Source organism: Hypomesus nipponensis, chromosome 13, assembly GCF_054491055.1.
Source record: "Hypomesus nipponensis isolate SF chromosome 13, ASM5449105v1, whole genome shotgun sequence".
Taxonomy (NCBI): domain Eukaryota; kingdom Metazoa; phylum Chordata; class Actinopteri; order Osmeriformes; family Osmeridae; genus Hypomesus; species Hypomesus nipponensis.
Window position 1 is genome coordinate 13,165,153 of NC_140373.1, and position 66,768 is coordinate 13,231,920.

General features: G+C 41.7%; 2 protein-coding genes across 2 annotated transcripts in view; one reads left to right on the forward strand and one right to left on the reverse strand.

Annotated features, from left to right (window-relative positions):
• The window catches only part of fmnl1b (formin-like 1b), a 25,880-nt gene extending 1,711 nt beyond the window's left edge, over positions 1-24,169 (forward strand). The window contains exons 2-26 of the mRNA XM_084670683.1: positions 6,948-7,031; positions 8,470-8,553; positions 9,095-9,168; positions 9,627-9,710; positions 9,830-9,973; positions 11,231-11,339; positions 11,624-11,700; positions 12,016-12,109; positions 15,386-15,460; positions 15,765-15,875; positions 16,483-16,632; positions 16,763-16,864; positions 17,064-17,313; positions 17,567-17,818; positions 17,964-18,088; positions 18,321-18,523; positions 18,865-19,099; positions 19,298-19,366; positions 19,470-19,550; positions 20,374-20,503; positions 20,801-20,964; positions 21,184-21,285; positions 21,415-21,522; positions 21,845-21,959; positions 22,885-24,169. Of these exons, the coding sequence (XP_084526809.1) occupies positions 6,948-7,031; positions 8,470-8,553; positions 9,095-9,168; positions 9,627-9,710; positions 9,830-9,973; positions 11,231-11,339; positions 11,624-11,700; positions 12,016-12,109; positions 15,386-15,460; positions 15,765-15,875; positions 16,483-16,632; positions 16,763-16,864; positions 17,064-17,313; positions 17,567-17,818; positions 17,964-18,088; positions 18,321-18,523; positions 18,865-19,099; positions 19,298-19,366; positions 19,470-19,550; positions 20,374-20,503; positions 20,801-20,964; positions 21,184-21,285; positions 21,415-21,522; positions 21,845-21,959; positions 22,885-22,985 (3,123 nt within the window). The 3' untranslated portion in view covers positions 22,986-24,169. The remainder of the gene's footprint in view (positions 1-6,947; positions 7,032-8,469; positions 8,554-9,094; positions 9,169-9,626; positions 9,711-9,829; positions 9,974-11,230; positions 11,340-11,623; positions 11,701-12,015; positions 12,110-15,385; positions 15,461-15,764; positions 15,876-16,482; positions 16,633-16,762; positions 16,865-17,063; positions 17,314-17,566; positions 17,819-17,963; positions 18,089-18,320; positions 18,524-18,864; positions 19,100-19,297; positions 19,367-19,469; positions 19,551-20,373; positions 20,504-20,800; positions 20,965-21,183; positions 21,286-21,414; positions 21,523-21,844; positions 21,960-22,884) is intronic.
• Positions 24,170-28,310: 4,141 nt separating this feature from the next.
• Positions 28,311-58,644, reverse strand: srcin1b (SRC kinase signaling inhibitor 1b). Its single transcript, XM_084670104.1, has 19 exons — positions 58,351-58,644; positions 54,010-54,036; positions 45,212-45,413; positions 44,349-44,478; positions 43,437-43,608; positions 40,728-41,704; positions 40,417-40,506; positions 40,159-40,199; positions 39,906-39,929; positions 38,014-38,174; positions 37,693-37,868; positions 37,012-37,142; positions 35,778-35,925; positions 35,092-35,416; positions 34,259-34,595; positions 33,788-33,934; positions 33,366-33,514; positions 32,723-32,830; positions 28,311-31,379 (listed from the first exon to the last, which is right to left on the reverse strand). The coding sequence occupies exons 1-19, from the start codon at positions 58,627-58,629 to the stop codon at positions 31,221-31,223; spliced, it is 3,783 nt and encodes a 1,260-aa protein (XP_084526230.1). The 5' UTR covers positions 58,630-58,644; the 3' UTR covers positions 28,311-31,220.
• Between the last annotated feature and the right edge of the window lie 8,124 nt (positions 58,645-66,768).

Below are 66,768 nucleotides of genomic sequence, written 5' to 3' on the forward strand. Positions count from 1 at the left end.
AATTGCAATTTCACAATCGGTCAAAGACATATTTGGCATACCCTAACTAATTATAACTGGATATACAAGTATACTCCTTTCCTTCTGCCTGCTCATAACATCCCAGCTGGCATTGGTTGGTGGTAGGCATGTCATTAGAAGTAGCGAAAACTCATGCTTTGTTTTGACAGAGATATCCAATTGAGCAACATATCTTGTTGACCTTGACTTGTTTCACTACCATTGAAGTTACTTTATATATCATTAACTACATTCTGTAATCTCTGAGATATCGCTTGAGTCTCTCATGTGCGCACAGCCAAGATGGTTCCAACATCTGACAAGAACAGTAATGGCATTCAATTTCTGGTTTTACAACCAAAAATAGTTTTAGTTTAAGAAAAAATACAAATTATGTTTGTTTTTTATTTGGAATGGTGTAAATGTACATAAATTGCACATGGAATAGACCAGTCCTTTGGCCTAGGGACTCAAAAATCGGGGGACTGTTCTGCAGATTTTCAATCATCACTTTTTCCTCACCTGTTTAAAGTTATTTGATTTATAATTTGCATGTATTTGCATAGGTTTACCCTCTGGAGCTAAGCGGAGGAGATTTTAAATATCAGAGACATACTTTAAAACACTTTGCATGTAACCTTGTTTTGTCCAGCGTATACTTTGCAAAAGTATGTTTCACATTGTTTTTGTGACAGCAAAGATTAGAGCTTTTATCAATTCAAACTTTTAGTGAAACACAATAACAGTATTTGAGTGCTATATGGGTATTTTGTAGTCAGCAGGCAGTAATGACCTGTGTAGGTTTAGTATAAACCATGTGATACATGGTAACCTCCTTCAAATACAAACCCTGCCTCTTTAAAAGGGATGATTCAGTCGTTGCTCTAAGCACAGGGTGATCAAATCAAGACTTAAAGCATTTGTACAGCCTTACTGTAATACACCTCTTTAGCCCTTAACAAAATACATGTTGAACTTGAAAGAAAATTATGACACACCGGTGCTTGTGTAATCAGTAAATAAATGCCATCCTTTGCAAATGCTGCCTTTATGTACTTTGCATTCAAAATATTAACCAGCTAAGGTGTAAATGATGTTGAGAATCTATAGCATGGGGTGTAGAGGCATTGTTGCATGATTGAGAAGCTCAGTGATATACAGTGAGCATTATGCAGCATAGATGTCTAATGAAATGACATAATTTACAGGCAGGAAAAAACGGCTTGAGGTTGACAAGGGGTGCCAGCTAGGACCTGCAAAGGCACCATGGTACCAGCTAAGGCTCTGGGGTACAAGCTAAGGCATCGATGTAACGCTCACAGAATTACAATAATTTGGTATCTTGCTCCCACAATTAAATCTGAAGTCGGTGAGAACGGATCCACAATGTGGGTGAAAAGTGGCTTGTGCCTATAGCCAATCAGTTGTCCAAGAGTTCAAAATGTGGGGTTGTATGTGGGTAGATTTGAGTAGGCTAACTATGCAGAGATTAAAGACAACCTAAATTCAGAGTTGGAAGTTGCCCGATGTAGAGATGGGGAAGGCATTTTCATGTATCAAATATCATCAAATATTGTTTATACAGTTATTACATGACGTTGACAGCATTGATCGAATGCATATTGCCTCAGACAGAAGGGGACTATGTACAGTATGGCGAGATTCGCCAGGTCTTTCACAATAATTTTACGTTATTTTGGTAGGACCTGATATGTCCCAATTCTCAAGAATGGGTGATCCACAGTGTGACGAAACGATTTGGAATTGATGGCACCAAATCATCTCTCACAAACATGATGTAGGCAGAAGCTACTATGACAGAGTTTTTGCCTTCATTGTAGGTTGAATATCATCTGACAAGCCGATGAATCCACATATCAACCTATGACACGTCTGCATTGTCCCTGTGTTCAAAACAGTAAATTATTTGCTACTTCACATTTGCACTGGAGATAGAGTTCCTTAACACACACCCTCCCTGCCCCAACCCCTGCACCCACTCCTTGTGCCACCCACTCTTTATCTACATCTGCTGAGTAAGCATAGCAAATCTAAAATGTGCCAAAAGGCTGACAGTACGAAAACTGCATACAGAGTAGGCTAGTTGGTATGCAGGCTACCCTGTACAGATGAAGACATAAAATGCAGCTATAAAACTATCATGGTTCCCGTCTGTAACCAACAGAGGCTGAGTCAGCACTAACAAATTGGAATCCGTACGGGATATTGTGTCAGATGTCAACTATCTGTGTACATGTGTAAGGATGAGTGTGTGTGTGTCCAGACCACTAGCATGAAGAAAATGACAAAAAGAAAAAGACAATTGCGGGTATCATCAGAAGAGTCATCAAACCTAAAATCAGTAATGCAGTTACATTTGTTGATTGACTGAATTAGTTTGTATGTTTTAAATAAAGGCAAATACTGTTCCATAAGGCAGGTCAAGTGTTAAGTTTGTATAAAAAGTTATTATAATGGTAAAATCTCCCAACCCTTTTTGTTACTAGTGGGTTACTAGTAATCCTCAAACCCTCCCTATAACCACACAAGTGTGAACTGATCCTAAAACAATAGGGATTACCTGACCTTTATACGAGCACTAGCATACGAGCGCTAGCATGTCTACAGATATCATCAACCTTGGTGGCTCAAATCAAACTACCCTCCAGGAAAAAATATCCATACACAATAGTCCTAACCCACTGCCCTTTTCTCAAGTTTTTTTTACACATTTGCTGGTGTGTGGTGTATTGTGACAAGAGTCACATCAAATCATTAACTTCTCAGTTCATTTCTCAATAACTTTCTTAATTATTGCGAACATATGGTTTCAAAAGGTAACAAAACCAAATATGCAAAACTATATCACACTGTGTGAGATTCCCATACAAAAACAATAAAAGGGGAAGTTTCTGCTTTACTCAACAGATTCTCCCTATTCAAATTTACAATTAGCATCTCACCCAACTACTTTGCATATGCCTGTTCATCATTTGCATATTTCCAAGGCATCGTGAATTTGTGTACAGTATATAAAGACAATTTGACCTATGTGCTAATGTCTAAGTCTATTACATTGTTACCTGGTTATTTGAGAGCTTTTTTACCTATGACTGGTTGTGAAATTGGAGACAAATGATGCATGGACTACGAAAAAGCTTGAGGTGGCTCAACAGTATAGTGGAAAAGTGTTAGACAACCTTTGTATGTCACAAAAGTTTTCAATTGTTTGGTTGTTAGGCAACTGGAGACAAGAACAACAACAATGACATTGCTAACCAAAATGACTAAATAAACTCAATCCCTCCCATGCAAATGTTGTTACTGCAGGTCATGAGTTTCAAGTTTCAAGACAAAATGAATGACATTCTGCAAATATTTGACATTAATTTTAGTAAATTAGCATGTAGGCTAGCTAACTAGTCTTTGTGTGTTTTTTCCTTACCTCTGTCTTCATTAATTCCCTGTTTTTTCATTCCTTTCATGACCCATTGTGGTTAGGGATGGTGGAGGGGATGAAGGTTTGTGTCTTGTAACCCTTGTGGGTCTTATTTCAAAACTAGCCTAGCACCATTATTTCAACCACAAACTATTTATTCTTCTGCTGTATGTACAAATAATGTATTTAAGCCGAGACTTTCAGTTGAATATAATATGATGGCAATTACCATCTCCAGCGTCAAAGTTGTGAAAGCTTGAAGAAGTTTGTTATTAACTTTAATATGTTTTTCATAATGTCCCTCTACTTGTCTTTTTCTTGACCCCCTTGTATCTTCCCTTATCCTCATTCGGGGAAATTTAGACTTCACATGGTTCCCCTTGTCAGTAACTTCCAAACTGCCACTGCTTGACAAATGTAGAAAAGACCCTGATAAGCCCAAACAACCCTCTTCTAAACATTGCCTCAATGAACACAGATAAAATAATCATTGAGACAACAATGTATGGGATAACTCTGTTTGGCCTGAGAAGCAGAAAGTGATTATGAATATCCCAAAGACAGGGTCACACAAACAAATTGTTTTGTTTGCACGCTTGTGTATATGTGTGTGTTTGTGTTTTTGCTTGCAAGCATGCATATGCATGTATTCTGGTGTGCATGTTGGCATGTGTGTTTTTAATCAAAAGGATCTAATTAGGATTGGTGCTCTATTCCTGTTAGGAATGCCTGGGAGTAAAGCTTATAGAACTCTTAAAAAGACAGGTGTCTGGTCATGCGAGAAGCCCAATCACTGTAATGCAAAAAGATTGCCTCACTCTGGTTTCCTTCTCTCTCAAGAGCAACACATGGATATTTGCCTGTTGTCTATGTGACATCATCCTTGTCATTGTCATCATTGCCTGGATGTTCCTCCAGGCTGCTGTACAATATGATGTACATGGATTCCATTCTATTATTCTATTACGTAACCTATCCTGGCAAAACTAGGCTTAGCCTCTGTATGGCCTCCTCAGTCAACCCAGCCTACTGTAATTCCAGTTTATTGATCCCCCATCATTCATTATGCCTGATTTAACAGAATGTTGGAAGTTCAGATTGATTTAGGTTTTGGTACAGTATCAGTAGAGCCCCCGTTTTTATGTGACACAAACAACAACACAAAGAAAATTAGGAATATGGTGATAAAAGTTACAGTTGAATTGGTCATATTCTAAAGTAGAAAGTGTAAAAGTAGTAGAACAAAAAAACAAATTGGTTTTCCCTGCAGAATGACAGTTGGCAGTCATCATGGGACATTAACGTTCTATGACATAACTGCAGATAGGTTGTTAGTTTTATGGTGTCATAACTACCACAGACATGGTTTTCATTTTTGAAATGCAATAAAAACATGTGTTTATACCTGCAGTGACACAACAAAGGCAATAAACTAACTCAGAAATTTTAGGATGTGAATTGTCAGTTCACAGCAGTGTACCAACTAAGTTATGGCAAAACAATTGTCTATGTTCAAAATGAACTTAAACACATGATAAGTCACATCAGCCTTCTTCAAGGATTGTTCCACCATAACATTAAATAAAACATTAAACAAATCTTCAGTTAACTCTGTGAAAGTCATGGACATGAAATAAACATCTTCAAACCTCCAAGAATCCTTCCTGGAACTGTTGCAACTATTTCCACCTTGAAGGTTGCATGTATCTGAAGAAAAACAAGAAGCAGACCTAAGCATTGGAGAATGCTTTTTAAGGCAAATGAAGATTTGACTCAGCAACTCTCAGTGACCTTGTGAAGTAACACTATGTGTCTTTGAGGAACTTTGTACAAATTGACAATAACTCAACAGCAGGAGGGGTGCTGGGCTGAGGTGGAGGAACAAAAGGTAAAAGGGGTAAGTTTTAGCGAGGAGGGGAGAGAGTGTGTAAGGCACTTTGGAGATATTGCACAGTGTTGTCCTTGAGTGGTAGTCTCCTGTTGCCTAGCCCAGTTTCACAGGGTGACAGGACCATATACTCCAGGTCTATAATTAGTGCAGCTGGTGTGTGTGTATGAGTGTGTGGGAATGTGTGTTGAGGGAGGCATTTAAGTTTGGACAGAATGGGTATCTGATGCCGGAGGCTTGATTGTTATAATATAGGGCACTGTGGGTGTATTAATGAGCATGGAGCCTTGGGAATTATGTCTGTGTGTGGGTGTGTGAGGGTGTTTGTGTGAGCTTAGTTGGCTGTGTCACCACTTCTACATTCAGGATGTGTTTATTTTGTGTTTCTGTCTGTTTGTCTGTCTGACTTACATCATGGTCCATTTTGGTGGCATCGTCACTGCAGGGCATTTGAAATGGACCATACTGTAACTCAGACTACATGCTAGGCTCAGCTAACTAGCATACAGTTTGTGCTGGTTAGCTGAGCCTAGCATGTGGTGGCCTCAGGTGTGTCAATTCTGCAATTGTACAATTGAGAACAAGTTTGCTGTTTACATATAGTTTGGGCTTAAAATTCTGAAGGACAAACCTACATTACAGTACTTAACAGCTAAAAACAATAGCTTATTTGTGAAAATGAAAGGATTTTCACCTGGCATGACCACTTGCAGGATTAAACATAAGGTCCTATATTGTTGTTGTTGTTGTTATGTTGAGGCTGTGAAACAGCATTCCACACCATATCACTTTACACTGTGTCAAAAGCCATTTGCTGCAAACATAGTGTTTATGTTCATTTATAATAAATAAATAAAAAAGCAATTACAGGAAGGCTAAATTTGGAATACAAAATTGGAACCAGGCACAGTATAACTGGTTTTCTGAATCCCTTTAAAAGTTTTGGAAAGTTTTGGAAACTTGTAAAAAACAAAACAATAAACAATAAATACAATTGATTGCATACTCTCATTGGTCTCACATGTTGCTTTGGCAACAAACAGTGTCCCATGTTGTAGCAACAGACCTATAGTAACATTACCAGGCCTTTGTCAACAGGAATTGCTTGTGGTAGTTGACAAGCTGAGTCATATGCTGATTGGAGTCAGCAGTGGCCTCCATGAGTGACATGCATTGAAATCATTGGCAGTCTACTGCATTATTGAGAGGCTAGTCACTGCGTCCTGCAATGAGGGGGCCATTGAGGGAAACTATATGCTTGTTTGTAACTCGAAAATGTTTCTGGTCAAGTGATTTGCAGACTTGAAGTTCATGGTAACGAAAGTCTAAAAAATATTTGTGAACATTATTATTATCTTTTTCACTAAATGTTATGTCTGATCCTGTTGTGTCTATTCAGTCACTGATGTGATTCCCTTTTAAGTCATTCAATTATTAAAATGTTTCTCGTATCCTGTGCAAAGATTATATTTTCAAACAACCTAATTCAGATTCCTTATCACCAAATGCATGGTTAACATGTTATTGTCCTGAGATACCAAACATCTCCCCCTCATTCTCTGTGTCTTTCCTCCCTTCCCCTGTCTCTTTATTCCTCCCTTTTCTTCCTTTTCTCTGTAGAACACGATGAATCTGCCTCCCGACAAAGTGAAGCTGCTTTGTCAATATGACAATGACAAGAAATGGGAGCTGGTTTGTGATCAGGTGGGTCTGAAAGTCGTTCAAAAATACCTGAACACCCACATCTGAAGTACTAGATGCAGAGGGAATACCAGATAATAAGTGAGTGACAGAGAAGTGACAGAGAGTGACAGAGAAGTGACAAAAAGTGACAGAGAAGTGACAGTGGGGAACACAAACTGGCCAGCTCTGAAATGTGCTAGCTGGTAACACCCCAAGGTCAACGTGACCAACACAGGTGATGTAATACAAAATGTTGGAGGGATTTGAGATTTACCAATCAATAAATGATTCTTCACATTTCATTTGAATCATGGATTACTAAATTATTTGTATATAATGGGTAATTGCACTTGTACAAGGTGCAACAGCAATTCTGCATAGATTCTGGTAGAATTGCACCATTGAACAGTACAACGTATTAGAATAGATTTGGCGGCCAAAATGGAGGGCATGTATGTGTGCACGTCCCACTTCCCAAAGCATTATCAACATTATTAGCGGTGTCAAAGCATTTCCTTAACCCCATAAATTAATGTTCATTGACATCCCCACTTTTTTAGGCTATAGTTGAAATAACTTGTTACTTTAGTTACACTTAAAGCAATTTCTACCAACATTAGACCCCTCTGTGTTCAGTTTCCATGTTTGGATTATTGTCAATTGTCAATACAGTCAAAGATTCTGTGAAACAAGAGATTTTCCATATGTATATCAGTACTTAAGACCACTACTGTGTGGGTCAAGTTCATGTTTCACAGTGAATTCTTATTTTGTTGGTAGGTAGAACACTGTCCTACTGATACAGTACACTAACACAATGACTGACAAGTTACACCCTGCTGAGAACCTCATCAATATTAAATGTTGCTGTGGCAACAGTGACAAGGGCCAACACAACTTCCTGTGGCTTGGTGAGGACAGACTCAGAGGACACCTGTCACAGACTTTCCCAGAATCCCCACTGTGTCCGAGAGCTGGAGGTTGTCCTTTGGCATGCCGTAATGTGGCACACACGACACTGTGTAAAATCTGTGATCCGTTTGTGCGGATTATTTAGAGGTTGCCACTGAAATGTTACCAAATCTTACACACCAGGATCAATATGTTAAGACTTATTTGGGATTCATAGAGTAGGATTATCAATGGAAAACAGGATGAGAAGGTATGCAGGTTGAAAAGGTTTAAAGGGCAAAAGCACATATTGATTGAATGACATACATTTGAGCCAAATACTGCAAGGTCCAATGCATGCAGACGTCATTACCCTATACATAACAAGCTCGTTAGGATAAGTCATATTTGCATATTTGCATTAAAGATGCTGTGTAATCAGTCCCCCCCTCCCCCACTCATCTACAGTACATTCATGCCATCAAGCATACAGTAATTAGTGTAGGTATGTGCATGTGTTTAAATGTGTGGTTCTGTGTGGGTCGGCGTGTGGGTTTCTTTCCTACAGGAACGGTTCCAAGTGAAGAATCCTCCGTCTGCCTACCTGCTGAAACTCAAAAGTTATCTTGACCAGGGAGGTGTCAGTCGAAAGGTACAATACACCAACACATATTATCGAACATTATCGAGTGCTAGACATTTGAGCAACTAACTTGTATTTTATAACACAGATTACAATCCATGCTCTGTGATTGCATCCACCACTTCCCCAAGCTCCCTACTTACTGGCATTCTTTGTCAGTTTTTTGTCTGTTTCACACAATGTATCTCCTACACCTACTGTTGAAACATAGTAAATACAAAAAAAACGGTCACAACTGCATTCCTACAGTAACACTTCCCTGCATTGCACAGGGCTCTCCCAATGCTCACTGACAATAGGCGTGGCCAGATAAATTCATAGTTAAGAGCAAAATGTACGTGTTTCTACAGTAAATAAGGTTTGTGAGGCAAAATAGGGTTTCTTGGGGGCAAATATAATAATCAGTCACTGACATGTAATAATCTTCATTATCTGTCAATATAAGTTATAATATAAATTGCTCATTTCAATGTATAAAAAGAAAATCTACCTTTCACATATTCCACCTAATTAAAGCTTTTACTGACAATGATCTTGCATGTTCACTTAGTTCAAACGGCGTGTCCAGGAGTCCACCCAGGTTCTGAGAGAGCTGGAGATATCCCTGAGGACCAACCATATCGGGTTAGACCAACTCACCATTATTACCTTGGTTGTGCTGCATGAAAGAAATTATCAGTTTTCTGCATGAATCAGCAGTCCTGTAGATATGATAAAAAACTGACGGCACTTTAATGCACACATGGAAACACCTACATCTAACAAAAAAATTGCGGAAACACTTGCAGGTTGTGGTTTTAGTGTTACATGTCATGCATCTTTAGTCGAGCAAAACTGTAATCTCCTTTCAGTTTTTGGAAAAGTTGTGAGTTGTAATGTGTTCTTAGTCTTGTTGTTTTTGTATTATGTTAATGTGGTTTATCGATACACATTTTTAAACAAACAGGTCAGATCAATTACGGGAATGAAAGCCTTTGCGTAATTTGTGCATGCTATTAAAATGCAGTTTTAGACTTTACCCAGTTAGCTGCCGATGTACATTGTAACGTTTTTTTGGGCTCATCTTTCTCTTCTTCTGCCAGCTGGGCTCAGGAGTTCCTCAATGAGGAGAACTGTGGTTTGGATGTTCTTGTAGACTATCTGTCTTTCGCCCAGTGTGCTGTCATGTGAGTGCCAGGTCTTCACAGTATGCACAGTTCAACACTATTCATCTTCTCTTCCCTTCTATAAACAAGGTGCCTTACACATCATGTGACAGTAAATTAAACTGCACTGTACCGCTTAGGTACGACATGGAGAGCCTGGACAATGGCACGTTGCCTACAGACAAAGGCAAACCGCTGGATAAGTCTGTGGAGGATCTGAGCAGAAGTGCCAGTAACTCACCCACCCACGGTGCCTCCAAGACTGGTCGACCTTTTACCACCAGGTGAGTGTCACTGGAGGATGGAACACTGGTGAAAGGTATGGTAGTGGTGAGCGGCTCCTCCGTTGTCTGTGTTCTATAGTCTTTCTCTCTCAAGTCAAAGTAACACAGGGCTTCACAACTGTCCACTGAAAACCCCAATAACCATCCTCTATCTTACTATGTTGCTGCTGTACTGGTATACACACACATTCACACACGTACACACACACAAACACACACACACACACACACACAGCTGTGTCCCCTGTTGATTCCCAATGGGAGTTGATGTGGATGTAGATTTATCCCCTGTATGTGGGTGTGCGTGTGGTTGACGTCACCATTTTATCGGATCAATGCACAGGAGACAGACTGATAAACACACCGGCTGATAAAAACACCATGTGGCAAAAAGATGTGGGTCTGATTTTTGGAACCATTCATGAGCGGTCAAGCTAATTGGATCTTTGGTAGATTATCTACTCATACAATACTATGAGTTGAAGACAGCTCCACGCTGTGGTCCTTTTATACAAACAACATAGAGACAAAAAAACAAGTAAAACTGGAAAGTAAGACTATACTATGTGGTATCTTTGAAGAGGGAAGCTGAGATTTATTTCCTACAAACTGTGAACACATAAGCAGGTCCACACACCTGAAGACACCTCTAATCTACTCAATCCGGATGAGCCACATTCTTGTGTTGAGGGTTCTTAGAAGCATGTCTATTTATCAGCAATGTGATCTACATGTGTATGTGTTTGAAAGGAAGGTGTAAACTTGAATGGGAAAAATGTCGGACTGGAACTCAAACCAGCTGACATTCCAACTAGTCATCAGACACCTGAGTGAAGTCCTTTTTGGGAGTGGTGTCATTGATGCTTTTCAGCAGGGGGTGTACAACCATAGCTCAACTTCAGGCTTGGAAGTGGATTTGTATATTTTCTGTCACTTTTCTTTAGCCCATCTTTGTTTCTCAGATATCAATTTATTGTGTCCATTTATCGTTTAAAATGTGTATGATCTAATGTTGTAATTTTCTATCATCAGAATAATGTATATCTATTGGTTTCTCACAGATCTACTGAACATAACATTGCAAGATATGTTGTAAAATACCATATATTTTAATTCCCCAGTAATTGAACAGTTCATATCATTGCAATGTTTAAGGGGCTTTCACAAACAAGCGTTATAACTACAATATGAAGTTACACTATGGTGCTATGCACTGATGTTGACAAGGTAATAACAGCAACATCTTTCGCCTGGCAGATTCAACTCTCTCCACAACAGGAAAGCATTGAGGAATTCACGTATCGTCAGTCAGAAGGATGATGTTCACCTCTGCATCATGTGTTTACGTGCCATCATGAACTACCAGGTATGGGTCTTCTTTTATAGATAAACTTCATCAGCCAGCAGTTTAAATTTCACAACTATGAATTCTGGCACATATGTTACACAATGATCATAAGACTAGATACACCAGGAAATAGAGGGATCATATTGGATCATGGTTTCTGAAAAACTGCAACGCTTTATTTTAGCATTACTGAATTAAGCATCTTAGAGAACTGTGTTATTGTCAGTCATTGGGGATAGGCTGTTGTAGTTGATGCACATTTAAAAGCTAATTTAATCATGATCTGTGGCTGTGTTTTTTAGTCTGGCTTTAACCTGGTGATGACCCATCCGTGCTGTGTGAACGAGATCACGCTCAGTCTCAACAACAGGAATCCCAGGTGAGGATGAGGAGGATGAGGATGAAACAGTTAAGGGGATGGAAGTTTAATGGGTGAGGCCTGTGTCTGCACAGTCAGGGGGGAGTCAAGTGTACATCTTACTGTAATGAAGACATGTCCTTGGATGAGATGAACTAGTGATATGAAATGAGAGGTATGAATAATGTATGTTTGGATTTGAGAGTGAAAACAACAGAAACAGAAAATACCGTAATACTGGTGAAAATGATGTGTCTCGTGAATGGTTGTGATGGATACTGATGTACACTATTCAAAGTGTTATTGGACTGAAAAGGATCTATTTTGTCTCTACAGAACCAAGGCCTTAGTATTAGAGCTGCTGGCTGCTGTTTGTCTGGTGAGGGGTGGCCATGACATCATCCTTTCTGCCTTCGACAACTTCAAAGAGGTCAGAGAGGTCCCAGCAAGGACTTTTAACTGATCAAACCCCCTTAATCCTTCTGTCAGATATCATTCCTATCTCCCATGTCACATGATGCATGAATACTGAATAGTGAACTGCTTTATTACTTTCCTCCTCAAACTAAGTCACAATAGCGATTCACAATTAACATGAACTTTCAAAATGCAAAAAAATACATTAAAGTGTTGGTATTATAGAACCTAAATCTATGAACACTTTAGAATTCAAACAGAAATAGCGGTATTAACAATATTTTTTCATAAATATCTTAATTTGAGTATAATCTCCCTTCCCGAATTGAGTTCCAATTGAATTGCCTGACAGACAGAATATCTCTCCATGCACATCCTGTCCGAATTTGGTTGAGATGCATGGGGGTTCTTTAGACTGCCATAACTTATCTTATCACATCTTGGGGGAAGGTATCGGGGGTACCCCCTGAGTCACTAACCCACTGGCAGCTGGCGAGGTCAGTTGTTCCGGGGGCAGACAGAATATCATGGGGGGGCACACATTTTCAGAATACTTTTAGGGGCTGTGTGACAGATTAATCTTTCTGTGGTCCTCTAACCACACAACAGTATCTGTGAGGCAGCAACTGCTGCCAGCAGATATAGAAACTGGAGCTTTCAAATAGCTAGACAAAATGGTATTGACTTAGGTATTATTAGTGATAGTTCAAGGTCAGAAAAACCAAGCTATGGCCTAGCAGGGCTGGTTGAACAGCTCTACACCTGGTAGACCAGTTTGACTGCCAGCCCTGATCTTAGGGCAGTTCTTGGATCTAGGGGTGAACTGGAACCAAGATCTATCCCAAGAATGTTGGGTAAAACTGCTTGTATTTGTTGAATCTAGTGGAATATAGCGATGCATTTTTTCCATTCATGTTTCCATACAAATAGTTTGGGGAAAGGGTAATTACACAAGCAGAATATCTTGACACAATTGCTTTCAGGCTGTCACTTTTGCTAACGATTGGCACACATTTGATTTGCATAGCCAATTTAAAACTCAAAGCACACTGGAAAGTACAGTATCTGGCCCCCAGCAACATGACTCTGTTTAGTAATTGTTAACACTGATAAGCTACAACAGGAAGGTTTTGTATGTTTATTTTATTCAAAAATATTTTTTACATTCCAAATTAGTGGCCCCTTTATATTAACTAGAGGTTTTGGAAATTAGACTGAATCAGAGTACTGAACACATAATTATGTATTTAAATAAGTGATGGTACCCAATCAAATATGTATGTACTTTATGGTTAAACATACTTTTAACTTTTAAGTTTTAACTACACATTGGAATCTCACCACATTTTGGACTTGCAAAAAAACATGAAGCACCATATTTTATAGAAAATACCAAAGCTCATAGAACTGTATCAATGTCCATTGTTGTTAGTCTTCAATGGTCTGTCATTTGACACCAACTAATAGGGATCCACTAAACAATGCACAGAATGTTTTGAAATATTTAGAGTTATTGGGCATTACAGATTTCACCTCTTTCTTTCAAAATACTATCAACTGGATAAAAGTAATGAATAATAAGCAACTCACATTCAAGGCACGAATGGTACACTCTTTCTAAAAACTTGCCTTTCCTGTGTTCTAAAGCCTTTAAATGGTGACAAACATAAAATACAAATAATTATGTTGATAACATTTCTCTGACTTCTTGACAAAGTATAGTCAGTATAGTACAGAGCACATATCCAACTTCATTGAACTTTAATTCAAAATTAAACAGTTTGTTCAGATGACCTTTTAGGCTTGATGGTGATCACGTGCACAAAAACCCCTAATGTTGCAGAACTATTTTTTGCAATGTCTTCAATGTAGTATTTATAGCAATTATGAAAGCTGGATGCATGATACATTTTGTCCAGAACTGGCCAGACGGTAGAACCCACAGGCCAGGCAATGCCAATCCTACACCAATCACAAGGTATCTTTTACTGAGCTGCCATCATGAGTGCCAAAGTGAGAGGCATTTGTTTTGGGTAAAGCCCAGGGAAGGTGCGTTTGTGTGGGCAGAACACAGTGGGAAGAGATAGAAGGATAAGAGCTCATGGTGGAGGAGTGGAGGAGAAGAGTAGTGTAGAGGCGCGTGGGCACTGTGCCAGGACTGCCTCAGATGTCCCACAGTGGCAGAACGTGTGCATTGTTTGGGTACGGAAGGCCGGCAGGATAAGGCCCTACATAATTTAGGGGACATGAGTGGGCAGGAGGAGGGGAGGGGTGTTTACTCCTTAGAATGCATCACATATATTTGCAGATGGCAGCAAATGCATACTGCATGAACTACGTCAAGAAAAGATGTCAAGGAAAGCAGACACAATTAATTTATTTACGATAAATAGTCCTGAACACATATTGCCAAGACACGGGATGTATTACCTTCTATCTCGTACAAAATACCTTTGATCTCTTTATACAACATGGTGAAGTCGTAAAAATGTCTGTTTCAGTACATTGAAGAACTGAGAAGGTTGAATTAAGTCATGAATCTTTTCATTTGAGCATGCACCGTTCACCAATAGTTCGTCCATGAACTATAATCTGATACTCTGGATCCAATCCAGCAATATAACATCCTTAGTCACAGTCCGGCCAATTCATCTTGCTACCTGCCAATAGGCCAGGCTGTAATGAGATTACATATACTGTATGCTGAGGTTCAACATACATACACTTGCACGCACATTGCAGCACACCAGCAGTGGGTGATTTTGACTAATAATCCTTCTATAGACTTAATCAAATAATAATAATAATATGAATAATACATGTGTACTTTGGGCCAGAGAGCATAATCTACATTTTGAAAGTCACACAGGATGATACAATGTGTGTACGTCTGTGTCTCTGTGTGTGTGAGAGAGAAAGAGAGAGACAAAGAGAAAGAGAGAGTGGAAAATGATAAGAAAAGAGTGGGGATGGGAATGATTGAAAAATAAAGACTAAGGAATTGGGGGAACATAAGCTTCATACACACTGCCAACATAAGTACACACTGCCACCCTGTGTATACTTCTGGTGCTGCTTGTCAGTAATATTATTGCATAAAGTATTTTTACATTTTCACATCATGCAGTACATGATAGAAAATACTAAAATTGAATATGGAATAGAATACTTTGTTTGCAAGTATATTTTAAGACTGGAAGGGGCCAAACATAACTTACACTTTGTCACAACCTTTAGATCTTTAAACTCAAAAAATCCAAATGACCAGTTTTTGTTTGCATAACTGTAGGTGTGTGGAGAGAAGAGTCGCTTTGAGAAACTCATGGAGTATTTTTGCAATGAGGACAGCAACATTGACTTCATGGTAAGTTCAATTTCTCAGTCATTCCATTTTATTATACAAGGCACTAGGGAGATTTTGTTGAAGTGCGTGTTCTTCCCAGTGGGTGTGCAATAGCTTATGTCGCCAATTACAGTGGCTACATTAACTCAACAAGTCCTTGTGTTAAGTGGAGCCTCAACAACCAAGCGTAGGGAAAATCTGTGAGGGAAACTTAGGATTGTCAAACAGCAGTCTACTACAAATACAAGCAATATATTTAAGCAGCACGGATGTTGAATGAAGATCTGTCACAGTACAGAAGTAACCAGTTATCTTTTACCCCCAGGTGGCATGCATGCAGTTCATCAACATCGTTGTCCACTCAGTGGAGAACATGAACTTCAGAGTGCACCTACAATATGAGTTCACTCACCATGGCTTGGATGACTATCTGGAGGTGAGTGACATGTTATCCACATCTCTACTCACTTGTGCCCAGCGTAGTTTAAAGTTCTGGGGTGACATGTATACAGGCGTGTAGGTATTCAATAGCCACCGAAACATGCAACGGGTGTTTCGACAGATATGTATAAAAAAACAACAAAGTGCAAGAATCGGTGCTTTGCAAGAGTTTGGACACCATACGCAAATGTTGTGAGTCAATGACATATGTGGCCGAAAGGCAAAGAAAGTGCAGGCATGAATAATGATAATTTACTTGTTTCAGTGAGGCCGATATTGCCCAGAGTGGCAGACAAACAGACATCACAAGTAAATGTAAAGACAAACAAAAATGGCAAAAATACAAACAAAGAGTTTTATACATTTGGCCCCAGATTCTTAATTGCCTGACCATACTGTGCTGTATGACAGTACTGGGAATGTACATACATAATATGTAGGCCTACTGTTTTATAATCTATGCGATATGCTATTTACTTCTTATACCCACCAAACAGATACAATTAACAGATATCATTAATATGATCATTATACAGTAAATAGACTTCCATATAACCATGTACACTTCTCATTTCTTTATGTGTTTAATTCTCCCTGTTTAGAGTTTAAAGTTCACAGAGAGTGACAGACTGCTGGTGCAGATACAGGCTTATCTGGACAATGTGTTTGATGTTGGGGCACTGCTGGAGGATGCAGAAACCAAAAATGCCCTTCTGGAACACATGGAGGAGCTGCAAGAGCACAATGTACAGGTAAGTAGTGAATAAAACCCTCTACCCTTTACAGTACTGCACACACACTGTGCACTACACTTTTAGTACATTGCACTGGAACAACTTATTGACCAAAATCAATCTTCTTTGGTGCGCGTGTGTATCACAGATAAGCAATAGACTACAAGAAAGTGAGAGGGAAGCCATGGAGAAAGTGTCTGAGCTGGAAAAACAGCTAATCCAGACCACCAAAGAAGTGGAACTCCTTAAGGTATAATGAACAAACACAGTCTTCATTCTTTGTTTTATAACTAGCGTGTCTATTTATAAACTATTGTCTCAAGTAATCTAGTTACTCATCTGGGTGTCTCTAAGGGCAGAAATATACATTATCGAGACATCTATATAATCTCTATATAATTGAATTCTGTGCAATCTAAAATTTAATGTAAAACTTCCAACCTTAAAAGGAGAGTCTACGAGAATCCTGCTCCCAGGTGACTATGCTACAACAGCGGGAGCGAGAAAGTGAGATTGAGCGAGAGAGGGAGAGAGAGAGGGAGAGAGAGAGGGATCGGGATCGTTCAGCCCAGGCGTTGTCGGAGCTAGAGGCTAAAGTTCAGGGACTGGTGGATCAAGGAATTATCCGAATGGAGCGCAGCTCTTCAGGGGACCTGGAGCTAATCGTGGTCCCTGTCCTAGCACTCGCCTCACAGACAGGTTAGATACAATCCACATCCATTATTTGTATTAACTTTGTGATATTATATCAAATTATTCATAGTAATATCGATCATAATCAATGAGGATTGAAACACAAAATGCATAAATATAATGGCATACAACTGTGAAAATCTTCTCCAGAGATGGACTCACACCAACTCTACACCATGGTTTCTGCTCTTAAATTATGAAAAGTTGACGACTAGAAGAGAGTATGGCAAATGACATGCCAGTTTTGCTTCCTCAACAGGTATCAAAGAAAGCACAGTGGATGGTGCCTTGGCCCCTCCCCCCTCCACAGTCCCACCTCCTCCACCTGCGCCGCCCTTACCAGCCATCACGGGACAGACTCCAGCTCCTCCTCCAGCACCTCCGCTTCCAAGTTTGACGGCTCCACCTACCCCTCCACCACTGATCCCAGGAACTGCTCCTCCGCCCCCCCCTCCTCCCCCAGGGGGTGGGACACCCTTGCAGCTTGGAGACGCGTCGGACGTACACTTAGGTGAGTTCACTTACCGAAAGTAGCGACAGCATAGTGTAGCATCGTGTGCAGTACACAAACCTTTAAAGATGCCAATCGTCCATTTAGGTCAGAACTCATAGAATGAATGGATGAATGTTGTTGCATTTCTCCCTTGATCCTGTAGGTGTCAGGCACAAGAAGCCCATTCAGACCAAGTACCGTATGCCTCTGCTCAACTGGCAGGCCCTCAAACCCAACCAGGTGGTGGGAACCATCTTCAACGAGCTGGATGATGAGAAAGTGTTAGTGGTGAGACCAGCAGCTGGACATTGCTGTAACTTCTACTTCATCTCATGTCTCTCCGACATTTTGCATTTGCATCTTTGCATTTGGGAAAAAAAAGTCTGCTTAATGTACGTCAATGTCAGTTGAACCCATATTTCTCATTCATTCGGATTGCGGTGTACTATACGTTTATCTCAAAGCTGTAACAATTTGCTTTGAACCAAAATATGACAGCAGGTGTGTCCATTTCTTCTAGGAGATAAACATGGATGCTTTTGAGGAGCAGTTTAAGACCAAGGCCCAGACTGCCCCCGCAGACGTGGGGACCCTGAAAATGAAGGCGGCCCAAAAGACCCCCAGCAAAGTGTCCCTACTGGAGGCCAACCGGGCCAAAAACCTGGCCATCACTTTACGCAAGGGAGGCCTGGCTTCCCCTGACATTTGTATCGCCATAGAGAGGTACACAATCGTTCTTCTCTATGCTATGCATTTCAGTAACCTTCATGCTGTATGACTAAATTGTGTACTTTGTATTTTACAGTAGGTGCACTGCAAATGTTGCTATGTTTTGTAGTGTTACCCCATACAGTACGTTAGAACCTTTGAATTGGACTTAAACACAGCAGTAATGGTGCAAGGAAGATGGTCTGTTTTTCAGAATTTGCATGTTACAACACCTAGCTGTAACTCTGCAAAATGGAAAAGTCTATAGTAATTCAGCAACTCTTCACTATCATATCTACAGTATATATATAGTCTAGTATCTACCTATAGTATCTATTCACGTCATACATCAACAGCTATAACCAGGAAGCTCTCAGCCTGGACTTCCTTGAGCTGCTGGAGCGTTTCATCCCCTCGGAGTACGACCTCAAGCTCATCCAGAACTACGAGCGTGAAGGCAGGTCCCTGGACGAGCTGTCTGAGGAGGACCGGTTCATGGTGCGCTTTGGAAAGATTCCACGTCTGGGCCAACGCATCAGCACTCTCACCTTCATGGGAAACTTCCCTGAGAGCATCCAGCTTCTACAGCCGGTGAGTGTCCGTTGAGAATGTTAATGGCGTGGGACGCATTAAACGGTACTACCAGGGTGAATTGACTTGTATTCAAACATGCATCAAGTTTATTTTCTTGTTGACTCCTGCCCAGAATGCTTAGAATGATTTGAGTTTCCCTTTCAAGTGCTTTTGTTCAGCTTTCTCATAAACTTAGTTATTCCCATGTCTCTGCAGCAACTAAATTCTATTATTGCTGCTTCAATGTCATTGAAGTCATCAAACAAGTTGAAGAAGATTCTCGAGGTAGGAGACTCCTTGCTTTCCAGAATGTATTGACTGTAGTCCAGATCTTTAAACAATAAAACTTCAGTGTGATTATAATTTTAAGGTCTTGTCTTCCTCCTAGATCATATTAGCGTTCGGAAACTACATGAACAGCAGTAAAAGAGGGGCAGCCTATGGTTTTCGGCTACAGAGTTTGGACTTGGTAAAGGGGCATCTAAAACATTTGAATCTTTTCATACATACCATATTAGTGCTTTTAAACTGTGGTAATGATTAGAATTGATCAGGACAAATATGAAATACAAAATGCATCAGAAATTTAACTTATTGTAATATCAGGGACACAGCACCTGAATTTACTGGAGCAAAATCTGTCAAGAAGGAAGAGTAATAAAGCCTGTAGAGGTGTTACTGATAATGCTGTATAAACACTGCAAAAACACTGAATGTTATGGAACTTTAAATGCTTTAGTGTATTTTAAAGTAACAGTATTTGCTCTAAATTGACCAATTTCAAACGTAAAATTCCACTCCCCAAATTTCCTATCTTCCATGCCAACTCCTAAACTACCGCCCAACCCAGGTCCTGGGGAGTTAACTGTGTCACCAGCACTCAGCAATTTGTTATCTCTACTTCAGTAATTACTTGAATTTCACATCACCTTAGCGGGAGAATGAGACACAATGAATTGTGACATATTCATTTTCTGTCAGTCACTGACCAGACTGGACTGTATGACCCAGGAGGGATGCCTCTCTACACCAATCAATTCCAGCAGTACACTAATTGTTAATTTAATAAAACTATTAATTTGTAAAACTATACCTTGTGTGAGAGCCCACAAGGCTTTTCGTCATAAGAGATAGAATAACTCAGCTTGACATTATATAGAAAATGATAGTCTACAAGATATATTGTAAAAAACAGTTGGAGAAAGTGCCATAGCCTGTCTGTACACTATCAGTATGTATGGAATAAACCATGTCATTTATTTTGTTTCCCTTTACCTTATTCTTCCCAATAGCTTTTGGACACTAAGTCTACAGACCGCAAACAGACACTACTGCACTTTATTGTCAGTGTCATTCACAAGAAATACCCGGAGCTCAGGTCCTTCCACACTGAGCTGCCCTTCATGGAGAAGGCTGCTCTAGGTATGTACTGTACTGATGGTGAACACGTATCTGTAGAGCAGACAAGGAGTGGGAATTGTGTCTGGGGTTTGCACTTATTTACTTCACATTAGTAACCCACTCTTTATGCGATGTTGACAAAATTGTGTGCCATTTTTATAACTTTTCTGTAATTACTTATGATTGTCACTTTACATGTACATGTAGTGATTTAGCAGATGCTCTTATCCAGACTTTAAGGACATACTTAAGTATTATGTTCATTATATTGTTTTATTGTCAGAAGAAATAAACTGATTTCTGTTATCTCGCCAACAGTGTCTTTAGACAGCATTCTGCAAGATGTCCGAGCCTTGAAAAAGGGCATGGAAGTGACCCGAGCAGAGTTTACCATAGAAGGAGACAACCCTGTGCTTCAAGAGTTCCTCAACCGCAACAATGACTTGCTGGACTCTATAGTAACAGATGGCAAGACCGCCCAGGTCAATCCTCCTTCTGCTTATTTTCAAAACACAAAACATATTTTCACAGAAACATTTAGTTGAAGAGGATGAACAAGTTTGCGAAAATAGCATCAACAAAAAGATTGATAGATTGGTTGACAAAAACGTACAATTTAACAAATGTTCATTTTGCAAGAATGTATTTGTATTTTTTAGGTAGTTAGATATTTAGTGAACATGTGACCATTTTCCATCCAGGATGTGTATGACTCAGCAGTGGAGTACTTTGGAGAGAATCCCCAAACCACTCCACCCTCCATGTTCTTCCCTGCATTTGTGCGGTTCATTAAAGCTTACAAGGTTAGACACCCCAAACACTGTCATTGTTTAATTGACTAGTGTATAGATTTGGTCATTAATAATAATCATCATTTGGTGGGTCAGTTGATTGATTGTCAGTTCATGTGATAACAATTAATCAATTTACAGCAAGCTGAGCAGGACAATGAGCAGAGGAACAAGAAGGATGTTCTGAACAATGATGGAAATGGCAGAGTGTCATCCGCTCCTCCTGGCCCTGATCCAATGGCCCCCAAGGTGTGTAGAACCAAATGCTTCACCTTCAGAGAGCGGAAGGATTGCTGTTCAAACATTTGTTCTGTGGTAAAGTCATTTTCTACAAAACAATGTCTAGATGCATTTCTTAAATATATTTTCTTTTTGCAAAACTATTAGAATTTGAAAGATTGAATGTTGATTGAAATGCACCCCAAAAATGTCTGACCTGATACAAAACGCAATTTGGAATCAATCCACGTGTTTTCTGCGCTCAATTGATTCCGTCTGACACAATGAAACCAGTGGGAAAAACCTAAAGAACATGTTCTGATGATCATGCCTTGTGGCTTTTGACATGTAGGTTCCTATGAGGCCCAAGATGCCTCAAATGGACCTGATAGCAGAGTTGAAGAAGAGGCAGGTGACCCCACTTGTCCGCGAGGGCAAGGATGGTGCCATTGAGGACATTATCACAGGTGGGCATGGTGACAAAAGGGGTCAAAGGTTAGACTAGGAGAAAGGTAATCATTATTGGGACAAATACAGTGCTGTTAAAGATGAACAATTCAATTTTTACTGAATGTCTTTCCTCATATACTGTAGTTTTCTTGTAATGTAACTTTATGGCAGTATGAGTGATGATACAATATTATAATTATATACCATATGCAGTGGAAGGGCAGATAACTAATGCACGTTATTCTGAATGTGTTTATGTCGATAATAACCCCTCACTTTATGCAAAGTCTGTGATTCATCTCTTCTTATTCCTGAAATCTTTCAAATGATAATCCTTCCTTCCTCTCTATTTCATGTTGTCATCCTCAAACATTTCATTCGCATTTTCTTTTTACATCCTTTTTTCACACTTTGCCTTGTCATTCCCTCCCCTCTGAAATGATGCCCTCTCTTCTGTATGTCACTTGTGACTACTGCATGTCCTTCTCTTCTCATTTCTTCATGTTTTTTCTCCCACGGCTCTCATTCCCTCTTTCTTTTTCTCCCTCTGTCTTTCTTCTTCTCTCTGGGGTTCTCAGCTTTAAAGGCTGTGCCCTTCACGGCCCGCTCTGGCAAGCGCTCCTCGCGCCTCTTCTGCGACTCTGGCTTCAGTGACGACAGTCCTTCATAGTTCCTTTGACAATGTGTAGGTCCCTCTGTCCGTTTCTCTGGTCTTCTGTGGCAAGTCTTCTGTTTCTGTCAGTCCGTGCGTATTATAAATGAGGATGGATAGCTAGGTGGGTACAGTACTAGGACGCATAACACTTTTGCATACCGATAAAACTAAAATCTGCACAAATAATAAGGTATAGCCTCTTATTTAATGGGAGTGTTGATATGAGCCTAGAAAATGTTCGGTTTCAGATCATTTGTTGTGTTGTTGTGCCTCCTTCCTCCCCACAGACCTGAGAAACCAGCCCTACAGACGGACGGACGGGGGTCGACGCAGTGCTAAGTGGAAGCCAGGACAACAGCTCCACGTGTCCTCTGACATCTCCCTTTGAAACGCCCTGCAACAGCTCTTTGGCACTTAAACTCACTCATACAGTCTGCACTCATAAACACACACATGTGGAAATGTGCACACACTCGCACACAGACAGACACAGCACACACCGCACACACGCACGAAGCATCCCCTCCCAATAATTCTTAAGCCATAGTGGAAATAGAGCTGCATGTATTAAAAGTGCAAAGCTAAACAAACTTAACCCCAATTTTAACATAGTGGGATAGTTGATCCTTCATACCTGGGCCCATCACTGCTGACTGCAGATACTGGAGAGGAAAACTACACAGTTTACATACACTGCAAGGAGTTTCTAAGCCAGATGTTTACAACTAGAACCACATGAAGCACTAAGCCTCTATCAGTCTATAAGCTTTTGCCATTTCAAACTTGGCACAGTACACTTAAGTACTTGGGCTTGGACAAATTGACTATTTACAAAATCACCATGTGATTGAAATGGAGAGATGAAACGATGTGCTATGAGCTTTTAGGCACTCACATACAGTACATTAGGTGATACTCACATACAGCACATTGAGTGATTGTGCATTTGGAACTGTGCACAATCTGGCAAACTACCGTAGCAGACACTACATTTCTAGTTCACAATTAATATCTTACTTTATTTCACACTCAGATAGTTGAAATATTTAAACAAACAACATTTTCTAATAAGTTGAAATCCTTTTAAATTATGTACAATCATATTTAATTATACATCCAGAAAATACTTAAATTAAATAATAATTAATTCTATTTAATGTAAAATGGGTGCTAGAACCGATTTTGTGCTTCACAATGTAGACCAATTGTCAGACAACACATCAGTGATATATAATTTTTTAAGGCACCATAAAGCCCACAATAACAATCTGTATGTTGCTTATTTTTCATCTACTGGACCTGTGTCAAATACAATTAGCAAAAAATGTTAAATACTTGAGTGCTACTTACCTAGTTCATTACCTGAATGGAGTGAATGCAACTCTTACGGAAAGCATACATGACTCTGTGATATGATTTACAGTGTATATTTGCATCTCTGTCTTACGTACAATAGGATACTGATTGCATATAGAACAAGATTTGTAATATATTTAAATTATTTTTAATATGCAGGTGAATAAAAATGTTTTCTCTATTTAACATTTTGGGGTTGAAACTAATAAACATTTTATACAGTTTTTCACTCTTATTGTCTCCTGTCTCCTCCCAGGTATATTCAACCTGTCATTCTGCAAGTGTTATTTATGCAATACAACATTTTTGTCTGGATAAAGTTTACTCTTGTCAAACAGATCGAATGTGCTCTAATATATCGTACTCAACATGACACAACTGTTTCATATCGAGATGGCAATATAATACTGTGTAATCATGTTGCTTATCAAAAATGGATTGACTCTGCTGTCTTTTATAAGACACTTTTATTCCCACAAAAACACAACAGAAATGTACAAAAGCAGCAGTCTTTGTACCATAGATTTTCTCACAAAAGCAGCAACAATCTTTCAATACTTAAATTTGCATGGCATTAGCACTGATTCAGTAGATGGTCTAGTATACGTGTTCTGTATTCTCGTACTATGATATCATTCTTCTTGAATATTCACAAACAACACTTATCTCACACAGCAAGCATCACTCTCACGCCTCACAACAGTATATTAACAATGTTTCATATCTTTTGCAATTGTTTCATTAATCTTTATTTTTCTTTGCATGAAGATGACAGTAAAATGGGCCTTAACTGACTTTTTCACATTATACAAAATCGAATGCTCTGTACAATGTTTAATCTATAATACTGTACACTCACAAGTATACACAGAATCTTTAACAAAAAGAACAAAAGTTTGACTTATAGACCCAGCGTGCAAATTCCGGGAATGTAAGTACATGCCGTTTAGATTTTTTTACCTACAAAAATCACATAAAAATCTATTTAGGTAATTATTTACATAAGATACAACATCCACAGACAACTTTGAACAACCACACATTCATCAACAAACCACCAATTGAGTGTATACTTTATATTGTACATATTACAAGGTGCACTTTTGATTACAATAGAGGAAGACAGCTACAGTATGGTTAGTCTTAACAGTGAGTACATACTTGTCAAGAGGAATGAGGATATGAGCTCTGAGTCTCGTTCCTTCTCATCTGTGCTTTTTGTCCATTTAATGTGCTGCTACTATAAGTAGTCCATAAGTAATTTACCTTTAGGCGCCGTTAGGGGTTAGTTTTCATAGCATGCTTCACTATGTTGTTCTTTTTACCCAAATAATTGTAGTTTTCTGCAGCACAATATTTTGTTTTTACATTATTTAACACATTGTGAAGAAATAAAAAATGTACATTATGAATAAACAAAAAAATATCTTAATTTTACAGTATAATGTATGATATGTAAGTGTGAATCCTCTTTTCCAAGTATAAAAATACAAAAGGGCTTGATTATACAAAACATAGATGAAGATTTATATTTTTTTACACAAAAAACAATAATTATAGTTACAGAGATGTGTTAGTATATGTCATACAACACACCTCTGAAAGGATCTCTATTCTACAGCTTTTCCTGTTTTGTGATGCTTGTTTCTATTTTCAAGTCTAAATGATAATACATTTACTAAATATACATTATTTAATGTAATATACTGTAGCTTACTATTTCATATAGGTTATTTTGTGCCCACGGTACAAAGTCATGCTTGTAGCATGAGTTTCCTTGGCAGTATCTTGATACTTCCCTCCAAAGAGCATGTCACCTTCAGTTGGATAATCTATATTGATGTTATTATTTGGCTATGACAAATATTGTAGGCTTGATGTAATAATGGCTGGGGCCAGTGAGCAAATATTGTCCTATTTAGTCCACAATAATATACAAAACAAAGACTTTTACTGATAATTATGACAATGTATAAAGCCGCCTGGGTTTCATAAGTGATTCTGTGGTTTCAATCTTGTTCCCTAAATCAACTACTAATACAGTATTAATTTGTTGTATTATGTGTATAAACAAGGCTGTATTTTAGGACAAATAGCCAACATGAGTATTGGACATCTGTAGTCCTTACAGTCCCTTGTTTTTCCCAAGGATGACAGTGAAAATGCAGCATTCAGCTTTTCCCAGTGTGTTTTGATCATTTTAAAGGGTTGTCACTGAATAAAATAATCCTTAAAATCTGGTCCTTTTCAGTAATTTGGGTAACCTCTGGTAGTCACCACACCATGATTGTCTACAGATCCTTGGTAGGATTATTGGAACTATTCCATCCTTAGAATAATTGTATCTTACGTCTTAAAATGCAGAAACATTGTTGTTGTAATTTGGGGTATTTTTTTGTGGAAATCTGAGACCTGCAGTAAATATAGCCAAAACAGGGAGAGAACGCTAACGCTTCGAAGATTAAATCATAGCCCAAGAGAGCAGAGGAAATGGTTGTGAAGAACGCTCCAATTGGCAAGTGTCAGTTAGATTGTGAATTAGCCAGGAGAAAGGTTAATTGCTGAGGACGTGATGTATTCGCCGCTTAGATCTGCTAGAGAGCTTAGACAATAGCAAAAAAAAAGTGATGCGTGATGGAAAGGCAAAAGGTTGCTTTTCTTAATAATTTTTGAAGAAAAGGGTAGATTTTCTAAAGATATTGCTGAAGCACATCCAGTTGTGGGGTTAAAGTCTAAACTCAGATCAAATTCTTGTTTAACATTTTTGTTTGTTCTTTGAGCTCCTGTTGCATGAAAAGTACAAATCGTTTCAATGTGGAAGTTTAGATCATGATTTATCTTATTATGTTGTGGATCATCTTATCATGTTGTGCATATCATGATCCAAGCTTACATTTTGAAAACACAAGTATGCCATGCTACTCAAAATGATAATAATAGGAGAATAGTTGGAACAGAGTTAATAGTCAGCAGAAGTGTGCAGAGGGAATGTATGCAAAACACACAGTTTTTAGGATTTTAGCAAGCACACTGGTTACTCATCGAATACCTTCACTAAACTTTCAACAATCCTCTCTAATCTGATTTTTCCTGAAGCTGGAAGCAATTAACACGTCTTTAAAATGATTCTCAGGAGCCACAGGGGGCATTGCGTATCTGTTGGGCCTTGACTGCATTTACCTATATTGGCCACCAGGGATGCTGTGTTTGGTGCATCGGCGTGACAGTCGTCAGGCTCACTGGGAGATCAGAGAGAGCGTGTGGCTGTCGCTAAGCTGAGCGTAGGCAGAGCTGGGGAAATATTGCTGTGATCAGTAACGAGATGCTGTCAGGGCTCTGGGACAAGCAATCTGTCCTGATACAGCTTCTCATTCTCCCTCCCTCACTCTTTCTTTCTATATCTCTCTCGTTCTCTCTCTCTCTTTCTCTCTGTCTCTGAGGAAGAGGGGATGGAGAGGAAAGGGTGTGGTGGTGAAGTAAGCTTTGGAGAGTAAGATGATCTTTTATTTCATACAAATGAATTCCTGGAGGGAATAACGAACCCGAATTTGTTGTGTAGATTTCAAATGTATTATTCAGTAACCGTTTTTGATCCTAATATACCCTCTTGTCCAAACTCTAAACTAAACTCCCTCTTATAATGAGAAATTTATGATTAAGCTTTGCATGAACCAGTTCAAGCTATTTGTTTCCCAAGACAATTTACATCCAAGAGTTAATGTACTTGTTTGAACCTCAAACTCAAGGGGGACTCCCACCAAGAGAAGGAAACAAAAAAAGTAAGGAGAAAAGCCTGTCTCACTGACTTATTTGAACATTCTTCAAGCTTGATCCGACGCCAATGCTAATGAAGTGCTTGCCCTTTAGCGAACAAGAGATTTGGCCTCAGATTAGATGAGTATGGGCCCCACGCACACTGCTGCCATGGTGGTCTACCAATCCAACAGTTCAATGAGGCAAAAGGTTTGCAGGGCCAAACAAACAAGGTTCCCATAAGACGAACAATGTGAAACTCCTATTTGAGCTGGGAGACGAGTACGAACAATGAGATTCAGGGAAGAGCAGAGGCATTCTTTTAAGGGTGCTAGTGAGTTGTTGCACTGATGTCAATTTAGATCAATTTCGGCTCTGCTGTGTTTGGTTATAGTCATGACAAATGGGGCTGGAATGTGTCCTTGGGAGGCCTGCTTGTTCAGAATGAGATAGACTGGTGTATGGAGACTTGTGGAGAATCACACAAGCTTTGGAAGCAATGGGGTATGAAGGTACAGTAACTCACAGTAACTCACAGAAATTTTACCTATAACAGGTCAAAATAGAAGTCATGTTACTGAAGGTATTGTAGCACCACAGGCAGAGTACAGGAGGCAAGGCTACATGATGAGTACAGGGTTACCGGCCAAATGTTAAACTACTGAACTCAATAACTATGCTCAAGTTACATGGGCAGGTAGCAAAAGATTCCAATTGAAGGAAACTTAATACAACAATGTAGGTACAGTAACCTTACAAAGGTACATTCAAATCCTCTATGCAATGAGCTAATTTTACGCAAAATGTATTCATCTGAAAAGGATTAATGGGATTAGGTTCCGGTTTCTGTGATCTCAGTTTTAAAGTAAAATACTATATCAACCGTCCATTCTGTACCTCTCTTGACCTTGACACTAAAGTGCACAGCAAGTGGAAGCTACAATGTATTCTTTGTATGCATGGAAATGATGTACTGGAAATTATTTACTGTAATCCGATGGAAAAAGGGTCTTGTGTCACTATCCTCCTTCATGGCTCTGGGGCCATTGCTACATCTGCAGCTCTCAGAGTCCTATTGCAAATTTGGTTGTCAAGTAACGAAAGAGACAGGTGCACCAATGCTCGCAAGCAATAGTATGCAGTTCCAGCTTAATTATCCGTAGTCTTGAAAAATGCTGTAATGCTTGTCAAATAAACTGTTATATCACAACATTTCGAAACAAAATTATATTTTAGCCTGTGTTAAAAAATAAAGATAAAGAGAATGTCACCTGGTCATAGTATTTACAACAGTAGGCAGTTTTTTACTTTTGGAGGTCCATTGTCCATGTAGCGTACTAGTGGGCTAAGCTATTTTATGGCACACTTGTAACTCTTTTTCTTCCAACTGTATTTGGGTAATATTTCTACATGTATATGCCTGAGGCAGTCATGTATTATGCACATCTTTTGATCATGACATGGACAACATTTCTGTTGAGGAGGTTTCCCCTTCACACTCCTCAAAAAGAACACAAACACAAAGAAATAAAAATAAATTACAGTAAGATAAGTAGTGGTGGCCTTGGGCTCTTTATGAAAGGTTATTGGTTTAAAATCACCTTATTTTTTCTGTAGTCAAATCATGCTCCCATAATGACAATTTAAGAATGTCTGATCCTTGTTGGATTTAATATAACATACATAAAACCCATGTGGAACTTTATTGTACCCACAATATAATGTATATGTCATGTACAAGCATCTACTGTAGTACATCCAATTAATTCAAATATTATGCCTTTATGAGTTGCATACAGTAAACCTTATAAATGCAACATGTATTTTGTTTGCTTGGTCACATACAGTTTACTATTGTACAGAACAAATTACTTATGTACTTCTCTACACAACAAACACTATACATGGTTGCAGATGAATTAATGAACATTCGATAGAAGAGTACCATCTAAAGCACCATGTTTATACTCTTAGTAAATAGGAGTACTTTTTTGCAGAAAACCAATGCAATGTATAACTTCCTCAATCAGGAAAAGTGTGGAAAATAATAGAGGAGGAAGCATTTCACACAGTTGAATTCACTGCAAAGCAAATAGTCATGAATACCATACTATTGCATGGGTTGTATTTCTTGTGACTGTAAGCTGCCCAGATGGTGCAACAATGTCAAGGTCAGTATGACAGGAATATGCTAGCGTTTGTGATTGCTAATGGAAATTTTTTTGGGGTCTGTCCTTTTGGGGAGATTGTCTCCACTTAGAAATCCTTAATACAAATGTGCTACTTTGAAACAGATGAGTGAAACTCATATCTCACCAACGATCAATCAGAATTTCATCATCACAACCCTACAGAACCCCACACAAGGTAGGTGACCCTTATAACTACATACAAGAAAGATAACAAAATCTATTAGTTAACTCATAGGCTATGGATTAGTGCCATGAGACCAAGTATGGGATTGTGGCAGACTCAGGTGCTAGCCAGGAGGTAGATGGCTAGCTGTTTCATCTTGAGCTTGCTATATTAAAAGCTCTTTTTTCAGTTTAGGGCTACTATAGGGTACATTAAGGTGGCTCAAAATATTGGGGTTGAGTTGGAGTGTCTGCAGGGCCAGATAAGACTACGGTTTCTGTAGGTTTTCATCTCAGGGGAAGACTGGCTGGTTGTGAACTGGAGGTGTGCTGCACTATGAAATTGATCCTTTATGTCATTTTTGATACTATTACATTGTCCGTAATTTATTAATTAATGCTTAGTCTTTTTTAACATTCCTTCCATTTTCTTTGCCTCTCATTCTTCTCTTTAATGTGTCTGCAGTTCGAGCACCGTGAATATACGGCTGAAAAACATTGTGCTGAGAATTCAAGTGGGCACTTTACTACACTTTGAACACTGCACTAGACCATTTGAGGGCTTCCGACCCTTTAGCTTTTGAACTGTGCTTTATTCTCAGTTGTTAAGTAATAGAGTATTATATACTGTAGTATCTATACTACTGGACCAGGATTATAACTTTTTTTTACAATAGGCCAAGACTCCAAAGAATTGGGACACAACAATATCCTAAAACAACAGGACAATGCTGCAAAATGAAAACATTTGTTTGAGGCACTGGGAACAGCCAATGATTTGGAGAAAGTGGATGTAGGATTTGATCGATGGAAGATCAAGGTATTGACATTGAGGTGTAAAAATGGTTCCGTGGCATTATCGATAAGAATGGTTTGAAGAAAGATTATGTAGCTGCATTAGCCTCTCTAAGGCATCGTTCACATTAGGAACCATGGAATAATCACAAAATTACTTTTCACAGACAAACTGAGTAATGCCAACTATTTAGGCATGCCAAGCACATCTACATCTGCCATTTGGGTTGTTACTACCAGTCAAAACAAAAAACTGCATCACATCTTTCATCCAAGCCGTCTTGAAGGAGCCCAGTTGGTATATCCTGGCTGGGGCAGTCGTGGATGGCACATAATGAAGGACTGTAACTCTAAGAAGGGCTTTCTCAGAAATGGAATACCTGTTGCTGGCCCTGTATCTTAGGAAAGTCCTCTTTCTGCTTCCTCGTCTTGGGCCTCTCCAGACTGCCCTGTTGGAGGTGCTTGAGTCGGGCTGCTACAGTAGGCTGAGGTCCCTTGGTTGGTCCTGGAGAGTTGCTGACAGTCTAGGCAGAGCATAGAGGAGGAGAGTTGGGTTTAATGCTGTGTTATCTTTCACTTACTGTACTGGCAACGAGGTGGCATCCTTAGAAGATTGTATTTATGGACGCTGAAATCGCCAGACCTAACTGATGTCATTAGTCAATCAATCTGTTGATAATGCTGGAACATTTGCATGAGAAGACCCTGTAATTAAATTATTTATATAATCCTTCTGTTGTTGAGGTGTGTAAGTAGAAGAATTGTGAATGACAACATGACATTGCACAGTTCAATTTGGCGGACTTTGAGTTTAGCCAATTCAAACTGAGCAGGTGAGATATTTAAAAAGTTATTTCTCAATCACCCTTTCTATCTGGAACTGTGACCCTTAACATATTCCATCACTGCTTCATGTTTTGACAGCTTACTTAGTAAAGCATACTAGTTAATTGTAGCAAAATTACTTTTAACTGAACAAAATATGTTGCTACTCCTGCCAGAAAGTCTAATCATCTGTCGGTCTGCAACCCAACGTGAATGCATTCTCGGTTTGAATAAAATGCAGCTTTGACTGAATTCAAATAGCAGCTTTCCCTCCTTTGAGAAATCATTCATCAACTGGTTTGTTTACTGTGCGATAGAAGGGCATTTGTTTTCCCTAAACAAATCACATTAGATCATAATAGAACAATAACCGCATGGAAAGGAGGATGGAAAGATGCATATTCTTTTGAATGTTTAACAGGTGACAAACTATCACAGTATAGAATCTAAAATTTGAAAATTAGTGCTCAATTAGTAAGATTGGATGCAGTCCATATGTGAACTTATAGAGATACATTGGAACTGTAGTTATGAAAGGAAGAGAATAATTAGGCAAGGCAGTTGGATTTAATAGAATCTGTAATTGTTTCCTTCACTGTAACAAGCTAAGCGCCATGTTCTGGAAGGTATGACATTAATTTTAAATGAAGGAAGAGCCGCACCAAGGAGAATCAATGAACCATTTCTTGCACCTGTTTGTTTTTCTTAAGGGAACACAATTTTTTGACTGGTGGCTACAGGATATGGACAGGCTCCATCCAAGCGATGAACAAACTATTCTTAGGATGTTTGGCAGTTTTTGAGGATTAAACACATACGTTTCAAGCTGTCTTGTATATTCCTTTTTTTCATAGCAATTTTATGGGTGCATTTGATTCATCCTGCAGCACGTCCTGGGTGGGGATAACTTAACCCTCGGGCATGTTAGAAGCATGTTGGATAAAGAAAAGGCAACGATGCAGAAGAGACGGAGAACTTGAGAGTAGAGAAAGCACGGCAGGCAAAGGTTTTTTTCGGGGGCAGGGTCGGGTGGGTCTGTTACCTGTCGTCCCAGAGACCCTGTGGAGCAGTGAGGGAGGTGAGTGGGCCTCGGTAGAGTGTTGGGCAGAGAGTGGGGAGGGGATACTTTGACGGGGGCTCTCTGAAATATCTGGTGGGTGGGTGGGGGTTGTCAGTGTGTGGGAGAGTGGTGTAAGGTTAAGGTTATCACATTGCCATTGAGCATAATGACAGCAACACATTTTAGGACAGCCACTTGCTTCAGAAGAGTCACTTGATTCCATTTCAGTAATATGTATTTACATACATACAGTATCTGCATCAGAGCAAGCTCTATTGCCAGTGTAACCTCACATAAAGATTATTTATATTACTTTTTCTCTATGTAGACATTGTGTGAAATTGGCTCCAAACTAAATATATTTTAGCAAAGGAATCAACATTCCTTCTTGTATATCCTTTACTATATATAAAATCCTAGACTTACACAAGTACATCCATGATCTTCAAATCCCTTGCACATGTCAAACTTAAGAACTGTGACTCCCCAAAATATATGTGTGGTTTTCTGCTCTGGAACTGAATATTCCAACTGTATGTCTCGATAAAAGCAAATTATGCAAACACAATGTAAAATCCACAATGTAAAAAAAAAAAAAAAAAAAAAACAGCCAACCAGCTCTTACCTCTAGTTCAGCTATGATCTTCTCCTCGTCGTCTTCATCTTTGATCGCTGAAGCGGCGATGACAGGGGGTGTGGAGGCAGGGCGAGGGGCGTCACATGGTGTCCGTCTGAGCTTCACCAGGGTCTTGGGGACCTCGCCATCCTCTGACTCTGGCTTCTGTCAAGACGGTAGTGTCACTACACTCACTTTGGCAGTTAAAACGTTTTGATTCTGTTGCTAGTCTGACACGAGGAGTGGGAAAAAACATAGACTTCTAAAATGTCTCCGTGGAGCAGCAATTCTGAATATCAAGAGCCACTTATTATGCGAATGCATGGCAAGCCTTCTATGAGTGTTCCAAAGATGAATTGCCAATTATAGTTAAGAGAAATGTATCTGCATACTAAATGAGTTGAATGTATAGTACTTAATGGCCAATTCACCCACCATTAAACTCTTGTTGGTGACAATAACCTCCCCAGTGCGGTTTGTGGTGATCCCGTGGGCTGATGGGAAACTACGGCGAGGTGGTGGGGGAGGCGGGGACTTTGAAGGCTTCTCTGTACGATACCTGGTCACTGTCAGCTCCGCTACAACCAACAAGCAGGTAGATTTCAGAATGCTGTCATAACAGTCATCCCATACAGTAACAACCACTTAGTCATAATACAGGAGTAGTCAATCGTTTCGAACATAACAACAGATGAATCATCGCCAGGCACACCAGTTACTCAGTGAAAATACAACAATACATCATGATCACTCTGACACAATAAAGGGAATGAACAAGAGAAAAACGTATTTTGACAATTCTTCACTGTCCTCTTGCTGACTACCCTAGTCACAACACTCAACCCAAACCATGACACAAAATCAGTAATTAAGATACTGTCATGTGAAGACATTCCCCCCACCTGAACCACAACGTGAGCCACTTTCCAGCTTTTGGGCAGTCATCTGAACCTTACTCTGCTGCTGGTCTACACCAGTGGTAGTTGAGGACGAGCTGGTAGTCGTAGTAGTAGAGGCAATAGCAGTAGTGGCAGCAGTGGTCATGGATGTAGAGGTAATAGGGGTGGTCATCTGGGGCTTGGGGGGCACTACAGGCTTGTTGATCTGCCTGGCAGCAAAGTCCAGGTCTGGGATAGCCTTCATGAGTTCAGCCTGGGTCTCCTCCAGGAGTCGGTTGATGTCCTGGGCGCTGAATTGGGTCAGACTGGCCCTCTTCTCCTCCCAGTCCCGTTCTGCAGCCTGTGGAACACAAACATAAAAACAGAGCAGTTGCCTATAAAGTAAAACAACTTAGTTTGTGTATGTTGCTTAATGTGGTTCCTCTAACCTTGCATACGATTGTACAGAATGCACATGCATACATACCTACATACACACACACACACGTACACACAAACAAAGTATCAAAATACAAAGGTAAAGTGAATGAGTATAGCTCACTGGTCGAGCATTTGACTGCAGATAAAAAGGTAACAGGTTCCCATCCCCCTTGAGGGTCTGTTTGGATAAAAGCGTTTGCTAAATGGAGGCAGATGGCTGAGCGCTTAAGGAGTCGGGCTATTAATCAGAAGGTTGTTGGTTCAATTCCTAGCCATGCTAAATTACGCTGTGTCCTTGGGCAAGGTACTTCACCCTACTTGCCTCGGGGAGAATATCCCTGTACTTACTGTAAGTCACTCTGGATAGGAGCGTCTGCTAAATGACTAAATGTAAATGAATACGTCATTATCATTACCAGTCTGACCTCCGCGGACACTGATTTGTCAGCAGCACGGCGACTGGGCAGCTCATCCAGAGCTCTGGACCTGTAGGTGGTCGCTGGCTGGGAGTCCTGCTCAGGACCCAGCGCGTCCGGATCACTGCCTGACATGGGCATCCAGTTGGCCAGGCTGGCACTGCCCCCGAGGTCGTTGAGGCTGAGAGGTGGGCTGGACAGCATGTCAAGGTCTGAGCCCCGCCCCATGTCCTCTGCACGCTTGGCTGATTGGCTGGATACATCCTCTGGGCCCTTCCACATGCCCTCGGTAACTTGTCTGTACATACAGGGGGGATATAATACACTAACAAAACACATTGCAGTGTCAGGTGTCTGTGTAGTCCATCTAACCAAAGCACGAATCCAATACAACCCAAACATGATCTGGTTCTGAGTGGCCATGAGTGGTTCATGGTGTGAGACCCATTACATAAGTAGATTTCAACATCTACTGAGCAAAGGGAATATGCTTTCATGTCTAGTTTACAAATCCTCGATTTACTGTTGAGTAGTGCGGTCTCCATGCATTACACATGTGCCCTACCTGATTGAAGTGGTCAACATTTAGAAGATGTATACTTGGTCAATGTGTCAGCATCTGAGACTGCTGCCTGCCTGCCTAGGTTGGTCGTGGTATAACCACACTCAGTTTATCGGAACCATACCTGCGTAAGGTGGTCAACGCGTCAGTCATGGTGTTACAACGCTTCAGTAGGGCATCAAGTCGGTGTGGTTCCTCCTTCAGGAATTTGACTGCTTCAACCTCCACCCTAAGCACCACCCGCATCTTGCTTTGCAGACTGGGGAACTGGTCTACAGAGGGGAGGGGGAAGCAGACAGAGAGACAAACAATGAAACAAGTAAAGAGACATAGAGAGAGAGCAAAAGAGAGGGAGAGAAAGCAAGAGATAGAGAGGGATAGGACCAATATGGAAGAAAATTAAATTAAGGATCATTTTGCTCTGTGAAAATGTGAGTATTATATTGCGCGAATAAAATGTTGGAGTTGAATGGAATCGAATTAGAGGCAAAGGGGTAGAGAGAAAGAGGGAAAATACAAAAGATGATTCAGAGAATAATAATAAATATGTTATGCGTCTGTGGGTGTGCACACAAGTCCGTCTTCATGTGAAAGAACATGTTAGTATAACATCTTCTTTTGGTCTCGTCACATTCCCCGCTGAGTGTCAGTGTAGTCTTGGCCCCCCTGCAGTTATTACACTAAGCAGAACAAACTGGGGCATTCTCTTTCGATATCGACTATTTGAGGGGAATTTAGAGCTCGAGAATAGTCACACAGATGTCACCTTCCTTGTTAAACTTGCATCTGCTGTATTGTGGTAAAAAGTGTTACACATGTTCCACAATCTGCTAGTTATTTAGAGGCAGTCACATTTATGGTAGGGGCGTGAATGCTCTTGTCTATTACAAATTCCATTCACCTACGCAATGAGGGAAACAGCTGAGACATATTTCTAATGTGAGCACTGTAGCTGGTGAAGCATATACATATATATATATATATATATTTTTTTATACCACATTTAATAAGAAGCCATGAGGAGTCTGAAAGAGCTCCACTCAATTTTAAATAAATTCAATTTCAATTCAATACTTTATTTGCATGAAACAGTGAGGATTCGTGCCAAAGTAATAACACTGAATTTTTTTAAATATATGAATAATAATTGATATAACACAATGTAATGAGTTATAAAATAAAATAACTCAAGATTATGCTAATGATCAAAAAAGTTAAGGTGGTGACATTTTTATATTAAGAATTTGTAGAAACAGTACAGACATAAAAATATTTTGGGGGAATATACTCTAATGAAATACTGTCCAGATCTTCCAAATCTGCATCGTCCTTTGACAATTCCAGAACAACCCACTCACTCTTGAGATCTGTGAGGGTTTCCCCCAGAGTCCTCAGCTCTTTGCTCTTCTGTTCCACCTCTTGTTCAGTCACCAGTCCATGGTTCACCGATGAGTTCCTCTGGAGCTCCTCCACAGACTTCTCCAGATCACTGAAAAACCAACTAGATGTCACGACTCCAAAACCTCAAATCCTATGTCTACTTTCTGTAGTCTGTAATGCCAGCACCAGATGTGGAGGCTACAACACATTGCACAAACACTGAAACAAGTTCCCTCTTTTCTAGAATATGCAACCTGTAAATGAACATTGTAGTGCTGTTGAATACACATTTAAGAACTAACTAACAAGAGTACCTGAAATGCTCGGCATCAACCATGCAATGGATTATGTACCTATCTATAATTGCAAGAGTTGTTCAGTACAGCCTAAACTCAATGCATCTGAGTGGACATCAGATCCTTACAAACATGCAGATTAATTTTTCCATGGTTGGCGATGAATCCTGGGGTAAAGAGGGTGTCTTAGCTATGAACATGATTCGAGTTTTAGATTCTGCTACTGTTACTTTGATGATGATTAGGGCTTGGTTGGTCGGGTTTGATGTTTGTTTTTCATTCTCAAGGTTGGATTCATTGTAGTCTAGTTTCTTCCTGCCACGGTTAGGCTTATTTCCATTTTCATCTCAGAGCTGAACTCACTGTAGCTGCTGGATGAGCAACTCTTCCTGGTTGAGGTACTTGAGCCTCTCCTCCTCCACCAGGAGGCGCTGTCTCTGGAGCGGATCCTCCTGGGTGCGCATGGCGTCCAGCATCATCAGGCTCAGCTCTGACTCGGTCTGCCTCAGCAGGGACTGAACCGAGTCCTGGTTCTCCAGCTGAGAGGTCACATGGGCAGATGTTCATCTCATCAACACTGTACTGCACACACGCGCACACACTAACACACACCCATATGCGAAGACACACAGGGACACACACACTGATGTATGTAAAATACATATTCAGAAGACACACACTCACCTGTATGTTGCGCAGCTGAGACAGTTGTTTACGCAGTGCGTTGGTGTTGTGCTGCAGGCCTTGCAGGTGGACCTGCATCTGAAGCCGTGACACTGTGATTGGCTGTGAGGCTCCCGTGGGCGGGGGCGGCATCAGGGCCAGGGGAGCCAATGGGGTGAGAGCTACCAATCAGATAGCAGGGTTTTGGTCATGTGGCTAAGGTTTATTCATAATGTCATTGGTTACTGCTAGGTTTAGAGTGATTGTACACCTATTGTTCAGAGCAACATCAAACATATGGTAAACTGGTATACAAACAGCAAAACGTTTAGAACTTTAAGTTGTTGAAATCTACTACACATTCTTAAAGGGCATCAAATACGTTTCCGTAATAAAATTCAAGTATTGAGTATTTGCTGACATCAATCAATTCATGTTTTGCTTCATTCACTGCAAAAAAACGTTTTGTAACACATATTTTCATATTCATATTTCCATGCATAATAAGACAAAGGGAGGGACTACAGAAGGCAATCAATTGCAAATAAAGGCAAAACACACTGCTGGTTCACTTGGAATGAATTCTTATCAAATATAGATGAACCCTTATTGTGGTTATCCTTTATCTGCACGAGGTTGAATCAGGGAATCACTCACAACCCTGATTAAAGATATGGTTCACCTAAATGATCAAATCTTTCACTTGAAGAACATTTTATGGACTGGAGTACTCACACCCACAGCTTGTAAATATTCCTGCAGTTGTTAGTGGTCAGTATCAGCAGGAAAGTTAAAAGATGAGAGTGAACTGACCTTGGGAAACATGCGTCAATTCAAAAATAAGGAAGCAAATGCCATTTTTAGGTGAACTATCCCTTTAAAAGGGTTGATTAGAATACAAGGTCAAACAGAGTTCCAAAACACAAAAGGAAGACCAATCACACTGTACTAATACAGTGCACCTGATACCATGGAGAAACTAAACTTGTGATAAAATATATCCAGGGTGTTCAGACAGCTTTCAAGCGAGGGCATGTGGCTGTCACACTGTCCGGTTTTTAAAAATACTGCTTCATTCTTTTCAAAGTGACTTTCAAAGGTCCCACCAGACTTAGCACACAAGGAATACAAACTAATTTTATTTAGCTGGAAAACACAGGGATTATTGAGAAATAATGCCATCTTTTAGACCAGAACTCAAAGTCTCGGATTGAAATGTTTGGAAGCTGGAAATCAGGAAGACGACTAACGGAAAGGACAGAAAGATCTCAATGCTAACAAAATACTAGAATAATTAGTTGCCTGGCCATGTTTTCATCATGATGGGATGACATAACCATTTCAGCTTCATTGGTCAAGTTCATGACAACCATTGGACAGTACATACCAAAGAGCAAGTCGCACATCACAACATGGGCAACAAGGCTATCCCACCCAGCTCTGAAATCAAGGCCTAGCTACACCAGGCAGAATATGACAGACTGCAACATCTACTGTAGCTTGACAAAAAACTTAAAAAGAAAGTCACTTCAGACAAATCACGGACTGCTCAGTGCCATGTTGCTTACTGAGAGACTGAAAACAACGCAAGGACACATCCAGCACAGTACAGTGTGCAGCGAGTAGGTACACATTACTGAGAGCAGACAAAACATAATAAAACTTCCACCACTTCACACTGAACAGAGGGTCAACAGAGGGTCAACAGAGGGTCAACAGAGGGTCAACAGAGGGTCAACTTGTACTGGACCGATTCCCAATCAAGACACTGAACACAGATGTGGATGATTGGAAATTCAGATGCATACACAGATTTTCTGCAGAACATAACGGGGATAATGACCTCCACAGTGGAGTCAGAGAGACTAAAGAGAGACAAACAGAGGAGGGAGGACAACTTTAGGACATAATACCTTTCTTTTTTTTTAACCGTCCAGCTAAAACAAGAAGCAGGCACGAGTTAATAGCAAAAGCGAACGCAGATACAGTGCAAGCTCGCAACAGCATGTAAGGCACATTCATCACATAAGCAACTCAGCACAATTCTCCTGGGCAAAGAAATATAAATATAAATCTCATGCAGCGTAATGGGCTCTTTGTGACAAGTTGTTTGCAAATGTTTAAACAACAAAAACAGAAGGTAGTAACTATTGTATAAATACTCACGGTCTGTCCCAGAACAGTCACTGGCAGTTTCAATCTTCTCACTGTTATTGAGAGATGAAGTTTTCAATAATTTAGCAATCTGCACTGTATGCATACTTGCAGCTGGCAGTCGGTACTGATAAAGTAAAGATGCCAATTAAGATGTCAATTAAGATGTCAATTAAGGTGGGGACTTTTGTTAGAGCACTTAAGGTTGAGCAGCATACAAGAGGAGTGTATACATGTTTGTTTGTGTGAGTGTGTGTGTGTGTGTCTTACGGGCTGTCTGCATCTGGTCCCCTGCTCAGTACGCTCTGCAGTAGACCAGTCAGACTGGCTATCTGCTTCTCCATCGCTTCCATACGCTCCCTTCACACACAAATGATGCCAACAGTCATTCAAACATCCAACATTGAAACTATAATCATTCTCATTAAATTCAGTCTCATATGGCATCCAATAAGGAAAGGGCATAACAGGAAGTTCCCAGGAGCTCCTCAAGCGTTCCCGTATGTATTACCAGCAACACTGACACATTCCAGACACCCAATACACACCAGCGATGAACAGTGACAGACTGCTTTTCTTACCTGGTCTCTGTCTCGTTGCCTGGTAGAGGTGAGCTGAAGCCGGGAGCTCCGCCCCCTCCCTCCCCTCCCAGCCCAGCCATCAGACACAGCTGATCAGGCCCCAAACCCAGGCCGGGCCCCTGGCCCCTGGACTTGGGACTCTCCCCAAACACGGAGGACGTCACCGAGTCCCTCCGCAGGGTCTGCCTTCCAGGGGATCCTCGGCCAGGCATGGTGCCCGAATACGAGTCCCTCATGTCGGGAATCTTCTGCGGGCTCGAAGAGGGTGGCACCCGGAACCCCATGGCGAGCATAGAGGCTGCGTAGGTGTCGTTGTACAGAGGTCCTCCGGGCCTGTAGAGGGCGCCGCTTTCCATCAGCTCGCCTTGTAGGGCTGCTGCAGAGTAGGACGTGAGGGAACGCACGGATCCGGGACCCGGGCCTCCACCCCCGCCTCCTCCCCCGCGGCGGTACAGAGACCCGTAGGGGTCCACCCTGGAGGGGAGGGGGGAGTGGGGGCCGGCGAGGCTCAGGCGCCCCCCGTCCTGGCTCAGGGTGTAGGGGTCGGCGTAGATCCCTCCCCCGATCCCGCCGTCACCCCTCAGGAGCACCACGCTGCGGGATCCGCCCACCTCCTCGTCCGGTTTCACATCCCGACGTTCCAGGATTGCGCTGGGGGAGGGGCAAAAACCGCCCTGGTTGTGGTGTTGTTGGTGGTGCTGGGGGTGGTGTGGGTGCTGGGGGTGCTGGGGATGCTGGGGGTGCTGGTGTGGCCCTCCGTGGCCCCCGGGGGAGGAGTGGTGGTGCGGGTGAGGGAGGGAGTGGGTGTGGGATTGGCCCTGAGGGTGAGGGGGGCCGGCGTAGGAGGAGGGTCGGCCCCCGCTGTAGAGGAGGCGGACACGGGACGGGGATCCGGAGGGGGGCGAGGCTGAGGAGGAGGGGGGGTTGCTGAGACGACGGTTGGGTGGGGAGTCCTGGGGTGCATACACCATTTCCCTCTGGGATTAAAAAAAGAAAGTCCATATAAAAAGCAATGAAGAAATCAACCTGAATAGAATTCAATATGCTACAAAAGAAATACTGCAAAGGGTAAAGACCACGGCTAAATACGAATCTACACCACAGAGTCTATGGGAGGCGCATAATATCAGAAAGAGGTGACACTAAAGATGAAGATAGTTTGAGAATGGTTTCCAACATCCTTAAAATAGCACCCTGTGGGAACCAGACACTGGACTAACAACTCTAACACCATGATTTCCATCTTGTATCTTAGCAACTGCTTCACATCTACTTGAGCATCCTGTGATTCTACCGCACACGTCTCTCAATCGCGAAGCCCCAGTGTCACAAAATGTCCGTCATAGTTGGACAAAACACACAAATCTCCGGCCATTGCACCAAGTCCTGCCAATCAATCTCCACTACAAGCCCTGTCAATCCATTTGCCCTCCAATCCGGTGTCTCCACAGTGCTTGTTGGTGCCGGTCATGGTTTATGACCTGTAATCAGATCGTAATCCAGGCTCTGCTGGCTCGCATCCAACCCCACCCTTCTCTCACCTCTGTATGGAGGCACACTAACATATCCCTCACACGTAAAACTCAAGGTAAAGCCTGGTCGCTCAATAAAGCTATAAAATGCTAGGGAGCTATACAGGGGGTGGGAGAGATGCCCTTGGGAGATGGGGTGGTTGACCTCAAAAATGTACAGGGAGGCTGCAAATCATTTGTGCGTGTGCAAGCGAGCGTCCAAGCTCGCTCGCACACACAGGGCTGTCTGGCTTTTGTGATTGACAAAAGTACAAGGGTCAGATTTATCTCTACCTTCTGTACCTTTCACACGCTTTTCATTCATCCCAAACTCTCTCTCTCTCTCTCTCTCTCTCTCTCTCTCTCTCTCTCTCTCTCTCTCTCTCTCTCTCTCTCTCTCTCTCTCTCTCTCTCTCTCTCTCTCTCTCTCTCTCTCTCTCTCTCTCTCTCTCTCTCTCTCTCTCTCTCTCTCTCTCTCTCTCTCTCTCTCTCTCTCTCTCTCTCTCTCTCTCTCTCTCTCTCTCTCTCTCTCTCTCTCTCTCTCTCTCTCGACATCATCAAATAGACGTTCCTCTCTGTGCACCTCGAGCACAGTTTTCCACTACAGCAGCATGATGCTATTTGTTAGCAGTCTCTTTAGCTCTATTGGGGCCTATTTTGAAAACGCAACAGCACTGTTACTGTAATATCACATTACTCATTCATGCAGACATATTTAATAGAGACTGACTGGGTTTCATTTGTCTCCAGTAGGTTACATAATGAATGCTCAAATTACCCGGTTTGTAAACATTCACTTAAGCATAATATCACTGTCAGACCCTCTTGAAGGCAACAGAAGTGTAAAGGATAACCCACTTGGCTGTGGATTTCAATTTGACACCATGGACAGCTTGTTAAATGAAACACATACATGCATATGCACATGCACCCAGACATATAGATGCACAGTATAGACAGACATTTTGAATCAGCATTTTTCTATTGCACTGCATCTCAAACGTGTTGCCATGACAGCAGAGTGTGCATTTGAGCAGCCAAACAGAGCCTTTTCAGGATGCACGCACAGAACACACACACACAACCCCAACCCCATACACACACTCACACACATACACACACTCACACCCATTCACAGTCTCACACACATATTCACATACACACTCACACACTCACACACATACGCACACTCACTCACCCGGAGGTCCCCATTAGCCATATGTGGGTTGTGGTGCCCAGGATAAGTGCCATAAGTGGGCTCCTTGCAGTAGATCTTGATGACACAGCGATCCTGGACGTCTCGTGGGTCCTCCAACTCATAGAAGACGTTGCGTGTCTCATCTTTGATGAGCAGTGCTGTGCTGGGGCACCTGAGATAAGGACATGTCAAGAGGCTTCAGTCACGTTTTTACATATTTCCATCAACTGAAAAATGATTAAATTAATTATTAAAATATTTTTTCACAGAGTGAATCAGAGTATTCCATTGTGAGGATACATTTTAGGGGGAAAAGTGTATTTTTCCTGAGCCATCAAGTGTTCATGATCATGCCGACCACAGGCTCAGTGGTGAATATACTGTTTATGGAAAATACAAGTTGTTGAGTAAGAGCAACCATTGCTGCATATTGTCTAAAACTGTTTATGCGAAGTGACTGACTTCAGAAATTGTTCCAGAACCGAGATATCTAAAATGACATTCAAATTGTGTTTACTGAAAGTGCTGCAGATAATAAAGGACAAGAAGTGTACAGTTCTATCAGCGTTGTCTAGGTCGAGGTTGGAGCCAAACAAGGCTGTCTTTTACCAGGTACAATGTAACAACAAGAAAATCACCACAACAAAACACTATCTGATAGAAAACAGCCACATATCTTACCATTGTATAAATATAAGTACAACATTGCATAACTGTGCAAGTGTTGTGTGTATGACATTGACAGTGCACAAACATCTCAAATAGAACAAACACAAACTGTTCTCAGATGCCGCGAAAGGAAAGGAGCCGAGCATTAGCTCTGGTCACAATCCTGGTTCAAAACATGGCCGATCTCTGGGTATCTCTGAGCGTCTGGCTCCGGTTGGTGAATGCACTGTGAGGACAGGATACCTGAGCATAGCCATGGTGAGCCTCTGAGGGAACATGTGAACGATGAGAGCCCTCAGGGTCTCCAGGCTCGTCAGCTCGTGGGTCAGGTGCACTCTCCTGGTCTCCTCTCCCAACTGGAGGAACAAGATGCCTGCGGGTGCCGCAGACAGAGGATCGGGGGGAGGGGGAGAGGAGGGAGGAGGGGAAGGGGAGACGAGGGAGGAGGGGAAGGGGAGAGGAGGGAGGAAGGGAAGGGGAGAGGAGGGAGGAGGGGAAGGGGAGAGGAGGGAGGAAGGGAAGGGGAGAGGAGGGAGGAGGGGAAGGGGAGAGGAGGGAAGAGGGGAAGAGGAAAGGAGGCAGGGAGGAGGGGAAGGGGAGAGGAGGGAGGAGGGGAAGTGAGGAGGGTTGAGAGAGGGTGCGTGAGAAAGATGGGGGTGGGACATGTACACACACGTTATGCACAGTGCGCGGCCTACGCTCTTTGATCGCTCATTATTACTATTAGGATGGAGGGCAGAAAATATACACTTTTGCAGTAATCACATTTGTATCAGTGCTAGTGTCCTTCAGTTAGTCGCATTCAATTAAGCAATATGCCTCAGAGGCAGTGGTTTAGGGAGGAATATTGTCAGGGTTAGGGGAAGCTGTAAAGCACGTAGCTGAGCAGAAGCCAAATACAACTGGAACACTTTTGTCCCTAAACGCTTCCAAATAAATTCAAAAAGCATGCCAATTACAAATCCCGACACAATAGACTCCTGTGGTCATGTGTGATACATCGAAACAACGCTGGTGACAAGCTGACTAATGTCTCCTCCCGTCCGGCCTCGTGGTCGTATAGCGATCCTGCTAGGTGAGGTGGTGACAGGGTGACGCCGTCTCACCTGGCGCCCGGAGCTTGGCCTGGCTGGAGGAACGAGCCAGAGGCAGGCTCTGGCGAAGGCGGTTCATCCTGTTGAACCCGAGGGGGATGTCTGCCTCCGACATGGTCTCCAGACTCTCTGCAGAGGAGAAGGATACCCTGCTGGCCTGGTCGGCTAGAGCCGGCTGTGTGGGGTTGGGTCGGGTCACGCGAGGGGTTCGGGCCTGTGAAGGAGAGAGACAGACAGAAAGAGAGAGAGAGTGAGAGAAAGAGAGAGAGAGAGAGAGAGAGAGAGAGAGAGAGAGAGAGAGAGAGAGAGAGAGAGAGAGAGAGAGAGAGAGAAAGAGTGAGACAGAGAGAGAGAGAGAGAGAGAGAGAGAGAGAGAGAGAGAGAGAGAGAGAGAGAGACAGAGAGAGAGAGAGAGAGAGAGAGAGAGAGAGAGAGAGAGAGAGAGAGTGAGAGTGAGAAAGAGAGAGAGAGAGAGAGAGAGAGAGAGAGAGAGAGAGAGAGAGAGAGAGAGCATGGACAGTCACACGCAGACAAACAACAAACCCGTAGACAAAACAGTGAAGTGAAAACAACAAATACACCACTGACTCCGTGCTAAACTGTATAACCATGCACATTTCACACACAAGACAAGAACAATTAAACACACAAACCAACACCAGACCGAGGCAACAATTCAACTGTAGAGAAAATGAGACTGCATAAACTGTTACAGCATGGGACTTGCAATAAACCTTTCAGCTTCAAACACAATTTAATCAAAAGCAAGTTGAAATATTGAAGAAATAAAACTTCCAGAACAAGAACGTCTGGAGAGCCACACATACTGTAAATGTTTATGGGTACACTGGAGAAAGGGGACGGAATTGGTGCTCGCTTCACCTGCTTCAAATGGATTTCAAGGAACCAAACAGCTCTGTTGGCTAATGCTAATCTGAAAAGCTTTCCAAAAAAATGCAGGTACTGTGATGTGATGCTACTCACAATACTATGAGTGACTCCTGATATTTCACCTGCCTAATTTAAACCACTGTGGAAAGTACATTCTGAGTGAACAAGTCCTCTTGTTAAAGGTGTACCAAGAGCTGCTACCGCAGGATGTTTTTAATGAATCCTCACCGGCAGACATTTTCCAGTCCAAAGACTACAGTAATGAGCTCCCACAGTGCTTTGTGAACACTGGCCACGTTAGCTCATGCATCTGTTGTCTTCCCTACCCACTGCCATGGGCCCTCTTGCTATGTTGTGGCTGGCTGACTGCAGTCTGCACACAGAAACGACACCTATGGGTATGCTTACTCATGCATGGGCACATGCGCGCGCACACACACACACATGCACAGACATCACTTACATGCATGTCCTTAAGCATACAGTGTAATACTTGCATGTCCCCGTAATACAGTTTCCCACAAACACACACGCACACACATACACACACAACCATGTGTAACACATGCACGCATACACACACACACACACACACACACACATCTGCAACAGCTTGCAGCTGACAGCTTGAGAGCAGTGCCCCTCGTTTGTGTGGATTTATGGCATGTGTGGAAGCTCAAAACGGCACACCTCCTGCCTTATTCCAGATAAGCATCAAGCTGCTGAGTAGAAAAGTTTGCAGCACCGGGGAATTCAAAGTTTGTGGCTATTCAGCTGCAAAAAGAGGAGTTGGAGGTGTAAATAAAAGAACAGGAGAGAGGGATGAAAGGAGGGTTCGTTTGGAACGAGGGACGGAATCCAGGACTGAAAAAAACGCTCGTACAGCTTTCGTTGTCAGAGCAGAGTATAACAAGAGACTAAACTGACCCTTACAGGAACTGGTTGGAGAGGATGTGTGGGCGTCAAGGAGATGTTAATACCTCTGATCTTTGGAGCCATGTAGAGACCCGTTTGTTTCCCAAATTTGTGAGACATTGCTGTTGAAAACTGGATTAAATTAACGTTCTCAATTTTGCAGATGGAGCATTCTGGTTATTCTCCCTTTTCTAACCCCTATCCAAATCAAACCTTAGCCCCAACCCTGACAACAGTAATTGATGCTAAATGTACTGTTCAAATACGAGGATGACGAAGCGGAGAGTGGAGGAAGAGTACGCAGTCTAGGTACAGGCATGTCTGTGCATAATGCAGGAGAAGTTGCTAGTATTACAGTGTGTGTGTGTGTGTGTTTGTGTGTGTGTATGTACAATTGGAGGCACATTGCCATGTATTGCAGAGAGAAAGTGAGGAAAAGAGAAGGTTTGGTTCGAAGGTGGCCACAGAAACATATGGATTGTGACCAGGAGCGCAGGGGTGGGGGAGGCAGCCAGATCTCCACGGTGCCCGACTTTCGCTCCCCGCTCTTCCCTTAATTAGTTCTCATCTCTGCAGACAGCAGCTGTGGAGAGGCCAGGGCTCCTCTCTCCAGGTGCTCATGGGAAGTAGAGGACAAGCTTGGCTAGGCTCGGTATGCAGTAGTATTATTCCTGCTGTGTCTACATTACTGCCATGACATTTTCACTGCGGTACTGCCCAATAAACACCCCCACATCCTTCCCCAGACAGCCCTCCTTTTCAATGACGCTTTCCCACACTGTCAAATGCCTGTGTTGGCTTGATGAATTATCTTCACAACTTTCAGCTCGGTGACAACTTAGGTTAATTATTTCCATCACATTTTTGAAGGTGTTAAAATGTCTTCACTAAAATATATAAATGTTTACATTGCCAGGTACCGTAGATATTGCAGTCTTGCAATAGCTGGACGATTATAGCCCACATCAAAACGCTTTTGTATGCACGGTAACTTAAACCTGTCTTATTTTTTTATATTTTTTTATGGATTCTTCCGGTGTATGACTTCGGCTGTCTCACCTGTCTTGGTTCAGTGATCTTCACAGATGCTCTCAAGAGCTTTTATAAAAAGGATGTATCGAAAAGACAAAAAGGCCTATTGCTGCAACAAAACACGAGTAGAGTGTGGAGGGAATTATATCTACGGTAGATCACAAAAGATTACTGCCATAAGAAAATATTAGAAAGCCGAATGTATGAAAGTACAATAAAGCATTACTGGCAAAGTAATGATACTGTAGATGTATCAAAACAAAGGCTATAGATATTTAAGTTTAATATTTGCTGCTACTACTTACTCACAAGAAGCCATCGCATATTTTAGATAACCAATAGAAAATAAACTCACATCAATCACTTCTTCATCCAACATCTTTCTGTGTTACTGTGTGTCTGTTTGGGTGCAAATGCAATCCAATCTATCAAAATTACTTTCCAACACTCCAATCGAAAACAGCTATCGCTCATCTGAAACTCCACATATGGTTCTCTGTCGGTAGACTGCTAAACTTCATGCATCAGTCATGTTGTCACAGTCCCTTACATCTCTGTGTATATCGATGTACGTGTCTTTCCCTCAGTCTATCACCTCCACCTCTGATAGGTCAGCCTTACCATGTGAGGTTCCTCTGACCAATGAACAGAACTTACATTTTGACGGATGAGACAGCTGTGACCAGCTGTGCTGCCGGCACCTTCTCAGGGGTGACCTCCCCCCACCCCACCCCTCCTAGATTTCATGGGCATTACCATGTTGCAGTCCTGGAATACCGTTCCACTGAGCTCTGTAATTGAGGGAAGATCTCCAGTTTGAATGGATTCATTTAAACCATTTCATGTACTGTTTGAGCTCAACTAAATGCAGAGCTCCCTGGGAACGTCAAAGCTCCAGTTTACTCACTTCTCTACCCACCCACCTACCTACATCTACGTGTGCAACCAGGTTCAGTTGCACACACTCACATCCTGTGATGCACGGTACAACAGGCTGTGTAGTCCTGGTGGAATCCAACAATTGCTCCAGTTAACTGGAGGAGGGATGCCTTTGAGCTATTTGCCTATTTGTAAGCAACAGTACACACACAGTGTGTGATAAAACATGGATAGAGGTCCGGCTTTTCTAAGATGCATGTGAAGTTTACATTTTTTTTGGACTGATTTGGTCAGGACCCTTCTTGTTTTCTGCTTTTCTGTTAACCAGTGTCCACCCTTGTTAATCGCTGCTCTAAAACCTCACTGTCTTGGCAGATCCCGCCAAGTGTAGATAAGTGATTCTGGCTGCATGCCATAGCATAAGGTCGCCAGCAAGGGGGTGCATGACAGCAGGCAGTCTTTTAGGGAGAGGAAAACACTCCAGCTATTCTCCGAGTCGAATCGGGGAATGGCGTTTTCCCACCTGATGCAGCAACAGCAAACAGCGAAGGATAACAACAGCAGATGGCATGATGCTTTACGGTTGAGTTGCTTGTTGGGATATCCATGGCAAAGAGTTAACTGGTTAGGATGTGATTTGAGTGGACGACTTTAGTATGACACAGACGTATTCCTGTTTTTTTTTTTGTAGTTACGGCAGATTGATGATACTTTCTAAAGAACACAAACCAACAGAAACTCACCTTCAATTGATTGTGTTTCAAAATGGCTTTCCCTAGTGGAGGCCCCCACACCAGATTCCTGTCTGGGGGCACACAAGCCCTCCATTCCCAACGCCCACACCACCACCCCCCCCCCCCCCTCCCCACACACACACACACACTACCCCCTTAATGCCCCTCCTTCTCTCAGATGCAGCCGTGGTTGCTAAGCAGGACTCTGGCAGATGATAGGCTGCCAACTGGATAGGTCAGATCAACTAACGGTCTCCAAGGCAGAGTATAAGTGAGACAGCAGGATACAAAAGAAGCCCTCACCTCTGTGTCGAGGACAATGACTCAGTGGGACGGAGCATGGGATAATTGTAATGATTTTCTCCAGTGCACCACAATTACACGTAATGACAACAATTTTGGAGGCTGTTGTAATTTACCATCCAGTGCATTAAGATAACATTTTCTTAATTTCTCCTCCTATCAATGTATTTTATGGATTCTGTTGTTCACGTTTCGTGTGAAATCATTAATTCCTTGTAGCACAATTCATACAATCGTTTTCAAATAAGGATTTTGTTGTCAATCCTCATCCAAAAGATCTTTGTATACTAAGAATTGCCTGGTAGCACGACTAGTTAGGAGTTAAAGATACAGTGTAACTCCTTCTGGGAAAAAACTGCAAGTGAATTAATCAACATTCAATAAGAGTCTTTAGGTTTAGGTCAAGCTCTTCAGTATGAAAGTGTGTTGACACAGTCTCAGATTCAACAGTGGCGAGGAAAGTGAAGACAATAGACTCTGAACATTTTTCCCAGTCCTGACAGACATACAAGAGCCTGAGCATGTGATCTCGACTAAGGGGTATTCATATTTGTATTAGTCAAGCTCAGAGCTGTTAAAACGCTCGTGAATTATGCAGCTGCAGTCGTCTGTTTCCTCAGTCGCTGGCTGGGTCTGTCACAAACACGGGCACCGCTAGCGTTTGAATCCAACCGGCCCCCTCGGAGCCTCAGTTTAAACAGGCTGTCAGTCCCTCGCTTTAGGAGGAAAATGTACAAAGTGGGAGTGGGGTTGTGTATATGTGTGAGTGGTATATGCGTGTGTGTGTCTCTGTGTGTGTGTGTGTGTGTGGGGGGGGGGGGGCGCTCATGCAATCTAGGTACATACTAGATTGACAATGTGCCTTCTTACACCGTATGGGTTTGCCTGCCCACTGTATAGCCTCCACGCCCTTGACTGTGCGCATGGCCCATATTTAATACGCTAATGAACGGGTGTATGTGTGTGTGTGTTTGTGTAGAGCGAAAGCAAGCCAATGAGACATCAAAGGGGACCAGTAAGAGGACATTACAAACACACCCATGCTCACACACACGCGCACTCATGCACACACACGCGCACGCACGGCAGAGCACTGCTGCAGGGATTGCTGTTGCATCAGACCAGGAGCAGAGCAGACTGCCTCTCTCCCCGAGAGGAAAGGGAGCGATAACCGATCTTGTCGAAGCTCGAGGCCAGCAGCGGACTGGGGATTCAGGAGAGCTCGAGTGTGTGACAGGGAGCGAGATAACAGGAACGGACTGGCATTTGACGGAACTCCAGTTATGCAATGGATCGGAATGTGTCGTGTGACGTTGTATGCAAATGAGAATGCAGTAAATGACAGGAGATGTGTATTTGAGACTACATAACTGGGAGCTCCAATGTCTCCATAGTGCACGAAAGTGGTAGATGCCATGCTTCTACACACACACACACACCCTACAGTATTGCTATTTGGGTCACCATATGGCAATTATAAATGAAAACGTTTTGTGTTCATAACCGCATATTGGAATACACTACTGGAGTTGTATCTGGGATATTGCAGTGCACTAAGAATGTCAGCTCCTGTCTGCGCTACAAGACTTCAAGCCATAACACATACATGGAAGCACAGAGTAATGTATGACGCTCATTTTTGTTTCCTCACACTATTTAACTCTAAGTTTTCGACACAATTGGACAATTTCACTGATCACTTTTAAGGCACTACAGGGTCTTGCCCGCCCCTGGCTCAATCACAGAGCATCCTTCTGAGGTGATGAACAGCCTAAGATCATCAGGCTGAGAATTCTTGGCTTTTACAAAGTCTAAAATGAGAACCAATGGAGATTGGGCCTTTGCCTTCAACGTTCCTGGGATGGCTTCCCTGAGGAGATGAGGGCTATAGGATCAGTTTGCTCTTTGAAGTCACTTTAAAGAATTTGATTTACATTTGTGTTTGTCTTTTCTTTTTTTTCTTTTTTTTTTACAAATACTGTAGTCGATAACTGTATTGCTGCTCATAAACTAAACCAAAAAGCTGAATGTGAAAAGTGTGCAATTGATTTACATATTGTTGGCCATGTATGCAGACACTTTGCATGAAATATATCTTTTTCAGCTCAGTCAGCTTTTGATGAATACATTTATTATTCTGGTTCAAAAACGTAAATCAATATATGCAATCATTTATTGGTCCTTCTCGCTGTATCTCCCCTCTCTCTCATGCATGAGTATATATCTCACACATACGCACACACACACACACTTAGTTCTTCGGTCAGCCACACTCTCACCAGTCACATCTCCCTCAAAAGGGAATTATTCATGTTACCATGACCTGCACAGACATATTTAAGGCCCTCTTGAGAAGCCAGAATGTGCTGTCATCTAGGTATCTGTCATATTATGCATATGAGCAGTGGGGACTGACATTTTGGGAAGCAAAGGGATTTTCTAGATGCTGCATTAAAACTGCTTGTGTTTGCATTTACTGTAATGCCTCCTGGGGGCTGAAGATATATTGTTTAGTCCAGTGTCCAATGGTTTTGCTTAGACATTTATCCTCTTTGTGAAAAGGATAAAGAACACAGTCAAATACATTAGTAAGTTCATAACACGGCTTCATACCATGTCATGCATGACAGGGAAAAGGGATGAGTAAAAGGCGTAATTGGTCGTATTGCATATAGGCTACTTTGATTGAGTGAAAAACCATGTCAATTCATGTAAATAATAACATACATATTACAGTGTATACAATATTTATTTTATTTGATCACTCTTTCCTCACTATATCAATAGGTGGTCCAAAGACTAAATTGATAGTGGCTTTAGTTTAATGGCAGTACAGTAGAAATGATCTACGATATAAGAATTGCGCAGGTACTCAGGGATGCAAACTAAACAATTGCTGAGAATGACAGGGCAGTATATGTCTAGGGGAAGGACTACAGTAATCGTTTATTTGGCCATTGTCTCTGGATGTTAATCCATGTATTTACTATGGTGTAGAGTATAGTGCCGGTATTCAGCACTGGACAGCGCCGAATGGGCCACACTCGAGACGGCGGTGGTTTCAACTGGTTGCAGCTGGCTGCAACTGATGAGGGACCACACCTGAAAGTGATCTCTCATCAGGGGAGCGTAAAAGGACTGGTGAAACAGCCTCACGGGAGAGGAGATAGGAGAGACACAGCTAATGGTGTACTGCAGTGTCCTCACAGGCAGCTAGGAGGAGGACTTCAACCAACCGCCTGGAAGCCGACATCCCCTACCTCACCCTCACCCCATCCCACCCACCCACCCACCCACCCTCACCCCACACCACGTCACCCCACCCGCCTGAAGGTACAGACACTGGTGTTGTTGCAGACACATATTAGCTTAGCACACAAACATATAGTACACCCACATGCACATGCACATGCACACAGCATTTCTCATCATAAACAAGGCCACACAAGGAAACGATTTGCCATGAGGTTAATACTGTAGTACTGTAGTACTACTGTAGGACAGTAACTGTCCCATGTAACCACACAGCAATACATTTTGTTCTGCTGCGGTTGTGAAGTTTACTGACTTAGCAATAAGCGTAGAAGAGAATACCTACCATCTGTGTTTTCTCTGTTTCTATGAGTATGTTTAGTTAGTAATGTTTAGTCATTTTAGTTCAGTCTCAATGTTTGGAAATACAGAGTTTATGTTATAATTAAATGGTATCAAGTATTTTTGGGTATAGGTTATTATAAAAGTGTACAAAGGCACAGTATGGGAGAGGGGTAAGGGGGTCGTTACTAGTTGAAGGTTGTGTTAGTTGAATGTTATTACCAAAACAAGATAAATGTAAAATCCAAATACCCCTGGAAAGCCCAACCTCCCCCATACCATGTTTCACTTAGTAATAACTTGCTGTAATTACTTACCGCTAAACTGCAAAAAAGTGTAAGTACACACATTCCTATGTAACAACAATCTATATTGCCATGGTAGTTCATGTAACCTTAAAGTAAACTGTTGCTCCACACAGTAACATATTCACATTAAAACAAAAACAATCTTAGAACTAACCTTGAAGCTCCAGTAGTTTGGCTGTTGCTAGGGAGGGAGGAGGGGCGGGGGGGGGGGGGGAGTGAAAGACAGGAAGAGAAAAGGACTAGTGTTAGACATGTTCCCAACCCTTAAGCTGGACAACTGTTTTCTCCTTGACAACTGTGAGTCAGAGATAGAGAGACAGATGGAGAGAACCAGGGGACAGGGAGAAAGGGAGAGATTGAGAGAGAAAGCCGTCTCTGTCAGTCTCCCCACAGGAACTGAGATAATACAAGAGTCACTAATGAAGCTTGACAAATCCCAGGAAGTTTGTTGGAGAGGGTGGTCAAACAAGTTTGGTATTTACTGAAAATTCTGCTACACTTCAAGAAAGATCCATTTGATCAAATACGCATACATATACACATGTTTGTCATATTTCCTATTCCATCAGGATTCAATGGGAAAATGAGTTCCTAATTATTGTGATGATAGCCAGATTAGCTTCCGTTGTCCTTCATTGCCATCATAATAGCCTTTTAATTGCTTGTAATTGCTTCTCAGCAATTAATCAAATGTTTACAGTGACTTCACACACACTAATGATATACACCAGCTTCTGATCAAACCCCCATGCATACCATTCCCACAATTAGCTGGCTGCAGTTCAGAAACGGATTAAAGCAAATAAACAGAGTGGATTACAGAGCTTGACTTTCTAATGCAATTTGGATGGCCTCCTCTGAAAAGGGCAAGGTTCATCGAATCGATTTAGATACGAGGTTTGTGCGTGGGTGTGGGGTTCACGAGTGCCCCACACTCCTACTGTAACAGTAGGGGACAATGGTAATTAGCTCCAGCAATATGGTGTGTTTCGTGGAGTTGAAAGCCTGTGTTGCAGTGTGTGAATTATTCATTCAAGAAAGGTGCGAAACATCAAATAGTGTGGAACGTCAACAGAGCTTAACAGAAAGAATGCCTTAAGGAGAACAAGCAATTTTGGCTATAAGAAATAATATTCCATTGGGTCTCTTGGAGTAAACCCTATCCATCTCACCTTAACTGGTCCCCATCCAATCTGGGGCACCCTGAATCATTTTCCCTTCCTCTAAACAAAACCTCTGTGGAGACCACATCACTAAGCAGAACACTTGCCACTCTGCTGTACTATTTATGTATGGTAGATTGGACTTGTCAGTCATCTGAAGATTCAATAAGAACAACACAACCCCAAGAGATATTATACTAAACTCAAATATGAAGCCTAAGCTTAAACTAACATGATCTATTATGGTACAATAGGTCTGATCACTGTATTGTAGAGAAAGAAAAAACATAATTATCTGTTTTGTTTTTTAATTAAAATAGAACAATATTCCTTAGATTGAACCAGGTAAGACAGATGTAGGGAGTCGATGAATCCAGTGAGCACCCATACAAATATGTCATAAACAGAGGAGATTTCATGAGAAGTTTAAGATTTACAATGGGATTTTGACTATTTGATGGATTTGTGAAGAAGAAAAAAACATCAAGAATGGTAGCTCACTGTTATAGAAGAGTCCAGTGGTCTTTACATATGAGGATTGAGGAAATGTTCTGATATTAAATTAATGTCCAGATCCTTATTTTCAGAAAATGAAAATGCATCTGATATGGAGTCAAGAAGGGATTGCTTGAGACCCAGAACATAACCCCTGATGACTAAGACCCAGACCCGGAACATTAGTGGACTTAAAAATGCTTGAGCCTGAGTCAAAGAGACCAAGACTGTACAGTACCTGCTACTAGAAGCAACTGCATTCTCACCCAGTAACACATTGTTCCTACACTCTTGGGGAATCCTAAAATCCTACCAGCAAATACTCTGTTGCCTGCCACCCTCTTTGGATTTGGACAGGAAGAAAGCTAGATGAGGATGGACAGACAGAGGCAAGAGGAGAAGAGTTGTGGATGAAAGAGACTGAAGCCTGTGGGCAGCTTTGACCCAGATACAGAGCTTTTGTGTGTCCTGCAGGCTTGTGTCCGAGTCTTCCTGATCATGTGTCTACCTGATCATGTGTCCCACAGACATGCTCTGCCACTTAGCTGCAAAGAAGACCTGTCCTTCTGCTCAAGACCAGGACTGACTTAGTTGACCTTGGTGTACATTCTTACAGTACAGGCAGTGGTGTAGTTATTAAGTCCAATACTTCTGGACTGTACTACATTATCCTATACTAGTGTACTGTCCATACTACCTCTTCGTATACTCATGTAATCATCATCGTGTACTCATATCTTCCCATGTCCACCCTACATACATATACACACTACACTGACACCAAGTTCCTTTAGAAAGATGCTAAACTGGAAGACGCACTGCTTCTAGCGGACGCACATCGACACACACATCATGACGTCATACAGTTACAGTATATCTGGCATGCTCCTCAACCATGGGTTGATGCATCATTCTGTATCTTTCAATTCCTCACGGGTGCCTAAAAAGAAGGCGTTCCACAACATAAAATTGTGCCCCATACAACATTGAACTGGTCCCCTATGCACCATGACTCAATGATAATGGCCAGCAATATCACCCACACTCTAATCCCACAGTCCATGTAGGCATTGTGACAGAGACACATAAAGACAGATGGAGAGAGAATATGTGTTTGCTTGTGTGTTTGAGAGTGAGGGGAGAGAGAAAGAGACAGAGAAATGCATGTCTGACCTGCATGCCAAGTAGCTGTCTCTGTACCCTCCCTCCTCTTTCTCCTTTTCTCCCTCCCTTTCCCTCCCTAATGCTCTACCCTCACACACAGACATACAGACACATAAACACATGACCATGGTATAGCCCCCTCCTCTTCTCTCAGATACTGCGGCATCACAACCACACCTGGCTGACACCTGAATCACTGACACCAAAACCTGGCAACCCCAAAACCCAACCACACACAAACACTGTCATATGCAAACACCAAATACACACTGGCACACAGATAAGAGAAGGCGGGTGGTGTGCACTTAATGTCTCACCTGCACTGGTCATTCTGCACACACATGTACACTACCTGATTGGGTTCACACTCACACACTCACACGCACACACAAGTAGGCGTCAAGCAGGTAGCACTCAGCCAAATAGCCATGGCACTCTCTCTCCATTTCTCTCTCTCTTCCTCTTATCCGTGCTCTGTATATTCCTAACGCAGCAACATTTATCTTCACAGTAACGCCAGCTCACAAAAGATTTGAAAGCGTCTCTGTGGAATAATGAATGACAAGGACGGATAGGTAGATATATACCTTTGCTACTTAACGAGCCTTCCGGCCGACTGGCGCGTCCCCTCACTCCACAAGCCTCCCTCTTCCTCCTCCCCCCTCTCCATTTTCTCACTGCAACGGCGTGTCTTTTTCTTGCGCCCGGAGGACCGCTAAATCCCTCGCACTGGTGCCGTAGTAACGCCTAACAGCGTATCGCTTCCACACACTCGCTTCTACTCCCGCTACGCAGAGACAGCCTCCTCCCTCAGTCTCTCTTACTCTCCTCCGCTCTCTCTCTCTTTTCTCTGTCCGCTGTTGCCAGTCACTCTCCAGCCCAGGCATTGCCAGCCATATGATATCATTGATTCGCCTTATAAGGGAAATGGGGGTTGCCGTAGCAACCCTGGACTCCACCTGTTTCTCTGGTTCCCTTTCTCAGTCTTCTTTCTATATGTCTCATACACTTTTGTGCAGAGATAGGTGGTGTCACTAAGGTAAATACAGAACAAATGAAAAGCAAAGAGAGGGGGAGGAGCAGAGTGATTCTATGACTGATTGAAGTATTCCCATGGAGGTTATTGGTTTGTGCAATGGAGGGAAAGAGAGAAGGAGGAAATGAAGGGGAGCAGGGGTGAGAAGTGGAGGTGGGGGTGAGAAGAGTTAGGATTAACGGTTTACACAGTGACAGTTTGGCTGGGGCACTGATCCCCCCCCTGCAGTTGCAGCCATCAAGTCAAAAGATTCTAGTTTGATGGATAGGTGAACAGAGGGACTACGTGGTTGATTAATATTTTTCTTGAACACCATCCATCTTATAGTCCCTTCACGGTCTCACTTTTCTTTTGACAGTTGCCGATAGCTCTATCAGTCAGCCAACTGATCACCAAGCTGATGTTGTATGGTGCTCATTCTCCAGGCTCACGGCTACCATCTTGTGCTACTGTGTCAGGGACCAGAAAAGCAAAGTATGGTTTGACCTGCTTGAAGGACTACATCGGCAACAGTGTGTAAATGTCCTGAAGTTTCAAGTCTTGTTTAATACAACCGCTACACGGAGAGACGACTGCCAAGAGCAAGCAAGGGCTTGTACATGTTAATGTGTTTCTGCATGCAGCAAAAACCCATTACCTGTTGGCGGCCACAAGGTGCCGACCCCTGGGACATGTTGCTGGGGCTGTTAGGGTATTTGTTTTTCTGGAGATCCATGAAGGCGTCTCGTTGGCGCTCTATGTCGGCCTTGTGAATGTTTGTGAGGGCCTCCAGGCTTTTGGTGGCGATGGAGGTGTGCCGGCGGTCCAGGGATGAAGCCGGCCCTCCGTTGTTGCTTTCTGGGAAGCGACGGACAGTTCCCCCGCCACCCAGGGTGTGGTAATCCCGCGGAAACTCTGCATCGCCAGTGGAGATCATGTGACCCTTTCTCTTGTCCCGACCTAGAAAAGGTCAAAGGTGAGGGGGCTAGGGTCAGGTTACAGAGGATGCTGTTATTAAACAATGGATGAACCATCAAACAAATGCCAATGAACATTGTCTAATTGAAGCTGTGAAGGCTTAATACAATTGCATTCTGAAGGTCAAAAGGACATTAGAAATTCATTGTGTATTCTTTGAATATTACCTCAAATATTGTATTGACCAGTATTATATAATCTGTTAAGGGTAATAGGAAATATATATATTATATTTAGATGGATCAAATGCATTGAGCTCTTTTAAAACCTGTGTATACGTGATTTTGTCCTTGTACTGTTACAGTAATTACTCTCAGCCGAGATTGCACACACAAACATGCAAACATATCTACAGGAAGACTCTCTCTATATATATCTCACTCTCACACACACACAAACATCCAGCACACACACACACACACAAAGTACATCCTTTGCCCACACACCGCAGCATGTGCCACAAACTACAACGGTCAACCATCCTAATGGGGACCTTAGGGTAACTCAACTGTCACAGGGTGAGGTTTGAGATCTTTAAGGTGACAGTGAATTTGTCACCCAGACTAGTCAGGGTCGCTCTGTGTCAGCAAGACTTTCATGGAACATGATCAGTCCCTCCTCTCGGGTGAACGTCATAGCGCCACCTTGTGGTCATAGTTCAGAAAATATATTTTGCAAAACAGTAACAGTAAGACATTATGTAATACAGGCGTCTATCACAGTTGGACCTGAATGTAATTCACCCATCCTAATTTACAGTAGTCCATTATAGAAGATATGCATCCGAAAAATCCTTGTGTGTTGACAGAATATCAATTTTCTTCGTCGTCCACTGAGGGTGTGGTTCCCCAAAGCCTGTGCTTGAGAGCAACACGTGATTCAAAATGAAAGGACCATGCAATAAGCTGCTCTACAAAATATATAGTAGCTTAGCTGTTGAGCACAGTTACTCTACTGTGTGTTCAACTATCTTAACAGCTGACGCTACTGAATCTATACAGTAACTCACGTCTCTTATGGCTGTGCTGATAGAAGGATCCATATTGATCTTCTCATCTGAAGCCCATTACCCTGTCTAGGGCTGTGAAAATCCTTGTGAGCTAGCAGCCTAGACTGTAAGTCAAAAGCTATTACTTTGTGGATATAGACCTACATGGCTGAAACATCTTTAGGCCCTATAAAGTTGTTGCGACACATGTCAAAACGTCACCTGAAATCCCAAACGAGGACTACCTTCATTATGCACAAGGATTTGTAACAACAAAGAAATCCAACAAGATTTTTAAAAATGCTGTCTATTTTTTTTTGGTCTAACCTTCCATTCATTTCTTGTGTTTAATGCGATGTTGACTTTAGCGGTATTATGCACATTCTTGCTTTTGATTGACAGCTTCAAACCCCCGCGCTTCAGGAGGGTAGGGAACAAGGGACACATGCTGATTGCTTAGGTGTATCTTGCATGAATACCCAAACCAAATGATGGCTTGATTGTGCAATCATTTTCACCCTTCAAATTTGACAGATAATCCAACTATCCTCAATCCTCTAAAAGAAAGAATTAATCACTTGTTTCCCTATGTTTGTTAGTATATTGCATATCAGGTGAGGTGACACTGGTGAGCAAACCCCAACTGGAGAATTGATTGTGTTTATATCCAGAGGCTTCTGAAGATTTTGAGAGATTGTTCTTCTTTAGCAAATACAATTGTAGCATACTATTTGGTACATACTTTCTTAATTAGCTGCAATACTTGTAATGCTCATTAGCTATTTTCTTCTCTGCCAGATACATTTCAAGTATCATTAAAGTACATAGGTTTTAAGTAAAAGGATAGAGAATAAGTAGTGAAACATCAACTTAAAACAGACTAATAACGCTAATATGGGATTTGTCAATTATTCTAGGTCTGTCTTTAGTATTGTGAAGAGGGAGCAAATTAATCGTCAGTAAGTCTATAAGGGGTGTGACTGATAGTCCAATATGGGAACAACCAGAAGTAACTTATTGCAAATTACATATTTAAATCCCTGTTATGTTCCTCTGTCAAACAAAACATTGTCAATTCCTTGGAACCCTTGCCTGGGTACAATCCTGTTTATTAGCATGTTAGAGTTTAGTCCTGTGTTACCTCGTTACATCCTTCTGAATGGTATAAGCTACAGTGATACTACAAACTATTACAATTCACTACAATGCAGCTTCATGATTTTCTTTATCTCTAAGTTTGTAGTGCGGCTTGGTTTGTTGGTTTTGTCTCCATCTGCCTGAATCCAGACTGAAGCCAACCAGGGCTGTGATATTTGACTTGGAGCCAGATGTAAAGCTCAAAATGGGCAGAATTCCTTCGGGTACCCATGGCATAGATGTCCATATAGGACTGAGGGAATGGCAAAAATAATTTGGCAATGTTGCATGTGGAGCATTGGGCAATCGCTCACATTTCCATTCCAAATATTTCTGATAGTTTGCTCACAATTGGGTCTGGTGAGCTCCACCACTTAATCATTACTGGGCAGAATCTGGCTCCAAATGACATCACCAGCGCAAGATGGCAGCATCCCTATTTTGGCTTCAATTTTGTACAGTGGGAGGAAGCGTCATCCATCCTTTTTACATTCTATGGTCTGAAGTGATTTAAATAATGGTGACCATTAATAACCTACCCCGGTGCTTTTTGTGGAATCTATTGAGGTTCCATTGGTCCTTGCTCAGTTCATTTATCTATATGGATATGGCTGTATTCCAAAACGCTTCTTTAAAACCTCTGGCATGAACTTATTACTGGGACCACTGTGAGACTTAATCAGTTGCCACCTCAACACTAGTTTCTATCATTACCTGTTTTTTATGTATGCATGAACGTTAATTGCGCCATTAATACAAGTGATGAACAACATTGTAATATCTCCAGACTCATTCCGTTGAATATTTTATAACTGTCATTGTAGAAAACTACAAGGTCATTTATCTCTTCTCTGTCTAACCCACACAAAATCCACACTCATTACACACACACACACACAAGCACAAACAAACACACATCTACATTTCCTCATTTTTCCAATGTCTCGACGTGCACCCACACACATTCATCCAAACAGACTTTCAGACTTTTTTTGTCTAAATGTACTACTATCGTTTCCCTGTTGATGGGAAGCTGGAGAAGATTCATCATACTGTGTTCATTAGAGTTAAAGCGGAATCTAAAATCGAGTGAGTGATAGTCATTGCACCGGCCATGTCATATTTCAGCCAAGCTAGACATCTTCCAAATGGCAGTGCTCAAGGCTACGGCCAAACATTTCTCATTATAGGGGAGCACTACAACCTTGGTCACCAGTGGCCTGGGTGTGACACAGGCCGTTTGTTAGTTTTACGATTTCATCTCAGTGAGTCCTAATAATTTGTACCTGTCCACAAGTAGTAGGAGTGTGCCTCAGCCCTTTTCACCTATTTTTGTTGCTCCTTCTCCATGTTATTGTATACTGTACATATCGCATGTTATTCCTGCCCAGAGCCCTGCAATCTGCTGGAAATCTCTCCTTCCTTCCTTCCTTACTTCCTTCCTTCCTTCCTTCCTGTTTGCCGTCCTTTCTTCTTTCCTTCGATTGATCCACTCTTTCATGCAACTCTTTCATCACTTCTGTCTTCTCATTTCAAGTTAGCCAGTAATCTACTGTCCAAAAACTGCCCCATGGCATTATTCACTGCCTTTCCTTGCTATTTTCTTTTCTTTACCTGAGAACAGTCAACAGCTGAAAAGGCAAGGGAGGAGGTTGGTGAGTGAGAGTGGAAGGAATGATTTGTATTGCTCAGAATTACACAGGACCTTTGAAATGTATCTAATAACAGAATAATGTAGAGTTATAAAAAAAAAATCAGGGTGTTGAACTATGGAGCAAACATTGTTGAGAAAATATTTATCTGTACTCAATTATGACTCATTCATATTGTTCACAGAGACATTCACCTGAATATACATATAATGTATAGTAACTGTATAGGTAGGGTTAGAGAAAAAGCAAGGGAGAAGAAGAAAGAAAGAAAGAAAGAAAGAAAGAAAGAAAGAAAGAAAGAAAGAAAGAAAGAAAGAAAGAAAGAAAGAAAGAAAGGAGACAGAAAATCCTATCCTATTTCAAAAAGAGTTAGCACTGTGCCATGGTGACATTTTGGCTGTTCTGATTTTGCCTGTTGGCTGATGGCATTCATACACAATTGTTCTGCAACCAGTGATTACATTCTGCAAAATGAATACTTTACATGATGTTTATTCCTATCAAACGATCTTGCTAAACTTCAATGAAGCCAAATGTCCATGCCAATGTTGATTACACTTAGTGTCCACAACAGATGTTATATATCAACAAATTAGTGGGTTTATTTTCCAACAAAGCAACATGTGAATAAATAAATTACAACACTAAGAGTTATAATTAAAGTCAAATTGCACTCTTGCTGGTAAACTCATGTTGCTCACTCCCACAGCAATTGCAGACCCATCACCCAATACCATTGAAGAAGTCTCTTAATTTACCCAATTGCTGTGAAAGTACCAAGTCAATTCAGTCAATTGCCCATTACAAGTTCAAGACAAAATCAACGTATTTATTAAAGATCTGTAAGGTGCTGGTGTCTGATGCACTCAAGTTGAGTATCTCAGAAGACTGGACAAAGAATACAGGAATGAAGGGCAGTTAAATAGTATGACAATATGGGAGGGTGACAATCAACACACGTAGCTTGGCACAGAAAGAAGATGCTGCATTCATGGTGCTAGATAGCTTTTGTTTAGTCTTAAGATCGGTCCTCCCACCAAATGGCCATGACGTTCCTCCTATTTTCCTCGTTCAAAGTTGCATGGCATTATACACTTTGTGAACAGTGTGACCTCTGACCTACAATCTAGTGTCACAGACATTTCCTTGTCGCATCTTACAAAGAACTAACTTATGGCTATGCAAGCATGAGCAAGCTTTGGCAAACAGTACAATGAGAGTTTATCAATGCTACAAGCAACATAATTCATAGATAGGCATATTTCTCTCCTGGTCATGATCAAGGATCATGTTCTTATGAGCTAATATTGCAGGGAATAGATCAAACATGGTTCATTATATTTTGAACATTAAAAACAGTATACAAATAATATAGTCATCGTTATTTGTAATCTTTATTATTGTTAATTGCTCAGTGGTTAATGACAGACCTCCATCATCCTAAATCAGTATGTCATTTGGCAAGATGAAATGCTACCAATTCACATGAATACGTTTTACAGAAAACTTTGAAATGGAAATAATACCAGCGAGATTGAGGCGCAGACAGTTGAACAGTTCAAGGCTTCAGTACAAAACTACATGTTTTGGTCATGTTTTGAAAATCAGCCAAAACGGTGGGAGTGGATTTGATGTTTTTTGGACTGTCAGCTTTACAGTGGTCATTCCATGCCAGTGGAACCTTGTGAGCCTCCTATCATTAACCACACTTATACTTGGCTCAAGACACAGTGCTCGAACCCACCAGCTGCAGAAACAGCGTTGAAGTACACTTATCCTTCCATGTGGTGTTTGTCATGGGCCTGGCCCCTCTCTATAGCCCAATCAGGCATAGAGTGTTTGCAGGGGGCTGATGAATGGAGCTCTACTGCCTCTGCTGTTTGTTGCAAAAATGCTTTAGCAAATGTAGATGTAGTGACTGATGTGTGTAGAGACAAAGTGTGTGCATTTGTCTATGTGTGTGTGTGTGTCATGTCACAGAACGCAAACCTCAGAAACCTCCAAACAAAATACTGACATATATCGGGGCCTGGCTAGATAAATGTGCGCTCAAAGCCAAAGGAATTGGTTCTGCTAGAGATAAACATCTCCCCATGAAACCTCAATGTCCTCTGGTGAAAAACGCACATCTTATTACTCTATTCCCCCTCTCTCTCTCCTTACTGTTTCTCTTTCTCTCTCCATTGTAGTCTGTCCCCTACTTCCTTCCCTACCCCTCTTACCTACCTCTCTTAAATACCTCTTTTCTCCTACCTCTCTTCCATACCTTTCTTCTCTTACCTCTCTCCCCTACCTCTCTTTCCTACTTCTTTTCTCTTACCTTTCTTCCCTACCTCTCTTACCTACCTTTCTTCCCTACCTCTCTTCTCCTACCTCTCTTCTCCTACCTCTCTTCCCTACCTCTTTTCCCAGCCTCTCTTCCCTACCTCTCTTACCTCTCTTCCCTACCTCTCTTTCCTACTTCTTTTCTCTTACCTTTCTTCCCTACCTCTCTTCTCCTACCTCTCTTGCCTACCTCTCTTACCTACCTCTCTTCTCTACCTCTCTTCTCTACCTCTCTTCTCTACCTCTCTTACCTACCTCTCTTCTCCTACCTCTCTTCTCCTACCTCTCTTACCTACCTCTCTTCCCTACCTCTCTTCTCCTACCTCTCTTCTCCTACCTCTCTTACCTACCTCTCTTACCTACCTCTCTTCCCTACCTCTCTTCTCCTACCTCTCTTCTCCTACCTCTCTTACCTACCTCTCTTACCTACCTCTCTTCCCTACCTCTCTTCTCCTACCTCTCTTCTCCTACCTCTCTTACCTCTCTTCTCCTACCTCTCTTCCCTACCTCTCTTCTCCTACCTCTCTTCTCCTACCTCTCTTCTCTTACCTCTCTTCTCCTACCTCTCTTCTCCTACCTCTCTTCTCCTACCTCTCTTCTCCTACCTCTCTTCCCTACCTCTATTACCTACCTCTCTTCCCTACCTCTCTTCCCTACCTCTCTTCTCCTACCTCTCTTCCCTACCTCTCTTCCCTACCTCTCTTCTCCTACCTCTCTTCTCCTACCTCTCCTCCCTACCTCTCTTCCCTTCTAACCCTCAACCCCTCCCTCTCTTTATGTTCTCCCATAATACTCAATACCACCTTTCCACATTAATTTAAATCGTATGCACTTTCATCTTATGAAATATTCAAATCGCTTCTGTGACAGACAGAATAGACAATGACGATAACGTAAGATATTAGGACAGTTTAAGCGTGTGCTGTTGTGGTATTCATAGATGGTGATTGATATGCACAAGTCCTCATTTTTATGTTTGACAGCTCAATAGGGAACAAGTGTAGATGGGGAAATGTGGTTTGAGTGTGCAGCATTTCTTTTTGTAAGTTTACTGGGCTTTGCAAAAGTACTGTATATGGTTGTCTTGGAGAGAGCATCTAATGGCCATGTTAATTATACTAGGAACATGGTGTTCTGGTAGGGTGACGGGAACCCAGAAACAGATTTTTTAAGTACAGAATGTCAATGTTAATATTTGCCCATTGAAATTATTCTCAGTTTTTAACCAGAATGGATTTTTGGAGGATATACAATGAAGAAATGTCTCCTTCTCTATATATCTCTATCTTTCTCTCTTGTTCTCTCTCTCTGTCTTTCCCTCTGTCTTCATCTGTCCCTCCTTCTCCGTTTCTCTCTTTAGCATTCTTTCTCTCTATCTCTATCTCGCTTGCTCACTCTCTTTCACTCTATCTCTCATTGGCTAACCATCACCATGTGTACATGTAATCAGTCAAACTGATCATAGATCTGTGTTCGAAGGAGGCTTCCACCTTCCTTTAGCCGGCTTAAAGTCACAATGAGTAATTAGTGTCATTGACTGAACACAGGGGCTCGATGAGTCAAAGTTCATGATCCATTAGTGTTGACTCATCAATGACTGGGGCTTGACCCTGGACACAGGCCAGCTCTGTGACAGAGTAGGGTTCCAACAGCATGAGGAAAAATAGGATAAGTGACTTACATGTATACTTTAAGTATATAAGTATATACTTCCATAAAGGGTAAAAAAAAAAAGGGAAAAAAAGTATATTCCTTTCTGAGTCAGCCAAAACAGTCTTTCTTCTCAAGCCCTGTGAGAATCTGACAGATGGGGACTGAAGTTTTCCATGTGGGGGGTGTGAGGTGTTATGTCTGTGTCCTGAAGTGTTTTTCAGCTACCGCAAAACATAATATATGACACAGCAATTGTGTGTTGGGCGGGCAACAGCTGCCTCTAAGAACATCCCATAATGGGAAAGGAGATACAGGCAACAAAAAGAACATTTGTTCATATTGA

Excerpts from the sequence above, each read along its gene's own strand:
- srcin1b (XM_084670104.1), bottom strand. The coding sequence starts at position 58,629 with ATGATCTCCACTGGCGATGCAGAGTTTCCGCGGGATTACCACACCCTG. Across the intron at positions 41,705-43,436 it reads TGGCTAATGGGGACCTCCGG|AGGGAAATGGTGTATGCACC; the intron begins GTGAGTGAGTGT and ends TTTTAATCCCAG. Across the intron at positions 40,200-40,416 it reads GGACCAGATGCAGACAGCCC|TGAGAAGATTGAAACTGCCA; the intron begins GTAAGACACACA and ends TCTCAATAACAG.